Genomic DNA, 71,756 nt, shown 5'->3' with positions numbered 1-71,756 from the left:
TACTAGGCTGTAAAAAAAAATCTCTGTCCGATAACCCTATAAAATCTGAAGAAATTTCTGGATTATTATAGAAGTAGCTCACTGTGTTATGAAGAAAGCTTCCACAGCAGGTTACTGGCTGACAAACACAGGACAGACCTGTTAACTCTGTTTGCAGCACAGGCCTTCAATCTCATGACCCTCATGTAATCTAACTGTCTGCGTGAAGGTTAAAACAGGCTCTCGAGAGTGAAGAGATTTTGAAGTGATCCGTACTGACTTCAGCCCAATACCCACACTCTGGCTCACAACAGTTAACCATTCAGAGGAGACTGCAGCCACCAGCTACAGAGACCAGCACTCACTCTGTATCATCCTGTTTGTCCTCTGGGACTGGTAAACCATTCTCACCTGTCAGTTTGTGGGTTTTTCCTGTTTATTTAGCTTCTGCATCACACTTAAACTGTTGTTCCTCAATGAAATACTTTAAGTCACTTCTGAGCTCAACACCCTTTTTGGGTAATCTGTGATTTGTGAAGCTAAATCTTACAAGTGGTGTTCGGAGTGGGATCAGTTTTCGTTAAACATGAATGGAGAAGTTCCTAAGTGAAGCCAGGACTATACAATGGCACTGCCTCATTACAGGGAATGACTGATAGATAGTCTAACAGAGAAAACAGACCGGGGGTGAGAGATATCCTGTGGATTGGAGAAGAGGGTGACACGGATTACGAGTATATCCTCAATAGGATTTCTAAACCGGTTCAGAAAGGACAAATTGATGAGGTCCAGAATCAGTTAGAAAATATCCACAAGGTGGATGCAAGTGAACAGAGACCTGGAGAATCTTTAAAGTTCGTGCATGAACTTATGTTTGAACCAGATGTATTTACAGCATGTCAATAATTTAGAATTGTGAAAGATGATCTGCAGGTGGGGAGGATGAATCTAAGTCAACAGTTATCACACTTACTGGAAAAGTTTTGACATTTACTCTCGATGGCAGCTTATGGATTTGTGTGGCTGATTCTGATCATTCGAGTAGCTTCAGTCTGTTATCCAGGGAATGTCATTCAGAAATTAGGAAAGCAAGCTTGGAAACAGCTTAAAATGGTGAGGTTAGTCTGAAATCAGTTGAGATGTCAATAAAGATAATCCCTCTCTTGGTGGGGACATCTTTAAGAAATCACCAATAACCTTATATAAATCTTTGGAAATGTATTGACTATTATGGGGGTCTCTCTCTCACTCCTTTTCTTATCAGGAAAGCTTCCTGGGTTGATAAACACAGGACAGTGTGGACCTGTTGTCTCTGCCAAAGACACTTCTGTAGCACAGAACCTGAAACAAGACAAACTTGATCGGCTTGGGGGGTTGTCATGACTCACGTGGAAACCAACTGTCTGAGTAACGATTAAGCCGGATGTCCGAGCAAGCAATGAGTCACAAAATGACTTCATGAATATCCGATGGGAATAGGAGGGATTACCTTGATTATCTGTGCTTGACTAATGGACAATTGAATAAGTGATTGATGTAAGACCCCAAAAATAAGGTTTATGAATGGGCCTTTGAGAGGGTAAATCACATCAGACAGCAAAGAACTTCTCAAAGTGATCCATCCATCCACACTTGTCCCTCTTCACTGGACATGTGAGAAACAGGTTTATAGATGTGGCCTAATGTACAATGAATGATGACACTTTAAAATGGAAATTCCACACAAGTTGCTGAAATCGAGTGTCTGTTGCCATGGCTACTGAGTAGGTTTGTGAATGTGCCAAAGACTCACAAGCAGAGCGATCAGTCTGAATCACTTTTGAAAGTTCCTGTTGGATCTCCACCAGTCATTCAGATAATGTGTTCCAGATCGTCATAATTCACTGAGTAAAATTATCTCTACTCCATCCTGGATATTTTGCTAATTATTTTAAATCCGGGTTCTGTGGTTACCAACCATCCCCACAATGGAAACAATTTCTCCCGATGGAGATGGAAAATGTTTTTTAAAAATCCACACCTCTATTAAATAATTCCTTAACCTTCTCAGCTTGAATAAGAACAATCCCAGCTGCTGCAGTCTCTCCACAGAACTAAAAGCTCTCATCCCTGATACTATTCTGGGAAATTTTCCCTGCACCCTCTCCAAGACCTTGACATCTTTCCCAAAGTGCGGTGCTCAGCATTGAACACAATATTTCAGCTGGGGATGAATCAGTGATTTATAAAGATTTACTATAATTGTCTTGCTTTTGTGCTCCATGTCTCCATTAATAAACGGAGGACCTATTAGTTTTATAGTTAAACAGCTTGATCAACTTGTCCTGTCACAGTAAAGCATTTGTGTACATCCATTCCCAAGTCACTGCATTCCTGCACTCTGTTTAAAATTGTCCCATTTAGGTTATTCTGCCTCTCCTCATCCTTCCTTCCAAAATCTATCATTCACTGTGAATCACTCTGGGATGCTCTGAGGGGGTGAATGTTTCTGAATGAACACAATAACTTTCTTTCTCTTTTACAGCTGATTTTGATTTTGTAGATTTTGCTCCAAAGGTTAAATAGGGATTGATGTTCAAAGTTAATTACGTGACTGATCAGGAACAACTTAAGCTGGGAGTGAGTGAATTGAAATTTAAGTTAGTTTATTTGGTTGGCCAAAAAGATTTGAATCAGTGAATTGAGAGGAAAGATCCCAGACAGCGGTTCTTCAAGGTCCACTGCAGGCCTGACAGCTCGATCAGCTCTCAGCTCAGGAGAGCTCAACAACTCCACATACTGTCCACAGGGGAGTTCTCCTGCTGCAGCGGGACCAACATTCCTGTCTTAAATAACACCACCATGGGTTAATCGGTCTGACTGCTGTTCGTGGAATCTTACTGTGTACAAACTGACTTGAGAAACAGTAACAACGTGTATAAGGTGTTGGTGAGGCCACACCTGGAGTACTATGTACAGTTTTGGTCTCCTTATTTGAGAAAGGATATCCTGACACTGGAGGGGGTGCAGAGGAAATTCATGAGGTTGATTCTGGAATTGAGAGGGTTGGCTTATGGGGAAAGACTAAGTAGACTAGGACTATACTCATTGGAATTCAGAAGAATGAGGGGAGATCTTATAGAAACATATAAGATTATGAATGGAATGGATAAGATAGAAATAAGGAGGTTGTTTCCATTGGCAGGTGAAACTAGAACTAGGGGTCATGGCCTCAAAATAACTGAAGCAGTTGAGGCTACCTCATTGAATGATTTTAAGGCCAGATAGATAAGTTTGAACAGTAAATGAATTAAGGGTTATGGTCAGTGGGCGGGTAAGTGGAGCGGAGTCCACAAAAAGATCAATGATCTTATTGAATGGCGGAGCAGGCTCGAGGGGCCAGATGGCCTACACCTGCTCCTAGTTCTTATGTCTTTATAGAACATGTTTAATGTAACAAAACATTCCACTATGCTTCAGAGGAGTTTGAGAAAGAAAGAACTGACACGGAGTCACATGGGACAATATTCGGATAAATGGACAAAACCTTGATTGGAGAGGCAGATTTTAACAATCACCCTTAACCAGGAGAGAGTGTTGGAGAGGGCAGCGAGCTTGAGGGAGCCTTTGAAAAGGAACTAACTTGTGTTTGTGATGTTAAACGATTCAGACATTGGTATTTTACACAAAGCTGATTTATTTGACTTTTATCTAGAATATTAACATCTATAAGTAGGCTGGAGTTTATTAACATCAGCAGAAATAGACCCTGATCAGCAATGTTCATTCCTGACTTGATTAACCACAAAATCTAATCATTGTAGTTACTCATGAATTCGCTGGTGGGTCAGCAGGACAGATGACTGAGTGAATCCCTTCCCACACTCGGAGCAGATGAACCACCTCTCGCCAGAGTGAATTCGCTGGTGTCTCAGCAAGTGCGATGAGGTAGTGAATCCCTTTCCACACTTGGAGCATGTGAACGGTCTCTCCCCAGTGTGAACAAGCTGATGTGTCAGGAGGTCAGATGATCGAGTGAATCCCTTCCCACATTGGGAACAGGTAAACGGTTTCTCTTCAGTGTGGCCTCGCTGGTGTGTCAGCAGGTTGGATAACTGAGTGAATCCCTTCCCACAGTCAGAGCAGGTGAACGGCCTCTCCCCAGTGTGAACCCGCTGGTGTACAGTGAGATGAGATGAATGTCTGAACCCAGTCCCACAGTGAGAGCACCTGAATGTTTCTCATCAGTGTGAACACATTGATGGGACAACAGTTCCCTGGAACTTTTAAAACATTTCCCGCAGTCTGAACATTTAAAAGGTTTCTGGTCAGTGTGAACTTGCTGGTGAGCCAGCAGATGAGACAAATGAGGGAATTTCTTTCCACATCTGGAGCAGGTAAATGGTTTCTCCCCTGAGTGAACTCGCTGGTGTGTCCGTAAGTTGGATGACTGAGTGAATTTCTTCCCACACTCAACAGGTGAATGGTCTCTCCCCAGTGTGAACTCGCTGGTGTATCATTAGCTGGGATAAGTGACTGAATCCTTTCCCACACTCAGAGCAGCTGATTGGTCTTTCCCCAGTGTGAGCACACTGGTGAGTTTCCAGCTCAGCTGAGGAGCTGAATACTGCTGCACATTCCTCACATTTCCAAGTCATCCCCCCGCTGTGACTGCATTCGTGCTTTGACAGATCAGATGATTGGTTGAAGCCTCGTCCACACACAGAACACGTGTATGGTTTCTCCCCACTGTGACGAATGCTTTCTCCTTCCATGTTCAAAGTCCAGTGATATTCAGGCTATGATATTAAGGGTGACTCCGTCAGATCCTGATGTGATGTTTTGTTTGAGACCAGACCGCAAATCCTCCCCTTCTAAAACCCTGTGAAATTGATTTAAAACAGAAAAAAGGGAGTGAGAGAGAACCCACAACAACACAAAGGCAGGTTGTCAAATTGAGCTGAATGAATCTGGTAATTTCTGGGGCCAGCAGGAGGAAATAGTCACCATGAAGCTGCTGGATTGTCATAAAAACCCGTTGCTTCTCCATGTGGACATGGAGAGAATGTGCAAATTCCACATAAAGTCAAATAGAAATATTCAGAATGTCACAAAGACGAGTGAACTGTCCAATTAATCCCATTCATCATAACTCTGCCAATTTACCTTCTGCAAGTATTTATCCCATTCCCTTTGAAAGTTACTATTAAACCTGCTTCTAGCACCTGTCAGTTTGTGCATTCCAGATCACATCAAATCATTGTGTAAAACAATCTCCTTATCATGCCCTAAAGTTAGGCTGTCAATTATGTTAAATCTCTTTGTCCTCTGCTTACAGACCCTCCTGCTCCTGGGAAATAGATTCTCTCCATTGACAGATCCTCCTGCTCCTGGGAAACCGTTCCCCTCCATTGACACTATCATAAATCATTTGTCATTTTAAACATCTCTATTAAATCTCCCCATCATATTCCCTGATCTAAAAACCCACGTTTTTCCTGTCCTGAAGAATCATATGGGCTCAAAATGTTAACTGTTTCTCTCTGAACAGATGCCGCCGGACCTGCCGAGGTTTTCTGCTTTTCTCCCTGATTTTCCTTCTATAATCAATCAGAAACCCTTCATGATTTTGAACATCTCGATTAAATAGGAACACACAGAGCCTGCGAAAGATACAGAGGAAGAGAGAGACGGAAAGACTGAGAGAAAAATTGAGAGAGATTTTAAAACCAGAAAGATGAGGTTGTCAAAGATAAAAGCTGAGAAACAGAGGAAACAAGCAACACAGAATGATATAAAATATAAAGGAGCAGGCTATCAGTTCCCGGCTATGGGGATCAGAGCGAACTCTGACTGATCCACAAACACAGCCGGTTATATCTGGGAATGGAAACTCTGAACAGAAATAATAGGCTCATTTGTAAATGTCACCGCAATGTGATCTGTGTGACTCTGCCCCGACTCTGTGGACAGATATAGGCCACATTGACAGATGTTCTCACGAGATTGTGGTCCCTGGATTTATTTTCTGCTCAGAAGTGAGATGTGAGGTTTGGAACCGGCAGCAGAGAAACAGGAAGTTGTGTTACCTGAGAATGAAACAGCCGGCGTCAGTTTGATGTTATCACCGTGAACAGTCTTCCTGTCTGTGAGGGTGAACTCACTCTGACAGCATCAAGAACAACCACACAGATTGCTACTGGTCTCAGCATTACATTCACCTCCATTCCCATGTTAAACAATAAATATGCATTCTCTCTACTTTCTGACAGCCAATCTTCTATTGGAAGTAGTGCAGGGGGTAATATGTTACCCCCTGCACTACTAGCTTTTGTTTTCCATGATAACCTTTGATGTGGCACCTTATCACATGTTTTCTGGAATTCAATTCAGCAGATCCACAGGTTCCCTTCGATCCACACGTTACTTCTTCAAAGAACTCCAATTGGTTAAACACAATTTCCCTTTCATTAAACCATGCTAACTCTTCCTGATTACCTTGAGTTTTTCCAAAGTGGCCAGCTATAACCTCTTTAATGATTGATTCTAACATCTTCCCCACAACAGATGTCTATCGAACTGGCCTAAATTTCCTGTCTTATGCCACCATCCGTTCTTGAATTAGAGGGCTTATATTTGCTACCTCTCCAGTCTGATGGAACCTCTCCAGAATCTCGGGAACTTTGGAAAATTAACACCAACAAATCTACTGTCACTATCTCATTAACCACCTTCTGAAGATGCTAGGATGAATTCCATCGTGACCCAGAGACTTGTCAGCCGCAGCTCCATCAGTTTGCTCAGTACAGCTTCCCACGTCATTTGTAATTTCTCCTAGTTCCTCTCTCCCTTCCACCTCCTGATTTACGGCTAGGACTGGCTGGTTTTGTATTTTCTATAGTGAAGACAGAAGCAAAGATTTGTTTATTTCATTGGCCATTTATTATCTACTATTACTCCCCATTCTCATTTTCTTGAGAGCCAACACTCACCTTATTCCTCTTTTCCTTTTTGAATACCTCTAGAAACTCTTGCTCTTCATTTTTACATGAACAGCTAACTTCCTCTCATATTCTAATGTTTTTCTTCCAATTAACCTTTTAGTCATTCTCTACTGTTCTTTATATTCCAGCCAATCATCTGACCTGCCACTCACCTCTGTGTAGCTATATGCTTTTCCCTTAAGTTTGATGCTTTGAGGAAGAAGGAGACAGGGAGATGGAGAGCCCTTCAAAAGGAACTATTTAAAAATAATAATTTGTGGGGTGTGGGCATTACTGGCAAGGCCAGCATTTTTTGCCCAATTTTTGAGATTCCCGTCTGAGCTGTAAACCTTTGGATTAAATCCCACCGTCAACAAATTATTTCCCAGCTGAATGTGAAAATTGATTCACTCAGTCATCCCATTTACCGATAGAACAGCACAATTACACCAGAGGAAGACCACTCAAACACTTAACGTTCGCAAAGGGATTTCCTCAGTGGTTAACACTCTATAACTTTAAAAGCTCAAAGCATTTTAACTACCCCTCTTATTGGTGAGGGATAGTTTAACTGTTCTGTCTATGAAGGCACAAATCACTTGTTCACCCCAGCGAGTTCACATCTAAATGCAGGTGATTGTTATGTTGTCAATCACACCCAGGACAGAAATGTGCTGGAAGGCCTATGCTGCTTAGTTGCCAAATGAATTGAAGTAACACATTTGAACCTTGGCCCAATGGTACCAATCATAATCAGATCGCAAATCGTATTTTCTATTGAACAATATGGGTTTGAATGGTGAGGTGATTACCCAACATTCTCTGCGGGTGAGACTGTGTCCTATCCACATTACTGCAATTATTGCGCAAGCGCAGTACCTGGCTGTGACTGGAGCATGCGCAGGCCGGGCTGTGACTGGAGCTGCGAGGAGCCGGAAAGAAACAATGGAGTGAGGTTCAGTAATGGAGCCGCTGGGTGACCGGGGAGGGATAGAAGCAGCGGAGTGGGCTGGGAGGCTTCATAAATACCTAGTGGATGCCCCAATTCAGATAACATGTTCCCGGTATCGCTTCAATCGGTACCGAATAGAGTCGGAGCTGAGCGACTCCAGGCCCGGGTTAGCGGCCGCCATCTTTACAGGAACAATGTGCAGCAGGGCGCATGCGCTATGAGCCTGGACCAGTTACCAACTCTCCCGGATTGGACTGGAGTCCAGGAATTTTTTATTTGTCCAGGGAATGTGGGAATTGCTGACTAGGCCAGCATTTATTGTCTATCCCTAATTGTCCTTGAACTGAGTGGTTTGCTTGGCCATCTCAGGGCATTTTAAGAGTCAACCACATTGCTCTTGATATATAGTTAGACCAGACCGGGTAAGGATGGCAGATATTTTTCCTAATTCATTCACACTGTGGGTGTCCCTGGCTGGGCCAGCATTCATCACCCATTCCTATTTGTCCTTGAACTAAGTTTCAGAGGACATTTTAAGAGTCAACCACATTGCTGTAGATCTGGAGTCACATATAAGCCAGACCAGGTAAGGAGAGCAGATTTCCTTCCCTCAAAGACATTAGTGAACGAGATGGGTTTTTACAACAACGAACAATGGTTTCATGGTCATCAGTAGGCTTTTAGTTCCAGATTTTAATTATATTCAAAATTTACCATACCATAGGATCATAGAATCCCCGCAGTGCAGAAGGAAGCCATTTGGCCCACCATCCAGCCCTATCCCTGTAACCCTGTACATTTAGCATGGCTAGTCCACCTAACCGACACATCTTTGGACTGTGGGATTCAAACCTGCATCTCTGGAAAATTGTCTGGACATTAAAAAATATACTTTTTTGTAATTTTTTTGGAATATTTCTCTTCACTGGATATTAAAATATTGACAATAGATAAAAGTTGTTTGGTTGACCATCAATCGTCCTGTAACGTGATGAGTCTTTTTGCTTTCCAATTGGCCTAGGAAGGCAGTGTGGAATGGAGGTTGGAGGATGGGGCAACATAAAAGATGTGATAAAACCTCCAGGAATACATTTAATCACAGTTGGCGATTATGGAGTAGAGAATCTTGTGAATTTCTATTCTGGACAGACAGTGATGGTTTCTGTAAATTTACAGGGTGCTGGAAATGGAGAATTGACAGACGCGAAACACAAATCAAACATCACATCGTGATCTGATGGAGTCACTTGAAAAAATCAGGACCTGGATATCAGCAGCTTCTGAATGTGGAAGGTAACAGGTTTGTCGATTCTGTCTGAGAGAGAAGATTTCAGGTCTCAGTGTGACTGGAAAAGCCCTGAGATTCACAAATCCTGAAGAACTGTGCTTGGTTCTGAGCAACATACCTTAGCAAGGACAGAATGGCCTTGGAGGGAGTGTGGCACAGATTTTCCTGAGTGATATTTGAACTCCACAGGTAAAATTACAATGTGAGATTACAGGAAGTTGTTTTAGCACAGAGGAGGCCATTTGGCCCATTGAGTCCATGCCATCTGTCTAGGGCAATCCAGTCCCATTCTATCCTCATATCTTTGCAGATTTCTTTTCCTCCAATGTCTATCTAATTTCTTTTTGAAATTATTCATCATGTCCATTTCCACCCCAATCATGGGCAGCAAGTTTTGGGTCATTAGCACTCACTGTCTAAAAACACTCTTCCTCACATCTCCTGTACTAAAGAACAAAACAAAGAACAAAGAAAATTACAGCACAGGAACAGGCCCTTTGGCCCTCCAAGCCTGCACCACCTTGCTGCCTGACTGAATTAAAACCCCCTACCCTTCCAAGGACCATATCCCTCTATTCCCATCCTATTCATGTATTTGTCAAGACGCCCCTTAAAAGTCACTATCGTATCTGCTTCCACTACCTCACCCAGCAGAGAGTTCCAAGCACCCACCATCCTCTGTGTAAAAAAACTTGCCTCGTACATCTCCTTTAAAACTTGCCCGTCGCACCTTAAACCTGTGCCCCTAATAATTGACTCTTCCACCCTGGGAAAAAGCTTCTGATTATCCACTGTATCCATGCCCCTCATAATCTTGTTGACTTGTATCAGGTCTCCGTCGTTCCAGTGAGAATAAGCCAAGTTTCTCCAACCCCTCCTTATAGCTAATGCCCTCCATACCAGGCAACATCCTGGTAAATCTTTTCTGTACCCTCTCCAAAGCCTCCACATCCTTCTGGTAGTGTGGTGACGAGAATTGAACACTATATTCCAAGTGTGGCCTAACTAAGGTTCTACATAGCTGCAATATTACTTGCCAATTTTTAAACTCAATGCCCCAGCCAATGAAGACAAGCATGCCGTATGCCTTCTTGACTACCTTCTCCACCTGCGTTGCCACTTTCAGTGACCTGTGTACCTGTACACCCAGATCTCTCTGCCTATCAATACTCTTCAGGGTTCTGCCATTTACTGTAAAGAAGCATTTGAGTTGATGTAACATTGAGATTCGCAAAATGTTGAGCAATCATGTAGACTTTGCTCACGTTTAATGAGAAAGATCCAACAGTGTTTCGGCCCGATTTCGAACCAGGTACCTTTCGTGTGTGAAGCGAACATGATAACACGACAGAAGCAACTGTTTACATACAAATTAGGAGCAGCAGTCGGCCACTCGGCCCCGCTCTCCCATTCAGTAAGATTGTGGCTGATCTCATTTTAATCTCAACTTCACGTTCCTGCCTACTCCCGATAACCTTCCACCTCCTTGCTTATCAAGAATCTATCCAGCTCTGCTGTAAGATATTCAAGGACTCTGCCTCAACCACCTTTGCAGGAAGAATGTTCCAAAGTCTCTCAATCCTTTGAGAAAAAAATCCTCATCTCTAATTTAGACGGGTGACCCCTTACTTTGTGGTGCCGAGTTTAAAATTCTCCCACAAGAGGAAATGTCCTTTCCACATCCACCCTGTCAAGTCCCCTCAGGATCTTATATGGTTCAATCAAGGTTTTACCCAAAACCTTAAATCTGTCCCCCTGGTCCTTGTACGATCAGCAAATGGAATCAGATTTTCTTTATCCACCTGATCGAAACCTGTCAGAATCTTGTGTACCTGAATCAAATCTCCCCTCAACTTCCTTTACTGGAACCATTCTGGTAAATCTCCTCTGCACCTTCTCAAGGATCTTTATATCCTTCCTGAAGAGCGGTGACCAGAGCTTTATAAATATTCAGAATAACTTCCCTGTTTATATATCAATATCACACTTTATGAAGCTCGGGATCAAATTTGCTTTGCTAATTACTCTCTTAATATGTCTTGTAGAAATACAAAATCCCTCTCCTTCACCTCTTTCTCTCTCCTCCCAGAGAGGCCAGTTGTGTTTTTGTGACAATCCGGCAGTTTTCATGGTCAATGTTTCTCAGCGCCGACCCCACAAATTCCCAGATTCATTCAGATCAGTTTGACAAGCTGCCTGTGTGTTTCTGTGGGCTCTCTCTCTCTCACTCCGTCTCTCCTGTTTTAAATCAGTTTTACAGGGGGTTAGAAGGGGAGAGTTTGACAAGCTGCCTGTGTGTTTCTGTGGGCTCTCTCTCACTCACTCCGTGTCTCCTGTTTTAAATCAGTTTTACAGGGGGTTAGAAGGGGAGAGTTTGACAAGCTGCCTGTGTGTTTCTGTGGGCTCTCTCTCTCTCACTCCGTGTCTCCTGTTTTAAATCAGTTTTACAGGGTGTTAGAAGGGGAGAGTTTGACAAGCTGCCTGTGTGTTTCTGTGGGCTCTCTCTCTCTCTCACTCCATGTCTCCTGTTTTAAATCAGTTTTACAGGGTGTTAGAAGGGGAGAGTTTGACAAGCTGCCTGTGTGTTTCTGTGGGCTCTCTCTCTCTCTCTCACTCCGTCTCTCCTGTTTTAAATCAGTTTTACAGGGTGTTAGAAGGGGAGAGTTTGACAAGCTGCCTGTGTGTTTCTGTGGGCTCTCTCTCTCTCACTCCGTGTCTCCTGTTTTAAATCAGTTTTACAGGGTGTTAGAAGGGGAGAGTTTGACAACCTGCCTGTGTGTTTCTGTGGGCTCTCTCTCTCTCACTCCGTGTCTCCTGTTTTAAATCAGTTTTACAGGGTGTTAGAAGGGGAGAGTTTGCCGCTGGGAAGCTGATGGAGTCGCTCAATTTATCGTAACTTTGATATCATCAGATGTGGAACATGGAAGGAAAAAGCACATTTCACAGTGGGGAGAATCCGTACACGTGTTGTGTGTGTGGACACGGCTTCAGACAATCATCTGACCTGTGGAGACACAATCGCAGTCACACTGAGGAGAAACTGTGGAAATGTGGGGACTGTGGGAAGGGATTCATTTCCCCGTCCAAGCTGGAAATGCATTGGCGCAGTCACACTGGGGAGAGGCCATTCACCTGCCCCACATGTGGGAAGGGATTCACTCAGTCATCCTCTCTGTTCACACACCAGCGAGTTCACTCCAGCGAGAGACCATTCACCTGCTCCGAGTGTGGGAAGGGATTCACTATTTCAGCCCACCTGCTGAGTCACCAGCAAGTTCACACTGAGGAGAGACCTTTCAGGTGTCCAGACTGTGGGAAGTGCTATAAAAGTTCTGGGGAGCTGATGCGCCATCAACGTGTTCACACTGTGGGACTGGGTTTGTGCGATCATCTCAACTCTCTGTACACCAGCAAATTCACACTGGGGAGAGACCGTTCACCTGCTCTGAGTGTGGGAAGGGATGTACGACTACATCCCACCTGCTCAGACACCAGAGAGTTCACAAGTAACTACAGTGATTAAATTTTGCTGTTACTCACATTCAGGACTGAACCATCTTCATAATGTTCTGTTTATGCTGATAATAAACGCCAGCCACTTGTCGAGGCTAATATTCCGGTTAAAAAGTCAATTAAATCAGCTTTGTGTTACAAACACAGACTGTGTTGAATCTTTTTAATTTCTCTGAACATAATTCAGTTCTTATTGAATTTCTCTCCCTCCCCCCTGTCTCCTCCATCCTCACCTCTAACAACAAGTGTGAGGAGCTCATGGAGCTTCTTTGTCACTAAGATGGAGACAATCTGATCAGCTGCCTCTGCTGCTTCCCTCCCTTCCACTAGCTCACCGGCCAAACTGTCTGTAAATTTCATCCTTTCCCGAGCCCTGAACCCATCCCTTTCTCTAGTTTCTCTGTCATTTCCCCTCATGTCCTCTCAGGGCTCATCTCATCCATGAGACTCACCTCTTGCTCCATCGACCTTATTCGCACTAAATCATCCACTAAACTACTGATCTCCAACTTCCCTTTGGTCATTGACTTGGTGCCAGTACAGAGCGAGACTGCGGATAGTTGGGAACCTGTCTCGGGGGCAGGGAATTCATATGGTGTTCGTGGAAGTGGAAATGACTAGGGTTGGGAAGCATTTTCCGATCAGGGCCAGTGTGATCTCCTGGACTTGTTTCGATCGCCTCAGGGGGTCGGAGAGGAATTTCCCAGATTTTTTTTCCGCATATTGGCCCTGGGGTTTTCACTCTGGGTTTTCGCCTCTCCCTGGAGATCACATGGTCTGAAATGGCGGGGTGGGGGTGAGTTAATAGGTTGTGATGAACAAAGCATCGTAGCGGTGAGGGACAGCTCGGTGGATAGGATATTAGTATGTAGATAGGCTGGAAAATTGGGCGGGGATCCTGAATTCAGGATTCAATCCTGGACCGGGGAGCGGCGCGGGCTTGGAGGGCCGAAGGGCCTGTTCCTGTGCTGTATTGTTCTTTGTTCTTTGACTATATTAAGTTTTCACTCTTCAGGTACTGATTCTCTGTCCTTCTGCTTCTCAGAAAACAAACTCTTGACCCCACCATCCTTACAATCTATTCCCCCATCTCCAGCCTCCCTTTCCCCTCCAAACTCCCTGAACGTGCTGTCACCTCCAAAATCCCTGTCCATCCTTCCCAGAATGCCTTGTTTGAATCCCTCCACAACACTGAAACACGAGAGACAAACAGAATCTTACCTGGAGAGAAAGACAGACAATCAGAGAGCTGAGGTCTAGTACGGATATGATCATAAAACCAGGAGACAAGGATAGCAACACCGTCATTCTGGACAGACAACAATACTTGTTGGAAGCAGACAGACAATTAACGTGGATCATTACACCAAGCCCCCTAGACCCATATACCAGAGACAGGAAGGAGAATTGGAGACAGGCTGGAAGAACTCAGTCACATTAACCAAAAACAGATGGAACATCTGGGAGGATAACAGCCAAAACCAGGGAATTCCAGCTGCTCTCAAAAATACACAAACACCCAAACAACATGGACAGAACCAGGAGAAACACCTCCAGACAGACCCATCCACTTAGACTGTGGGAGCCTGGTAGTGGATAGATCAGAATACTTTCCAGATGGTATGAAGTTCAATACAGTGGATATCCAAAGAGACTTGGGGGGTTCAGATCACCCATCTTTAAAATGCCACAAACAGGTTGAGAAAATAATCAAGAAGGCTAATGGAAAGCTGGTCTTTATATTGAGAGAACTGGAGGACAGAAGTTATTCTGCAGCTATACAAAACACTGGTTGGACCCTATTTGGAGCACGTGAGCAGATCTGTGCGCCACACCTCAGGGAGGATATGTTGGTCTTGGAGGGAGTGCAGCGCAGGTTTGCAGGAATGATACCTGGGCTTCAGGGGTTTAATTATGAGGCGAGATTATACAAATTGGACCTGTTTTCTCGAGAATTTAGAAGGTTAAGGGGTGATCTGATCAAAGTCTTCAAGGTATAAACAGGAAAAGACAGGGTAGATGAAGATAAATTATTTCCACTGGTTGGAGATTCTCGAGCCAGGAGGCAGTCTAAAGATTAGGGCCATACTGTTCAGGAGGGATGTTGGGAAGCACTTCCACACAGAAAGGGTGGTAGAGGTTTGTAACTCTCTTCCATAAAAGGCCGTTGATGCTCGGTCAGTTGCTATCTTTAAATCTTGAGATAGATACATTGTTTGTTAAGCAAAGGTATTAAGGGATATGGGTGAAAGGCAAGTATATGGAGTTAGGCCACTGAACAGCCACGATCTCATTGAATGGCGGAATGAGCTCGAGGGGCTGAATGGCCGTCTTCTGTTCCCATGTTTGTTTGTAGTGAGTTTCGACCCACACCAAGGGAGAAATGGAAGAATTTATAAAAGCCTCGATCCCTCTGTTAAACTTAAAGCCACATCAGATGAAGATGAAGCCGATTTGTCAGACACTGCCTGATTAAACTAACACAAGGAAACAACAGGCAGCAGTTAGCAAAGGGTTCTTCAAACCAAAACAGAGAGAGACAGACACCCGACACTAACACACACCAACATACCAACACACACACACCGACACATAAACTGACATATACAAAGACACGCACACACACACACACACACACACACACACACAGTGCACCCATTTACTTATAGTTGAATCCATAATTTGATTGCCACATCTGGGACTGAGGAAAAACAACATTGAATTCAAGGAAATTGTATGACATGTAAACACATGAAACATGAATCTGGCTCTGAAACAGACAATATAAACTGTATCATAGAATCTACAGTGCAGAAAGAGGCCATTCGGCCCATCGAGCCTGCACCGACCACAATCCCACCCAGGCCCGATTCCTGTAACCCCACATATTTACCCTCCGAATTCCCCCGACATTAAAGGGAAATTCATCATGGCTAATCAAACCATCCCACACATCTTTGGAGTGTGGGAGGAAACTGGAGCACCCGGAGGAAACCCACACAGACAGGAGAGAATGTGCAAACTCCACACAGACAGTTACCCGAGGTTGGAATCAAACCCGGGTCCCTGGAGCTGAGAGGCAGCAGTGCTCACCACTGTGCCACCATGGCCGTACTGGCATCTTTTTCCAATTCTTCATCCTGGTTCCACCACCCCCGGAACTCCACACATAAACACAGCAAGATCCCAATTTCTCTGTGCATTCTCAGCAACAAAACCAAGATCCCAACCTCCACCCTGAATCCGAACCCAAGCTTACACCTCACCCGAACTAACACCTCACCCTAACTAACACCTCACCCTAACTAATACCTCACCCTAATCCTAACCCTGGATGTGCTTCCAAACAGTACATTGGATTTGTCGTTAGTTAAAAAGGAAATTTTGACAATCCCCATGTGTACACCTTTAGTGAATTACAATTTCTCCATCATCCCTGTCCCTACCTTTCTGAGTCTCTGTGAAGGGTATCGGTATATTTTACTGACTTTAATCTGTTAACAGGTAAATACCAGTTGTTGTTGCATCAGAAAACTCAGGAATGTCACATAAACACTTGGAAGCTTCAGACCAAAGACATGTTCAGACTGGAAGTGTCACTTACAGTCAGGAACAGTTTTACACCAATCTCTGATTTGACGGCATGTTTTGAAAGCAATCACCATCGGATCTTCATAAAATGTCAAGAAATGTATTGAATATTATTAGAAACAGCTTGCTCTCTTATGAAGAGAGCTTCCACAGCAGCTCGCTGGGCAACAAACACAGGATAGGTCTGTTCTCTCTACTCAGGACATGTCTCTGTCACAAACCCTGAAACAAGACATTTCTAAACTGGGATGAATAGGTTAGAGGGATTAGCAGGTTACATATGTGGGGTGATGGGAATAGGGCCGAGGTGGGATTGTTGCCAGTGCAGACTCGATGGGCGAATAACCTCCTTCAGCACTGTAGGGATTCTATGAAATTCATTGGGAGAATTGCTGTTTTAATGGATATTTTCACAAATGCTATAAAATGATTTTTCAAAACAAATTAATATTTTCTTCAACCGATCATTAATAAATAAAAATTATTTAATAAAACCACCACCCAGTGTGGGGTTCAGGATTTTAACTCAGGGTTTCTGAGCTCCAGGAACCACTAACTGAACCAGCCGGGAATGGTCTCCACAAAACTTCCCCAACTCCCTCCCGGGAAAAAGCTGCAAACCCGGGAGCTGCAGCTTTTTACCGGGGGTGTTGGGGCCTCCAGCGGGTGTTTGTGAATCCTCCCCGCCCACCTCCCAGGGTTTCCTTCCTTCCCAGAGATCAGAGTCCTCATTGATTTGAGGCCAAAGTGTAACCTCTTATTTATTGTCCCCCTCCCCCATCCTCTGATGTGAACCATCCTCCAGTGGCTGAGCCAGGATGGGGCCGTTAACCTGGGCCTGTTCCCGGGAGGGAGGGAGGGAGAAGCCCCGCAGCTGCAAACCAGGGAGCTGACAATGATTCTGAAGGGTTTGCGGATCCACAAAGTGTTTCCAAATCCTCCCAGCCACCGCCTAACGCTGACTCCGCTTCTCCGGGACAAACAAGCGCCAAGGACAGCAATGACACTGCGCATGCTCCACATCACAATGCCGGGGATTGATTGACGTCAGCTCTGGACCAATAGGAAGAGGGGGCGGGGCTGGAGGACCGAACGGGAGCGGCTGGTCCTCCAGCCAATCGGAGTGGATGAGGGGCAGGACCAGAAGCATGCGCAGTGCGGGTAATGGCGACGGACGGACGGTTTGAACTCGGAAGCGAGATCAATGCGAGGTAGAGGGCGGCGTTCGGGGAATGATAAATGTGGCGGGTGGGTGGAGAGACTTTGTAAACATGTTGTTCAAACCCAAACCCCGGAAATGAACTTCCCGGTCCCCCCCTTTGTACCAAATGGAGCGGCAGCTTGTAGTGTTAGACCCGGGCTGACTGCCGCCATTGAGGCTGCATGTGGGAGGCCGGCAGGGATTGTGATCGGAGAGTGAAGCCCTGACGTCACAATGGAATGGGTGAGAGTGACATCACAATGGAATGGGTGAGAGTGTGACGTCACAATGGAATGGGTGAGAGTGTGACATCACAATGGAATGGGTGACGGTTCCAGATGAGCTGAGACTGGGCTGGAGTTGGGCGATGGCACTGACATGTGGCCCGGTGGCACAGTGGTTAGTGCAGCTGCCTAACAGCGCCAGGGACCCGGGTTCAATTCCAGCCTCGGGTCGCTGTCTGTGCAGAGTTTCTACATTCTCCCCGTGTCTGTGTGGGTTTCCTCCGGGTGTTCCGGTTTCCTTCCACAGTCCAAAGGGCCCTGGCAGATATATTTAAAATGTTGGTATCCACGGGTGAGGTGCCGGATGATTGGAGGATAGCTCATGTTGTTCCGTTGTTTAAAAAGGCTCAAAAAGTAATGCGGGAAATTATAGGCCGGTAACTTTGATGTCAGTAGCAGATAAATTATTGGAAGGAGTACTAAGAGATAGGATCTACAAATAGTTGGATAGACAGTGACTTATTAGGGAGAGTCCAGCTTTGTGCGTGGTCGGTCATGTTTTACCAATCTATTCGAGTTTTTCGAGGAGGTTACCAGGAAAGTGGATGAAGGGAAGGCAGTGGATGTTGTCTACATGGACTTCAGTAACGCCTTTGACAAGGTCCCACATGGGAGGTTAGTTAGGAAGGTTCAGTCGCTGGGTATACATGGAGAGGTAGTAAATTGGATTAGACATTGGCTCAATGGACGAAGCCAGAGAGTGGTAGTGGAGGATTGCTTCTCTGATTGGAGGCCTGTGACGAGTGGTGTGCCACATGGATCAGTGCTGGATCCATTGTTGTTTGTCATCTATATCAATGATCTGGATGATTAATGTGGTAAATTGGATCAGCAAATTTGTTGTTGATACAAAGATTGGAGGTGTAGTGTTTAGTGAGGAAGGTTTTCAAAGCTTGCAGAGGGATTTGGACCAGCTAGAAAAATGGGCTGAAAAATGGCAGATGGAGTTTAATGCAGACAAGTGTGAGGTATTGCACTTTGGAAGGACAAACCAAAGTAGAACGTACAGGGTAAATGGTAGGACACTGAAGAGTGCAGTAGAACAGAGGGATCTGGGAATACAGATACATAATTCCCTAAAAGTGGCGTCACAGGTAGATAGGGTTGTAAAGAATTATTTTGGTACATTGGCCTTTATAAATTAAAGCATTGAGTAGAAGAGATGGAATGTTATGATGAGGTTGTATAAGACATTGGTGAGGCTGAATTTAGAGTATTGTGTGCAGTTTTGGTCACCTAATTACAGGAAGGATATTAATAAGGTTGAAAGAGTGCAGAGAAGGTTTACAAGGATATTGCCGGGACTTGAGAAACTGAGTTACAGAGAAAGGTTGAATAGGTTAGGACTTTATTCCCTGGAGCGTAGAAGAATGAGGGGAGATTTGATAGAGGTGTATAAAATTATGATGGGTATAGATAGAGTGAATGCAAGCAGGCTTTTTCCACTGAGGCTAGGGGAGAAAAAAACGAGAGGGCATGGGTTAAGGGTGAGGGGGGAAAAGTTTAAAGGGAATAGTAGGGGGGACTTCTTCACGCAGAGAGTGGTGAGAGTGTGGAATGAGCTGCCAGATGAAGTGGTGAATGCGGGCTCACTTTTAACATTTAAGAAAAACTTGGACAGGTACATGGATGAGAGGGGTGTGGAGGGATATGGTCCAGGTGCGGGTCAGTGGGACGAGGCAGAAAAATGGTTCGGCACAGCCAAGAAGGGCCAAAAGGCCTGTTTCTGTGCTGTAATGTCCTATGGTTCTATGTGCCGGTTAGATGGATTGGCCATGATAAATTGCCACTTGCTATCAGGGTGTTAACAGGGAAATATGTGGATAGGGCCTGGATGGGATTGTTGTCGGTGCAGGCTCGATGGGCTGAATGGCCTCCTTCTACACTGTATTTTATTATTCATTATTATTAATTAATTACTATTAATGCTTCTATGAATGAAGGTGGTCTTGATGATGATGTGGACATGTGGCTGGAAGCTCATCGTGGGATGAACTATTTCACCCTGGTTATGAACAGCCTGGTTCAGCCTCAGACAGTTGCCAGGAGGAGAGATAAAGTTGTTGGTGAGGGAGTGGAGTTTGTAGTGGGGACTGAACACAATGGGTTCAGTCTTCCCAGTATTTATATGAAATAAATTTCTGTTCTTTCAGTACTGGATGTCAGACAAGTCCGGATGGGTGTGAGTTGGAGAGGAACTTGGAGCTGATGGTGTTCACAGGGTTTGGAAATTCTACCAAAGTTCCTGTTGAGTTGTAGATGTATAAAATCTCTCTCCTCACCTCCGGCCTCTCCTACTTCTCTCTGTTTCCACTCAGGGTGTGGAGATGCCGGCGTTGGACTGGGGTAAACACAGTAAGAAGTCTCACAACACCAGGTTAAAATCCAACAGGTTAATTTGTTAGCATAAGCCACAGGCTTTCGGAGCGCTGCCCCTTCATCAGGTGAGTGGGAGTTCTGTTCACAAACAGGGCATATAAAGACACAAACTCAATTTACAAGATAATGGTTGGAATGCGAGTCTTTACAGGTAATCAAGTCTTAAAGGTACAGACAATGTGAGTGGAGAGAGGGTTAAGCACAGGTTAAAGAGATGTGTATTGTGTCCAGCCAGGACAGTTAGTGAGATTTTGCAAGCCCAGGCAAGTGGTGGGGGTTACAGATAGTGTGACATGAACTCAAGATCCCGGTTGAGGCCGTCCTCGTGTGATTGACAGATCCATGCTCACTGCTTCTTGCCCTGGATGCAGAGAGCTGAAAATTTCCATGCAGGCTGCCAGACAGATAAATGTCTACATTACTGGAGTAGAAATGTGTGGAATATACAGACCAAATTCACTTCGTTCCCTTCAGTTGCTGCAAGTCCCCAATTTCCCCCAGAATGAGAAAAGAAATGGAAAGGGGGAAACATTGATTTCCTCCCAGATGTTGCCCAGAGGAGGAAGTTTCACTCTGAAGCTCGTTGGACAACCTCCGCATTGTGACGTCACAATGGAGCCCTGCCTGAATCAGCCAATAGGAATCACTCTGCTCCGCGGTGACGTCTCCGGGTTCCAATCGCAGGCCCGGGCGCGCGGACCCGGGAGCCCCGCCCCCACCCATTGTTCCCCTCCCCCTACACCACATCGAGCCAAGGTTTCCAGGCAACCGGCTGACGGCTCCGGCCAGAGTGAGAAGCCGCTCGGTGAGCTCCCCCTCCCCCCGGCCCGGGACTGCGCATGTGCGAGGGAGAGGGGACTCTGCGCATGTGCAGGGGAGAACCCACCCTCTGATCTTCATGCTGAGGTGTTGACCAATGGGAAGAGTCGGAGGACTGGAAGGACTCTGGTCTTCCAGCCAATCAGAGCCTGGGCTTTGTGTGAATGAAGATTGATCTTCAGACAGACTCAAACCTCCTCCTGTCTCAAACATCTGTGAGTAAAACACTTTCTTTTCAACCCCCTTTCCATTTCTTTTCTCATTCTGGGGGAAATTGGGGACTTGCAGCAACTGAAGGGAAAGGAAGTGAATCCAGGGAGGGTGCAGACTCTGGAAAGGTTGCCCCAGGTTTCTCTCTCTCTCAAACCAGAAAATGATCCATTTCTGCCCACTGTTTGCTGTTCGCCAATCTTCTATCCGCGCCAATATGTTATCCCCGCAGCAGGAATTTTTATTTGCTGCAATTTACTTTTGTAGTAGTATTTTTCTTAAGTTTAAAGTGAAAACTGGAAGTGGGCTGCTAAGGAGTCTGGGAAGGGTTTTTTAAGCGCGCGAAGTATAAAAGGTAGGCTGCAGTATACAGCGGGCAGCGTCGGGAGCGGGCAGTGGAGTGTGTGGGAAGCAGAGTGTGAGCTATAAGGCTTTGGCTCACAGGGCTTAGGCAGAAAGGGCGAGCAGGGGTGAGTTTAATTCATTTTTGCTGTTTGTACCTGGTACTGGCAAGGTATCTAGAGGGGATGGGTGTGCAGGCAGTGCAATGTTCCTCTTGCACTATGTTTGAGGTGAGGGACGACGACAGTGTCCCTGCTGATTACACCTGTGGGAAGTGCACCCATCTGCAGCTCCTCCAAAACCGTGTTAGGGAACTGGAGCTAGAGTTGAATGAATTTAGGATCATTAGGGATGCAGAGGTGGCCATAGACAGAAGCTTTAGGAATACAGTTACTCCGAGGAATGAAAACAGATGGGTGACGGTGAGAGGGGCTGGGAGGAAGCAGTCCGTGCAGGGATCCCCTGTGGTCGTTGCCCTTAGCAACAAGTATTCCGCTTTGAATACGGTTGAGGGGGATGACATACCAGTGGTGAGCTGCAGTGAGAGGATCTCCAGCACTGTGTCCGTCTCTGTGGCTCGGGAGGGTAAGGGGCAGAGCGGGAGGGCATTAGTTATTGGGGACTCGTTAGTTAGAGTGATAGATAGGAGGTTCTGTGGCAGCAAAAGAGACTCATGGATGGTATGTTGCCTACCGGATGCCAAGGTCCGTGACGTCTCGGACCGTGTTTTCCGGATTCTTAAGGGGGAGGGGAAACAGTCACAAGTCGTGGTACACATTGGTACCAACGACATAGGTAAGAGAAGGGACGGGGATTTAAAGCAGGAACTTTGGGAGCTGGGCTGGAAGCTGAGAGCCAAGACAAAACATGTGGTCATCTCTGGTACGTTGCCGGTGCCACGTGATAGCGAGTTGAGGAACAGGGAGAGAGTGCAGTTAAACATGTGGTTGCAGGGATGGTGTAGGAGGGAGGGTTTCAGATACGTGGATAATTGGAACACATTCTGGGGAAGGTGGGGACCTGTACAAACAGGACGGGGTGCACCTGAACCAGAGGGGCACCAATATCCTGGGAGGGAAATTTGATAAGGCTCTTCAGGGGGGTTTAAACTAATTTGTCAGGGGAGTGGGAAAAGGAGTTGTAGTCCAGAGGTCAGTGAGGGTGGTGAGGTATTGGGGAAGGTATCAGGGTCAAGGGTGGGTACCGGTAGACAGGAAGGTGGGTTGAAGTGTGTCTACTTCAATGCAAGGAGCATCTGGAACAAGGTAGATGAACTTGGGGCGTGGATTGGTACTTGGGACTACGATGTTGTGGCCATTACGGAGACGTGGGTAGAACAAGGACAGGAATGGTTGTTGGATGTTCCGGGGTATAGATGTTTCACTAAGTGTAGGGAAGCTGGTAAAAAAGGTGGAGGAGTGGCATTGTTAATCAAGGATAGTTTAACGGCTGCGGAAAGGCACTTCGAGGGGGATCTGCACACTGAGGTAATATGGGCTGAGGTTAGAAATAGGAAAGGAGCGGTCACGTTGTTAGGAGTTTACTATAGGCCCCCAAATAGTAATAGAGATGTGGTGGAAGAAATTGCTAAGTAGATTATGGATATGTGTGGGTGTCACAGGGTAGTTGTCATGGGGGACTTTAACTTTCCAAATATTGATTGGAACCTTTGTAGGTCAAATAGTTTGGATGGGGCAGTTTTTGTGCAGTGTGTGCAGGAGGGTTTCCTGACACAATATGTGGATAGGCCGACAAGAGGTGAGGCCACATTGGATTTGGTACTGGGAAATGAACCGGGCCAAGTGTTAGATTTGGTTGTGGGAGAGCACTTTGGAGATAGTGACCACAATTCGGTGTCTTTTGTTATTGCAATGGAGAGGGATAGGGCCGTACGGCAGGGCAAGGTTTACAATTGGGGGAGAGGTAATTATGATGCGATTAGGCAAGAATTAGGGGGCATAAGTTGGGAACAGAAACTGTCAGGGAAAGGAACTAATGAAAAGTGGAACTTTTTCAAGGAACAAATACTGGGTGTCCTTGATAGGTATGGCCCTGTCAGGCAGGGAGGAAATGGCCGAGTGAGGGAACCATGGTTCACGAAAGAGGTAGAATGTCTTGTGAAAAGGAAGAGGGAAGCTTATGTCGGGATGAGGAAACAAGGTTCAGATGGCTCGATTGAGGGTTACAAGTTAGCAAGGAATGAGCTGAAAAAGGGGCTTAGGAGAGCTAGGAGGGGACACGAGAAGTCCTTGGCGGGTTGGATCAAGGAAAACTCCAAGGCTTTTTACTCTTATGTGAGGAATAAAAGAATGACCAGGGTGAGGTTAGGGCCGGTCAAGGACAGTCGTGGGAACTTATGTATGGAGTCAGTGGAGATAGGCGAGGTGATGAATGAATACTTTTCTTCAGTGTTCACCAAGGAGAGGGGCCATGTTTTTGAGGAAGAGAAGGTGTTACAGGCTAATAGGCTGGAGGAAATAGATGTTCGGAGGGAGGATGTCCTGGCAGTTTTGAATAAACTGAAGGTCGATAAGTCCCCTGGGCCTGATGAAATATATCCTAGGATTCTTTGTGAGGTAAGGGATGAGATTGCAGAGCCTTTGGCTTTGATCTTTAGGTCCTCGCTGTCCACGGGGATGGTGCCAGAGGACTGGAGAGTGGCGAATGTTGTTCCTCTGTTTAAGAAAGGGAATAGAAATGACCCTGGTAATTATAGACCAGTTAGTCTTACTTCGGTGGTTGGTAAATTGATGGAAAAGGTCCTTAGGGATGGGATTTACGACCATTTGGAAAGATGCGGATTAATCCGGGATAGTCAGCACGGATTCGTGAAGGGCAAGTCGTGCCTCACAAATTTGATTGAATTTTTTGAGGAGGTAACTAAGTGTGTTGATGAAGGTAGGGCAGTTGATGTCATATACATGGATTTTAGTAAGGCGTTTGATAAGGTCCCCCATGGTCGGCTTATGATGAAAGTGAGGAGTGTGGGATAGAGGGAAAGTTGGCCGATTGGATATGTAACTGGCTGTCTGATCGAAGACAGAGGGTGGTGGTGGATGGAAAATTTTCGGATTGGAGGCAGGTTGCTAGCGGAGTGCCACAGGGATCAGTGCTTGGTCTTCTGCTCTTTGTGATTTTTATTAATGACTTAGAGGAGGGGGCGGAAGGGTGGATCAGTAAATTTGCTGATGACACCAAGATTGGTGGAGTAGTGGATGAGGTGGAGGGCTGTTGTAGGCTGCAAAGAGACATAGATAGGATGCAAAGCTGGGCTGAAAAATGGCAAATGGCGTTTAACCCTGATAAATGTGAGGTGATTCATTTTGGTAAGACTAATTTAAATGTGGATTACAGGGTCAAAGGTAGGATTCTGAAGGCTGTGGAAGAACAGAGAGATCTTGGGGTCCATATCCACAGATCTCTGAATGTTGCCACTCAAGTGGATAGAGCTGTGAAGAAGGCCTATAGTGTGAGTTTTTATTAACAGGGGGTTGGAGTTTAAGAGCCGTGGGGCTATGCTGCAACTGTACAGGACCTTGGTGAGACCACATTTGGAATATTGTGTGCAGTTCTGGTCACCTCACTATAAGAAGGATGTGGAAGCGCTGGAAAGAGTGCAGAGGAGATTTACCAGGATGCTGCCTGGTTTGGAGGGTAGGTCTTATGAGGAAAGGTTGAGGGAGCTAGGGCTGTTCTCTCTGGAGCGGAGGAGGCTGAGGGGAGACTTAATAGAGGTTTATAAAATGATGAAGGGGATAGATAGAGTGAACGTTCAAAGACTATTTCCTCGGGTGGATGAAGCTATTACAAGGGGGCATAACTATAGGGTTCGTGGTGGGAGATACAGGACGGATATCAGAGGTAGGTTCTTTACGCAGAGAGTGGTTGGGGTGTGGAATGGACTGCCTGCAGTGATAGTGGAGTCAGACACTTTAGGAACATTTAAGCGGTTATTGGATAGGCACATGGAGCACACCAGGATGATAGGGAGTGGGATCGCTTGATCTTGGTTTCAGATAAAGCTCGGCACAACATCGTGGGCCGAAGGGCCTGTTCTGTGCTGTACTGTTCTATGTTCAATAACCTTTGATGTGGCACCTCATCAAATGTCTTCTGGAAATCTAAGTACAGCGCATCCACCGGTTTCCCTTTATCCAATTCCCGATGGGGAATTTTAGAAAATTGAACAACACATCAACTATCTCACTCTGTTAAGACCCGAGAATGAAGCCCAGCAGGACCCGAGGACTCATCAGCCCACAGCTCCAACAGTTTGCTGAGGACCACTTCCCTGGGAATTGTGCTTTTTCAGAGTTCATCCCACACTTCTGTTTTCTGATTTCCAGCTGTTTCTGAGTTTTAACTGTATCCTCTATTGTGAACACCGAGGCAAAATACTTGTTCAATTCATCTCCCAGCTCCTTATTTTTCATTATCAATTCCTGGACTCACTTTCTATTAGACAGTTAAGAAATGAGGTGGAGCAAGTGACTGAAGTGTCAGTCAGGGAGCACTATTGGGAGCACCAATAGTTTCAAAATAGTTCAGGAAAAAGATAGGACAGGTCCACAGGTCAAGGCCCTAAACTGCAGCAGGGCCACTTTTGTGGGCATTAGGCAGGATCTAGCAGATGTCGATGAGGTGAGTTTGTTTGAAGGGAAAGGAATGACTGGGAAATGGGAGGTTTTAAAAAAGTGTGATATCAAGAATCCAGGGACAGTATATTCCTGTTAAGATGCAGGGAAAGAATGGTAAATTTAGGGATCTCTGGCAGACAAGGGACATTGAGGCTCTGGTCAGGTAAAAGAAGGAAACATACATTGGGTTTAGGCAATCGGGGACAAGTGAATCACTCTGACTATAAAAAGTGTAAGAAAATACTGAAGAGGGAAATCAGGAGGACAAAAAGAGGGTCTGATATGGATCTGGCAGGTAAGATTAAAGAAAATTCCAAGAGGTTCTATGGCTATATTAAGAGTAAAAGGGTGGCTAGAGAGAGAATAGATCCCCTTAAAAATCAGTATGGCCATCTGTGTGTGGAGCTACAGGAGATGGGTGAGATTTTTAATGATACTTCTCTGTGTTTACTGCGGAGAGCACCATGGGTGCTAAAGAAATAAGGGAAACAAGTGGTGATGTCTTGGGCACACGCATGTTACTTGGGAGGAGGTATCTGCAGCCTTATAAAAGCAAATTACTGCGGATGCTGGAATCTGAAACCAAGAGAGAAAATGCTGGAAAATCGCAGCAGGTCTGGCAGCATCTGTAAGGAGAGAAAAGAGCTGATGTTTCTTGTCTCGATGACCCTTTGTCAAAGCTCTGAAACATCAGTTCTTTTCTCTCCATACAGATGCTGCCAGACCTGCTGAGAATGGGGAGAGACTGTGTGGGATGGAGATTTACAGCTTTTGGGGAATGAGAGAGGAAAGAATGTTCCATAGAAATTGTCTGTTCTGAATTTCTATCCTGTACTGACACTGATGACTTTTGGAAACTCATTTTCCAGGATATTGAAAGAGGAATCACAGGCCGAAATCTCAAACGTCACGTCTCGATCTGACAGAGTCTTATTCCTTGGGACCTCAATATCATCGGACTTTGAATCCAGAAGGAGAAATGATTGTCCAGTCTGTCGATTTGAAAAGATTTGAAATGTCAGTGTGAGTGAAAAAGCATCGACACACTGCCACACTTGAGTGAGAGTGTTCCAATGCACTGACTAAAGAGCTTTAACCAGTTACACAGTCTGAATAAATATCACACCATTCACAGCGGGGAGAGACTGTAATCTTGTTCTGTGTGTGGACGAAGTTTCAACTAATTGTCCACCCAAGAGAGAGATAATGACACCTGCACCATGGAGAAACCATGGAAATGTGTGGACTGTGGGAAAAGATACAGAGCCCCATCTCTGCTAGCAGCTCATCGGCGCAGTCACACTGGGGAGAGACCATTCACCTGCTCTCAGTGTGAGAAGGGATTCACTTCTTTATCCAGCCTGCAGACACACGAGCGAGTTCACACTGGGGAGAGGCCATTCACCTGCTCTCAATGTGGGAAGGGATTCACGCAGTCATCCCACCTGCAGACACACCAGCGAGTTCACACTGGGGAGAGACCATTCACCTGCTCTCAGTATGGGAAGGGATTCACTCAGTTATCCAGCCTGCAGACACACCAGCGAGTTCACACTGGGGAGAGGCCATTCACCTGCTCTCAGTGTGGGAAGGGATTCACTTGTTCATCTAACCTGCGGACACACCAGCGAGTTCACACTGGGGAGAAACCATTCACCTGCTCTCAGTGTGGGAAGGGATTCACTCAGTTATCCGCCCTGCGGAGACACCAGCAAGTTCACACTGGGGAGAGACCGTTCACCTGCTCTCAGTGTGAGAAGGGATTCACTCAGTTATCCAGCCTGCAGAGACACCAGCGAGTTCACACTGGGGAGAGGCCGTTCACCTGCTCTCAGTGTGGGAAGGGATTCACTCAGTTATCCAGCCTGCAGACACACCAGCGAGTTCACACTGGGGAGAGACCATTCACCTGCTCTCAGTGTGAGAAGGGTTTCAGAGTTTCATCCCAGCTGCTGAGACACCAGCAAGTTCACGAGTGATTCCAGGGTTGGATTCTGCTGTTATTGTTTCTGCTCTCAATTACATCCAGGACTGCATTTTGTTCATTCTCACAGTTGGTCAATGGGGAGGGTCAGAGGGTTTCTTTGTGCTGGACTGGCCGGTCTCAGCCTCCAGTGGGCTGATGCTCTTTGAGTCTTTTTGTGAATACCTGGTTTCAAATGTCACAAGGATCACAGAGTGACAGGGTGTTCGGAAGTTTAGAGATATTTCGTCAGAAGAAAATGGAGGTTGGCAGTGCAAAGGTACATTTCTGAATGGAGGGCTGTGACAAGTGACATTCCTCAGGGATCAGTGCTGGGACTTTTGCTGTTTGTAATATATACAAATGATTTGGAAGAAAATGTAACTGGTTTGATTGGTAAGTTTGTGGATGACGCAAAGGTTGGTGGAATTGCGGATAGCGATGGGGATTTGTGAGAGGGTGGCCATGCCTCACTAACCTGGTGGAGTTTTTTGAAGAAGTGACTAGAATGGTTGACGAGGGAAGGGCCGTGGATGTTGTCTATATGGACTTTAGTAAAGCGTTTGACAAAGTCCCTCATGGTAGGTTGGTGCAAAAGGTTGGATCTCATGGGATAAAGGGGGAGGTGCCTAGATGGGTGGAGAACTGGCTTGGTCACAGAAGACAGAGGGTGGTAGTGGAAGGGTCTTTTTCCAGCTGGATGCCTGTGACTAGTGGTGTTCCGCAGGGCTCTGTATTGGGACCTCTGCTGTTCGTGATTTAGATGAACGATCTGGAAGAAGGTGTAACTGGGTTGATCTGTAAGTTTGCGGACGACACAAAAATGGCTGGACTTTCAGATAGTGAGGAACATTGTCAGAGGCTACAGAAGGATATAGATAGGCTGGAAATTTGGGCAAAGAAATGGCAGATGGAGTTCAATCCAGATGAATGCGAAGTGATGCATTTTGGTAGAACTAACGTAGGGGGGAGCTATGCGATAAATGGCAGAACCATAAAGGGTGTAGATACGCAGAGGGACCTGGGTGTGCAAGTCCACAGATCCTTGAAGGTGACGGCACAGGTGGAGAAGGTAATGAAGAAGGCATATGGCATGCTTGCCTTTATAGGACGGGGCATAGAGTATAAAATTTGGGGTCTGATGATGCGGTTGTATAGAACGTTGGTTCGGCCGCATTTGGAATACTACGTCCAGTTCTGGTCGCCACACTACCAGAAGGACGTGGAGGCATTAGAGAGAGTGCAGAGGAGGTTTACCAGGATGTTGCCTGGTATGGAAGGGCTTAGTTATGAGGAGAGATTGGGAAAACTGGGGTTGTTCTCACTGGAAAGACGGAGGATGAGGGGTGACCTAATAGAGGTGTATAAAATTATGAAAGGCATAGGTAGGTTGAATGATGGGAATCTTTTTCGCAGGTCGGTGGTGACGTTCACGAGGGGTCATAGTTTTCAAGATGAGGTGGGGGGAGGTTTAACACGGATATCAGAAGGACGTATTTTACACAGAGGGTGGTGGGGGCCTGGAATGCGCTGCCAGGCAAGGTGGTGGAGGCGGACACACTGGGAACGTTTACGACTTATCTAGATAGCCACATGAACGGAGTGGGAATGGAGGGATACAAAAGAATGGTCTAGTTTGGACCAGGGAGCGGCGTGGGCTTGGAGGGCTGAAGGGCCTGTTCCTGTGCTGCATTGTTCTTTGTTTCTTTGTTTTGTTTCTTTGGGACTGGCAGAGGATACAGCAGGATATAGATCAGTTGGAGACTTGGGTGGAGAGATGGCAGATGAAGTTTAATCCGGACAAATGTGAGGTAATGCATTTTGGAAGGTCTAATACAGATGGGAAATATACAGTAAATGGCAGAACCCTTCAGAGTATTGATAGGCAGAGGGATCTGGGTGTACAGGTACACAGGTCATTGAAAGTGGCAATGCAGGTGGAGAAGATAATCAAGAAGGCATACGGCATGCTTGCCTTCATCGGCCGGGGCATTGAGTTTAAAAATTGGCAAGTCATGTTGCAGCTTTATAGAACCTTAGTCAGACCGCACTTGGAATATAGTGTTCAATTCTGGTCACCACACTACCAGAAGAATGTGGAGGCTTTGGAGAGGGTACGGAAAATATTTATCAGGATGTTGTCTGGTGTGGAGGGCATTAGCTATGAGGAGAGGTTGGAGAAACTTGGTTTGTTCTCACTGGAACGATGGAGGTTGAGGGGGGACGACCTGATAGAAGTCTACAAGATTATGAGGGGCATGGACAGAGTGGATAATCAGAAGCTTTTTCCCAGGGTGGAAGAGTCAATTACTCGGGGCATAAGTTTAAGGTGCGAGGGGCAAGGTTTAAAGGAGATGTACAAGACAGGTTTTTTATACAAGAGGGTGGTGGGTGCCTGGAACTCGTTGCCGGGGAAGGTAGTGGACGATAGTGACTTTTCAGATGCGTCTTGACAAATATATGAATAGCATAGGAATAGAGGGATATGGTCCCCGGAAAGGTAGGGGGTTTTAGTTCAGACGGGCAGAATGGTTGCTCCAGGCTTGGAGGGCCAAAGGGCTTGTTTCTGTGCTGTAATTTTCTTTGTTCTTCGTTCTGTTTGGAACATCTCAAATGCCCATCCAATTTCCTTTTTAATTGTTCATTGTCTCCACTTCCTCCACCCTCGTAGGCAGCGAGTTTCAGGTCATTACCATTCGCTGCATCAGAATATTCTTCCTAACATCTCAACCCCCCCTCCCGACCCTTGCATCTCTGACCCAAAACAAGAAATCTGTGTCCCTCTCGTCCTTGTCCCTTCAGCTAATGGGAACAGCTTTTCTTTGTCCACCTTATCTAAACCTGTCAGAAGCTTGTCCACCTCGATCAAATCTCCCCTCAACCTCCTTTGCTCCAAGGGGAACAACCCCAGCCTGACATTGACAATAAAGAACAAACTAACAGAATATGTTAATACCTGAAATCAAATGGGAATGTTTAATTTCTGTTTTAAAGATATTGTGAATATATTGTCCTGGACAATAAAGGAATTGGAATAACTCACCTTGGGTGTGGTTGAATGGAATATATCAATCTGATATCCACCTACAGTCCAGTGAAAGTCTGGAATATGTAGCTGGAAGTCCCTTCCTAACAGCACTGTGGGTGTACGTACACCTCAGGCATTGCAGCAGTTCAAGAAGGGGTTGGAGTTGACCATGTCCGAGGCAGCTACATACAGCCACATATTCTGTTATAATTGAAGGGGCGGCACGGTAGCACAGTGGTGGGGTGGCACGGTAGCACAGTGGTGGGGTGGCACGGTAGCACAGTGGTTAGCACTGCTGCTTCACAGCTCCAGGGACCTGGGTTCGATTCCCGGCTTGGGTCACTGTCTGTGTGGAGTTGGCACATTCTCCCCGTGTCTGCGTGGGTTTCCTCCGGGTGCTCCGGTTTCCTCCCACAGTCCAAAGATGTATGGATTAGGTTGATTGGCTATGCTAAGATTGCCCCTTAGTGTCCTGGGATGCATAGATTAGAGGGATTAGCGGGTAAAATATGGAGGGATATGGGGGTAGGGCCTGGGTGAGATTGTGATCGGTGCAGACACGATGGGCCGAATGGCCTCTTTCTGTACTGTAGGGTTTCTATGACTGCAGATTGAATGTGAGGCATTGTAGGACTGGACTATCTTGACCATATTCCTGTGACTGCCCGGAAACTCATGTGTCTATTTTAGTTTATAATTGAGGATTTCTGGGAATAAGTTAAATGCGGAAATATTAAGCATAGCCTGGAGGAATTTGGAATAACTGAGAATTTTATCCCCAGATAAAGAACCAAGATTTTGTCGGTGTTTGGGTGTAACGTGTTTGGGGTTTTAAATCAACAAAGATGTTGCCTCTAAAATCAGTCCATGTAAGTTGGCTTAAAAAAGGTTAAGTTATAATGAAGGATCTTGGATCTTATTACAATCAAGGAGTTGTGAGTTTGTAGTGCTCTGTCGCTTTAAGAAGCTATTGCTGCGAGAGAGAATGCTGAGGATTCATTGTTTGAAATTTACGAGCTGTGAGAATCTGTGTGTTTTGTTTGTTTTATGTGGATGTTTGTAGATGTGTTTTATCATTGTTTTGGGCTACATTTGTTAAGGTTTATCTTTCTGGGGAATTAACCTTACCTTGAGTCTTTAATTAAAGGCATTTTTGGAAGTTTAAAAACAGAATCACAAGAACACTTAAGTAATTAATTTTGGTTATTGTTGTTGTAAAGCACATGCTAAGTTTCTCTGTTTGTGTGTGGATGATATTTGTGGGATGAACGCTTCAAGCTTTGAGGTTTTCTGTCTGTGATTTAAATCAAACAGATTTTTAAAAAAGGAAGTGTGATTAATAAAACTTTTTTTGTTCAGAAGTTATGAACCTGGAGCCATATTTACTGGCCAGAGACAGGATTCCAGGATATTTTACTAAACATGTGGGAATTTTAATCCGGATACAATTCACCCATGTGAGAATGAGAGTTTGAATTTGTAATAGTTATTTAAAATTTGACACATGTGAAATGATTCTGACCAATCCTGTGTTGGATTGATCTTGGGTTAAACTTCCTGTCAGGTCCAAAGATTTATTCCTGACGCAAGTAACACAAAGAAAAGGAAAATTCTGGAATTGGATACTGAAGAAAAGAGTTTAAAAAGAGCGATTATTAAATAGAAATGTTCCCAGACCATGTGGTCATTAGATTAAAACAAAGGAAGAGTGCTGACGTCCATTTGAGAACTTTTAATCCACCCCATTTCTAACTAAGGGAGTCTATGTACAAAGAAAGCCCAAGAAAGACCCCCCCCCAAGGGGGGTCTGGAAAGCATCATGATGGGGGCACCTGTCCATGAGATGATCACAAAGCCCCATAATGCCCAGATACTAATTTTATTGAACCTATAATGTATGTAATCTATCACCATTCTGATTGGATTGTGTCCAGCCGGGATGCGCTGAGTAACTGTATAAGAATTGATGATTTTCTTTGTTGGGTGGAGTTACACATGGTCAGCCCCTGTGGCTTCTCCCCGCTGGCGTAACACAATAAACTGTTTGTCGATTGAATCAGGCACAACACACTGGGTACATTACCACTTCATCCTTGGGAGTGGCCTGATAGGCCGTGGTCCAGACTAAATGTGGCCTTTGGGGGGCCTTTCATGAATCACATGTGTTTGGTCGTTGTAAATGTGCATTCAAAATGGTTGGAAGCACAGATCATGAGTAATATTCCAGCTCCTGAGACAATAGAGAAGCTCTGTCAAATTTTCACAAGCCCTGGGTTACCAGATTGGCTTGTTTCAGATAACGACACTCTGTTAACAAGTGAGGTGTTTCAGGAATTCCTGTAAAGGAATGGTCTATGCCATGTGCGTACTGCACGGTAGCACAGTGGTTAGCACTGCTACTTCACAGCTCCAGGGACCTGGGTTCGCTTCCTGGCTTGGGTCACTGTCTGTGTGGAGTTTGCACATTCTCCTCATGTCTGCGTGGGTTTCCTCCGGGTGCTCCGGTTTCCTCCCACAGTCCAAACATGTGCGGGTTAGGTTGATTGGCCAGGTTAAAAATTGCCCTTAGTGTCCTGAGATGCGTAGGTTAGAGGGATTAGTTGGGTAAATATGTAGGGATATGGGAGTAGGCCCTGGGTGGGATTGTGGTCGGTGCAGACTCGATGGGCCGAATGGCCTCTTTCTGTACTTAGGGTTTCTATTTCTATTTCATTTCACTGTTTCATCTGGCTACAAATGATCTTCATGATGTGGAGATGCCGGCGTTGGACTGGGGTAAACACAGTAAGAAGTTTAACAACACCAGGTTAAAGTCCAACAGGTTTATTTGTTCGCAAATGCATTTGTTCGCTCGTGGCATTTGCTAACAAATAAACCTGTTGGACTTTAACCTGGTGTTGCTAAACTTCTTACTGTACAAATGGTCTCACAGAAAGAGCTGTTCAAACTCTGAAGGAGGGATTGAAGAGAATGGCAGGCGATACTTAAAGAACAAGCTCTCAAGATTTTTGTTCCAGTTTCGCATCACACCACAATCCACAACTGGACTCTCTCCTGTGGAATTTTTAGGTAGAAGGTTGACGTCTCATCTGGATCTGCTTCATCCAGATCTCAGAGCAAAAGTGAGCAGGAAACAAGAGAAGCAGAAGGAGGGACACGACTATCGCGCCAAAGAGAGGCAGTTCAAACCGGGTGATCAGGTTTACATCAGAAACTTTGGGAGTAATCAAAGGTGGTTACTGGGAATAATTTTAAACCAAAGTGGTCCAGTATCTTGGGTGGTGAGACTGTAAAACGGAAGAGTTGTTCGCAGACACCAAGATCATATTCGCTTGCGGTGTGACCCCGAGTCAGGAACAGTTTCAGAGTCAGCAACCATTACTGAGAACATGGCAGAGGGTCATGCTGCTGTGGATGTTCACCAGGAAATGGTTCCAGCTTTGCCAGTTGACTCTGCTGTGGGAGTGGAAGAGGAATGTTCATGTACAGATTCTCAAACTACCTCTTCACCTCCCATTCCAGAAACACCATTACAAGATTTACCAGTGGTATTGTACAGGTTGCAATGCAACCACAAAGCTCCTGACAGACTTCGTATTGTTAAAGACATTACTTTGTTGTATTTCTGTCCTGATAGGGGATTGAAATTTAAGGGGAGGAGAAGTTTTACAGAGTGTTCTTCACAACCTCTCTCCCTTCTGAGCATGTGCAGGCTTTGGCCGGGGTTTCAGTCTGCAAGTCCAGGCTGGTTCCAATGCTCCTGTTTCCTTTAGTTTGCCAATGATTTTTAAACTTTGTTATTTATTTATATAAATAACATTCTGCTTTTAACAATACATTTGACTACCTTATTTGTGGACTGAAGTTCCCAAATTGTAAAGCAGGAGATTACTTAAATGGACAGCCTGAATTGAGAGACAATTAAAGAATAAACGATTCATTAATACAGATGTTAGAAAGGCGAGAATGTAAATTTGAACACAAAAGGGTGGCCCGGTGGCACACTGGTTAGCTCTGCTGCCTCAGCGCCAGGGACCTGGGTTTGATTCCCGGCTTGGGTGACTCTGTGGAGTTTGCACGTTGTTCCCATGTCTGCCTGGTTTTCTTCCGGGTGCTCTGGTTTCCTCCCACAGTCCAAAAGATGTGCTGGTCAGGTGCATTGACCATGCTAAATTCTCCCTCAGTGTTACCTGAACAGATGCCAGAGTGCGGTGACTAGGGGATTTTCCCAGGAACTTCATTTATTCGTGTCACAAGTCGGCTTACGTTAACATTGCAATGAAGTTACTGTGAAAATCCCCGAGTCGCCACACGAAGGTGCCTGTTCGGGTACACGGAGGGGAGGGAGAATTTAGCATGGCCAATGCACCTAACCAGCATGTCTTTCGGGCTGTGGGAGGAAACCGGAGCACCCGGAGGGAACCCACGCAGACACGGGGAGAATGTGCATACTGTGATTCAAGTCGGGAGTCGAACCCAGGTCCCTAGTGCTGTGAGGCAGCAGTGCAAACCACTGTGCCCTACAGAGAGGTGTTGGGAGCTGTTGATTTTACAAGTTATCCATGTTTTCGGAGCCATCACTTCATGTCCTGGTCTGAAAAGGATAGAGAGAAGTCTGTTCATAAGATATAGGAGCAGAATTAGGCCCATCGAGTCTGCTCCGTCATTTGATCAAGGCTGATATGCTCCTCATCCCGATGTTCTTGCCTTCTCCCCATAACCTTTCATAAGTTCATATGTTCAATTGTTAAAGCTAAACTTTCTCCTTTTACTGTTAATCGATACTTTCCTTTTTTATCTTTGACTTGTTACATTTTTAATGGTTAATAAACTTACTGAATCACCGTTTAAAGTATTCTTTCTAGCCACATGGTTAAGTCACTGGAACCTGGTGTGATTTACAGTTATGGAGTTATTGTAAACAAGAGAACCCCATAAATCTTAGTTCAAATAAATCAAAGTTCTCACAAATGGAATGCTATCCTTTATTCTGAGAGAAATTGAACAGAGAAGTAGATATTATGCTTCAGTTATACAGGGCGTTGCTGAAACTGCATCTTGAACACTGGGTGCAGTTTTGTCTCCAATTAAACAAAGGATCGTAGAATCCCTGCAGTACAGACAGAGGCCGTTCTGCCCATTGAGTCTGTACTAAACAGCATCCCACCCAGACCCTGTTCCCATAACCCCACACATTTACTCTGCTAATCCCCCTCACACATGGGTCAATTTTAGCATAGCCAATCAACCTAACCCGCACACCTTTGGACTGTGGGAGGAAACAGGAGCACCCGCAGGAAACCCACGCAGACACGGGGAGAATGTCCAAACTCCACACAGATAGTGAATCGGACCAGGGACCCAGGAATTGAACCTGGGTCCGTGGCGCTGTGAGGCAGCAGTGCTAACCACTGTGCCACCGTGCCGCCCCATTTTATAAATACCATGGAAGCAGTTCAGAGGAGGTTTACTAGATCGATTCCCAATCCAGCAGTGTGAAATGTTAACTCTGTTTCTCTCTCTACAGATGCTGCCAGACCTGCTGCGTTTTTCCAGTCCTTTCTGTATTTATTTTAGATCAACCTGTAGTGGGGGGAAAAACACTATTTACGATCCAGGATAAAATAAATGTCCTTCATCAGCTTTTGTGGATCATTTAAGTGGAAATGTGCTCTCCCCGGCTCAAAGAGCATCAGCCCACTGGAAGCAAAGTTGTGAGACCGGCCAGTCCAGCAAAAATAAATCCTTCGACCCTCCCACTTCACCAACTGTCAGAATGAACATGGTTCAGTCCTGGATGTGATTAACAGCAGCAATAACAGCAGAATCCAACCCCTGTCATCACTTGTGAACTCGCTGGTGTCTCCGCAGGCTGGATGACTGAGTGAATCCTTTCCCACAGACACAGCAGGTGAACGGTCTCTCCCCAGTGTGAACTCGCTGGTGTTCCTGCAGGTTGGATGACGTTCTAAATCTCTTTGTGCAGTGAGAGCAGCTGAATGGTCTCTCCTCAGTGTGAGTGCGCTGGTGGATCATCAGATCCCCAGAACGTTTGAAACTACTTCCACAGTCAGAGCATTTAAAGGGTCTCTCCTGGGTGTGAGTGAGATTGTGACTCAGCAGGCTGGATGAATGAGTGAATCCCTTCCCACACACAGAGCAGGTGAACGGTCTCTCCCTGGTGTGAATTCGCTGGTGCTCCCGCAGGTGAGATAACGTTCTAAATCTCTTTGTGCAGTGAGAGCAGCTGAACGGTCTCTCCCCAGTGTGAATCCGCTGGTGGATCATCAGTTCCCGAGAGCTTTTGAAACCACTTTCACAGTCAGAGCATTTAAAGGGTTTCTCATTGCTGTGAGTGACTTTGTGTTTTGACAGGTTGGATAACTGCATAAATCCTTTCCCACACACCAAGCAGATGAATGGTCTCTCTCCAGTGTGAACACGCTGGTGTCTCTGCAGATCGGGTAAATGAGCGAATCCGTTCCCACACTCAAAGCACATGAATGCTCTTTCTCCAGTGTGAACCAGCTGATGTCGCTGCAGATGATATAACCGAGTGAATCTCTGCCCACACACAGAACAGGTGTACGGCTTCTCTCTGGTGTGAATACGTTGATGAATTTGCAGCTCAGAGGGGGTTTTGCAACCCTTCCCACAGTCCCCACATTTCCACGGTTTCTCCATGTTGCAGGTGTCCTTGTGTTGCTCCAGGTTTGACCATCAGTTGAAGTCTCACACAGAACAAGATTATAGTGCCCTGCTGCGATGGTGCAATATTTTTTCAGGCTGTGTAACTGGGAGACTCTTTCCACAGTCAATGCATGGGAAAATCTCAGTTGATTTTGTGTGTGTGTGTGCGCGCGTGTGTCAGTCCTGTTCCAGTCACAATGATGTTTAAAGACTGCTGAAGCCGATAGAACAGAGAAACATTTCTCCTTCTGGATTCAAAGACCGAAGATATTCAGGTCCCGCTGAATTGAGTGACTGTCAGATGTTGATGTGATGTTTGGTTTGAGATTTGTCTGTAAAATCCTCAACTTCTGATGTCCTGTAAAAGGAGTTTACAAAGGTTATCACTGTCAGTACAGGATATAAATTCAGAACAGACAGTTCTAGTTTCTATGGAACATTATTTCCTCTCTCATTCCCTAAGAGCTGTAAATCTCCATCCCACACACTCTCCCTCCATTCTCACTCTGCTGTATCTAATATTCACCCTCTGATTGAGGCTGATTGATAGATCCATGCTCACTGCTTCCTGTCCTGGACACAGAGAGCTGGAAACCTCCATGCAGGCTGCCAGACAGATATATGTCTATCTGACTGGACTAACAATGTGTGGAATGTACAGACTGGATTCACTTCCTGTCCCTTCAGTTGCTGCAAGTCCCCAAATTCCCCCAGAATGAGAAAAGAAATGGAAAGGGGGAGAAAAGAAAAAGTGTTTTACTCACAGATGTTGGCCTTTTTTAAGGTCAAACCAAATAAACAAACTCAAGTTAAATCAGGACAAAGTAAAAGGGGCAGCTCCCCAAAAGGAGGGGGAACAGCCCGAAAAAAAATCAAAGTACAAAGGAAACTTAAAAACATCAAATCATAATGTGATTATTTGGGTCGATAACGCACCCCAACCCCTGCAGTGCCCAACGGGGGCGGAAGGCGTCAACCGCGCCCATGGACATCGCATGTTCCCTCTCCAGGGACACCTGGCCGCGAACGTAGCCACGGTAGAGGGGCAGACAGTCAGGATGGACAGCCCCCTCGATCGCCCGCTGCCTGGACCTATAAATGGCGCGCTTCGCCAGGCCCAGGTTCACGAGGAGGTCACCATCCCGACCCGCCCCTCTCTGCGTGGGTTTCCTCCGGGTGCTCCGGTTTCCTCCCACAGTCCAAAGATGTGCGGGTTAGGTCGATTGGCTATGCTAAATAGATTGCCCCTTAGTATCTTGGGATGCGTAGATTAGAGGGATTAGCGGGTAAAATATGTAGGGATATGGGGGTAGGGCCTGGGTGGGATTGTGGTCGGTGCAGACTCGATGGGCCGAATGGCCTCTTTCTGTGCTGTAGGGTTTCTATGATTCTATTGTCCCTCTGAAGATAGAGGTTCTGAACCAGCCCCTGAAACCACGCCCATTGTGACCCGCCACCGACAGCAGCGCATGCGCTCTCCTTCCCCGCTGAAACAAGATGGCAGCCGATAACCGGGGCCTGTTCCCGGGATGAAAGCCTGGGAGCTGTAAACCCGGGACCTGCAGGGTCTTATTCGGGCCGTGCGGCCTACAGCGGATGTTTGTGAAGCCAGAGCTCCCTCCCTACCCCGACTCCCGGCTCCATTTCTCCCGCAGCCCCACCGACTCACCTGCTGAAAAAAGCATCTCCCGCATTCATAGGGCTCTGGGTAAAGTGACACTGCGCACGCTCCAGATATAGCATCGCGCCTGCGCAATAGGCTCCTGTGGAATGAATAGGACACTTTCACACCCGCAGGGGCACCTGGGAATTAAAGACGTCATTGTCAATCAAAGACAATAATAGAAAATTATCTTGTGCAATTAAGATCAATTAATTTTTAAAAATGCATTCCTCGGAATTTGTGCGCTGCCATTCTCTATTTCTAAAATTGATTTAAACCAGTGCTCTCCTATGGGAATACCCTGAATTTTAAAAACTTTTCCCACTGGTTTCCTCCCCTCTCTCTGCTCTCCTGAAGGTGCTCATACTGGTTGGGGAAATCCCACAGAGACTGGTTTCTTTCACTTTCTTTCTCCTGATGCTCAATATTGTGTTTTATGGAATGATACATCACAGATGGAAACCACTTGGCTCATCCTGCCCAGTCGGGCTGTCTTTAAGATCTGTCCAATTAATCCCACAGCCCTGCTGGCAGAGTGAGAACAACATCTATTTATACTGCAGCAATGCAGGAGGTGAATGGAAAATGTTTTCCAGTTGCATACCTCTCAGACACACTCACCCCTAGAAAGATAAATTGGCCTGTGTACTAAGAACAAAGAAAATTGCAGCACAGGAACAGGCCCTTCGGCCCTCCAAGCCTGCACCAACCATACTGCCCGACTTAACTAAAACCCACGACCCTTCCAGGGACCATATCCCTCTATTCCCATCTCATTCATGTACTTGTCAAGACGCCGCTTAAAAGTCAAAACCGTATCTGCTTCCACTACCTCCCCCGGCAATGAATACCAGGCACCCACCACTCTCTGTGTAAAACATCTGCCTCGTACATCTCTTTTAAACTTTACCCCTCGCACCTTAAACCTATTCCCCCCAGTAATTGACTCTTCCACCCTGGGAAAAAGCTTCTGACTATCCACTCTTTCCATGCCTCTCATAATCTTGTAGACTTCTATCGGGTCTCCCCTCAACCTCCATCGCTCAAGTGAGAACAAACCAAGTTTCTCCAACCTCTCCTCATAGCTAATGCCCTCCATACCAGGCAACATCCTGGTAAATCTTTTCTGGACCCTCTCCAAAGCCTCCACATCGTTCTGGTAGTGTGGCGACCAGAATTGAACACTATATTCCAAGTGCAGCCTAACTAAGGTTCTATAAAGCTGCAACATGACTTGCCAATTTTTAAACTCAATGCCCCAGCCAATGAAAGTAAGCATGCCATATACCTTCTTGACGACCTTCTCCACCTGCATTGCCACTTTCAGTAATCTGTGTACCTGTACACCCAGGTCCCTTTGCCTATCAATATTGTTCAAGGTTCTGCCATTTACTGTATATTTCCTATCTGTATTAGACCTTCCAAACTGCATTACCTCACATTTGTCCGGATTAAACTCCATCTGCCATCTCTCCACCCAAGTCTCCAACTGGTCTATATCCTGCTGTATCCTCTGATGGTCCTCATCACTATCCGCAAATCCACCAACCTTTGTGTCGTCCGCAAACTTACCTATCAATCCAGTTACATTTTCCTCCAAATCATTTATATATATTATATAAATCCTGTGTGAATTCGCTGTTGTGTCCAAAGACTGGATGGCCCAGCAAAATCCTTCCCACACAAGGAGCAGGTGAACAATCTCTCCCCAGTGTGAACTCGCTGATGTGCACTGAGGTTGGATGAACGTGAGAACCCCTTTCCACAGGTGGAGCAGCTGAACGGCCTCTCCTCAGTGTGAGTTCGCTGGTGTAACAGCAGGTGGGATGAGGTAGTGAATCCTTTCCCACACACAGAACAGATGAATGGCCTCTCTCCAGTGTGACTGTGTCTATGGTTTTCCAGCAAGTACAGATAATTGAATCCTTTATCACAATCATCACATTTCCATGGTTTCTCCATTTTCCCAGCCCCAATGCGACCGTGTCGATGGGTTTCCAACCAGGATGGATAACTGAATCCTTTACCACAATCCTCACATTTCCACGGTTTGTCCATGGTGCTGGTATCCTTCTGTCTCTCCAGGTTGGATGATTAGTTGAAGCCTCATCCACATACAGACCATGGTGTGATGTTTTTCAGGCTATGTAACTGGTTAAAGCTCTATCCACAGTCAGTTCACTGGAGCACTCTCACTTGGGTGTATGTGTGTGTCTCAGTTCTTTTTCTGTCACATTGAATTTTGAAATTTTCTTCCACTGAAAAAACAGGGAACAAACTATCCCTCCACTGTCAAAAGCAATCATATTTAGGTCATGATGAATCGAATGGCTCTGTCAGACTTTGATGTGAAGTTTAGTTTGAGTTTCCTGTCTGTGAATCTTCCTCTTCTAGTTCCCTGCACAAAGAGTTTTAAAAAACTGCTTCAGAACAGACAATTTCAGTTTCCACGAAACATTTCTCTGTCTCATTTATCTTGAGCTGTAATCCCCATCCCACACACTCTCTCTTGTCCCTGAGCTGAAATCAAAATCATTGCCCCATCTCCACTCTGAGCCCAGCTCCCTCTCCCTCCAGCTGGATTCAGTCCTGCAGGCCATGTGCAGATTGAGAGTACAATCAAGGAGTCAATTATTTTACTTCCAAGTCAGGGGACGTGCAGCCCCACTGACTCTGTTGTTACCACAATGGGCACATGTGCTCTGCTCACCAATGAAACACCACGATGACCATTAACATGGGCCCGTTCCTTGGAAAAGCTCCATTTTATTTGTGCCACAACAGCAGGGGAATTACCTCCTGCACAGGCACAAAGGTATCATCAGTCACAGAAAATAATTGCAGCTGGTGTCTCAAACCTCATTTTACCATTTGCTCCCAGACATTCTCAATTCAATTTTGAAATGCAAACTGAAATCTGGCAAAGTGGGGTAAATTAAACACATTTTAATGGTCATTTTCAGAATGACTATTCCCGAGAATTAATTCCTAAGTCAGTAAATTAAAATTCTCATCAGCAATGTAGGCAGCACAGTGGTTAGCACTGCTGCCTCGCAGCTCCAGGGACCTGGGTTCGATTCCCAACTTGGGTCACTGTCTGTGTGGAGTCTGCCCGTTCTCCCCATGTCTGTGTGGGTTTTCTCCAGATGCTCCGGTTTCCTCCCATCGTCCAAAGATATGCCAGTTAGGTGCATTGGCTATGCTAAATTGCCCCTTAGTGTCCTGGGATGAGTAGGAAGATGGGGCGGGGCTGGAGGACCGAGCGGGAGCGGCTGGTCCTCCAACCAATCGGAGTGAATGAGGGGCGGGACCTGAAGCATGCGCAGTGCGGGTAATGGCGACGGACGGTTTAGAAAATTGAACATCATCAACTATCTCCCTCTGTTCAGACCCGAGAATGAAGCCCAGCAGGACCCGAGAATGAAGCCCAGCAGGACCCGAGAATGGAGCCCAGCAGGACCCGAGGACTCATCAGCCCACAGCTCCAACAGTTTGCTGAGGACCACTTCCCTGGGAATTGTGCTTTTTCAGAGTTCATCCCACACTTCTGTTTTCTGATTTCCAGCTGTTTCTGAGTTTTAACTGTATCTCTATTGTGAACACCGAGGCAAAATACTTGTTCAATTCATCTCCCAGCTCCTTATTTTTCATTATCAATTCCTGGACTCACTTTCTATTAGACAGTTAAGAAATGAGGTGGAGCAAGTGACTGAAGTGTCAGTCAGGGAGCACTATTGGGAGCACCAATAGTTTCAAAATCGTTCTGGAAAAAGATAGGACAGGTCCACAGGTCAAGGCCCTAAACTGGAGCAGGGTCACTTTTGTGGGCATTAGGCAGGATCTAGCAGATGTCGATTAGGTGAGTTTGTTGAAGGGAAAGAAATGACTGGCAAATGGGAGGTTTTAAAAGTGTGACATCAATAGTCCAGGGACAGTATATTCCTGTTACGATGCAGGGAAAGAATGGTAAATTTAGGGATCTCTGGCAGACAAGGGACATTGAGGCTCTGGTCAGGTAAAAGAAGGAAGCATACATTGGGTTTAGACAATCGGGGACAAATGAATCACTCTGACTATAAAAAGTGTAAGAAAATACTGAAGAGGGAGATCAGGAGGACAAAAAGAGGGTCTGATATGGATCTGGCAGGTAAGATTAAAGAAAATTCCAAGAGGTTCTATCGCTATATTAAGAGTAAAAGGGTGGCTAGAGAGAGAATAGATCCCCTTAAAAATCAGTATGGCCATCTGTGTGTGGAGCCACAGGAGATGGGTGAGATTTTTAATGAATACTTCTCTGTGTTTACTGCGGAGAGCACCATGGGTGCTAAAGAAATAAGGGAAACAAGTGGTGATGTCTTGGGCACACGCATGTTACTTGGGCAGAGGTATCTGCAGCCTTATAAAAGCAAATTACTGCGGATGCTGGAATCTGAAACCAGGAGGGAAAATGCTGGAAAATCTCAGCAGGTCTGGCAGCATCTGTAAGGAGAGAAAAGAGCTGATGTTTCTTGTCTAGATGACCCTTTGTCAAAGCTCTGAAACATCAGTTCTTTTCTCTCCATACAGATGCTGCCAGACCTGCTGAGAATGGGGAGAGAGTGTGTGGGATGGAGATTTACAGCTTTTGGGGAATGAGAGAGGAAAGAATGTTCCATAGAAATTGTCTGTTCTGAATTTCTATCCTGCACTGACACTGATGACTTTTGGAAACTCATTTTACAGGATCTTGAAAGAGGAATCACAGGCTGAAATCTCAAACATCACGTCTAGACGTGACAGAGTCATATCCCTTGGGACCTCAATATCATCGAACTTTGAATCCAGGAGGAGAAATGATTGTCCAGTCTGTCGATTTGAAAAGATTTGAAATGTCAGTGTGAGTGAAAAAGCATCAACACTCTGCCACACTCGAGTGAGAGTGTTCCAATGCACTGACTAAAGAGCTTTAACCAGTTACACAGTCTGAATAAATATCACACCATTCACAGCGGGTCGAGACTGTAATCTTGTTCTGTGTGTGGACGAAGTTTCAACTAATTGTCCACCCAAGAGAGAGGCAAGGACACCTGCATCATGGAGAAACCATGGAAATGTGTGGACTGTGGGAAGGGATACAGAGCCCCATCAGAGCTGGAAGTTCATCGGCGCAGCCACACTGGGGAGAGGCCATTCACCTGCTCTCAGTGTGAGAAGGGATTTAATCAGTTATCCAGCTTACGGACACACCAGCGAGTTCACACTGGGGAGAGGCCATTCACCTGCTCTCAGTGTGGGAAGGGATTTACTCGGTTATCCCACCTGCGGACACACCAGCGAGTTCACACTGGGGAGAGGCCATTCACCTGCTCTCAGTGTGGGAAGGGATTCACTCAGTTATCCAGTCTGCAGACACACCAGCGAGTTCACACTGGGGAGAGGCCGTTCACCTGCTCTCAGTGTGGGAAGGGATTCATTGAGTTATCCAGCCTGCAGAGACACCAGCGAGTTCACACTGGGGAGAGGCCGTTCATCTGCTCTCAGTGTGGGAAGGGATTCACTCAGTTATCCAGCCTGCAGACACACCAGCGAGTTCACACTGGGGAGAGGCCATTCACCTGCTCTCAGTGTGGGGAGGGATTCACTTGGTCATCCAACCTGCAGTCACACCAGCGAGTTCACACTGGGGAGAGACCATTTACCTGCTCTCAATGTGGGGAGGGATTCACTCGATCATCCCACCTGCAGAGACACCAGCGAGTTCACACTGGGGAGAGACCGTTCACCTGCTCTCAGTGTGGGAAGGGATTCATTCGGTCATCCCACCTGAGGATACACCAGCGAGTTCACACTGGGGAGAGGCCGTTCACCTGCTCTCAGTGTGGGAAGGGATTCAGAGTTTCATCCCAGCTGCTGAGACATCAACAAGTTCACGAGTGATTCCCGGGGTAGGATTCTGCTGTTATTGTTTCTGCTCTCAGTTGCATCCAGGACTGTATTTTGTTCATTCTCACAGTTGGTCAATGGGAAGGGTCAGAGGGTTTCTTTGTGCTGGACTGGCTGGTCTCAGCCTCCAGTGGGCTGATGCTCTTTGAGTCTTTTTGTGAATACCTGGTTTCAAATGTCACAAGGATCACAGAGTGACAGGGTGTGAGGAAGTTTCGAGATATTTAGTCAGAAGAAAACAGAGGTTGGCAGTGCAAAGGTACATTTCTGAATGGAGGGCTGTGACAAGTGACATTCCTCAGCGATCAGTGCTGGGACTTTTGATGTTTGTAATATATATAAATGATTTGGAGGAAAATGTAACTGGTTTGATTGGTAAGTTTGTGGACGGCACAAAGGTTGGTGGAATTGCGGATAGCGATGGGGACCGGCAGAGGATACAGCAGGATATAGATCAGTTGGAGACTTGGGCGAAGAGATGGCAGATGAAGTTTAATCTGGATAAATGTGAGGTAATGCATTTTGGAAGGTCTAATACAGATGGGAAATATACAGTAAATGGCAGAACCCTTCAGAGTATTGATAGGCAGAGGGATCTGGGTGTACAGGTACACAGGTCATTGAAAGTGGCAATGCAGGTGGGGAAGATAGTCAAGAAGGCATACGGCATGCTTGCCTTCATCGGCCGGGGCATTGAGTTTAAAAATTGGCAAGTCATGTTGCAGCTTTATAGAACCTGAGTTAAACCGCACTTGGAATCTAGTGTTCAATTCTGGTCACCACACTACCAGAAGGATGTGGAGGCTTTGGAGAGGGTACAGAAAATATTTACCAGGATGTTGCCTGGTGTGGAGGGCATTAGCTATGAGGAGAAGTTGGAGAAACGTGGTTTGTTCTCACTGGAACAACGGAGGTTGAGGAGGGCAACCTGATAGAAGTCTACAAGATTATGAGGGGCATGGACAGAGTGGATAATCAGAAGCTTTTTCCCAGGGTGGAAGAGTCAATTACCAGGGGCATAGGTTTAAGGTGTGAGGGGCAAGGTTTAAAGGAGATGTACGAGGCAGGTTTTTTACACTGAGGGTGGTGGGTGCCTGGAACTCGTTGCCGGGGAAGGTAGTGGAAGCAGATACGATAGTGACTTTAAGATGTGTCTTGACATTGCTCCACCAATGACCCTCCCCCCATCATAAAGTCGAAAGCGGAGCTGTTCATTGATAACTGCAGTACTCATGGCTGAGAATGATACCAGGGATGAGGATTTTGTTTTATTCTTTCAGGGGATGTGAATGTGACTGGCAAGGCCAACATTCATTGCGCATCACTGATTGCTCTTGGAAAGAAAATGAGCCACTTTCTTGAATTGCTGCAATCCATCTGGTGTAGGTATACCCACAACGCTGTTAGGGAGTTCCCGGAATTTGATGCAGTGACAGAGAAGGAATGGTGATTGATTTTCAAGTCAGAATGGTATGTGATGTGGAGTACAATTTACAGATGGTGGCATTCCCATACGCTGGCTGCACTTGTTTTTCAAGTGGTAGAAGTTAGGGTTTGGAACATTGAAGAAGGGAAAGGGTTAATGTTTTTTGTACTCAATGTATTTTGTGCCTAAAAGGTTGAACTTTGTACCTGGAATGTATCACAAACATAGCCCTTCCTTGTGGCGAGCCTCCTTTTTGTTTATATTGCTCCTGGTAGTAATATAAGCCATTTGTTCATGTCTTTCAGCTTTTACTTTTAGTATAAGCTATTTGTTCATGGTTCCCTCGCTTGTTTATATCATTCTGATAAAACAGACAGTTAAATATAGATGTTAGGGGATAAGTCTTTCTTTCTCGTAGGCTTGTGTATGATTTAAACAAAGGAAGCAAATGGTAGAGTGTGAGAATGGCCATTTGAAGGAGGACTCCCACTGGGACAGTTGCACTCAGTCACTCAGTCACTTCAAAGGAAACGCTGCGGGAAGAGCAGGGGACCAGGGGTGACACCTTGGCTTCGACTACCAGGAGAATTGTGCTTTATGACCCAAGGATACCAGATGGTCTCTAACCATGATCCAGAGACTATCAGAAGCTGTTAAAGGAACTATAATTTATGATCAAGGACTGTTAACTGGACTTTGCTTCATGACTTGTATTGGGAACCCTGATGTATAAATATCCATGCTTCTTGTGTTCAGAGAGAACTTTGGCTTCCGCTTTCAAGGGGTCAAGTTCTCCCATAAGCTTATGAGAATAAAGCATGACTGTATTTTGACTCATACCAGCCTATAGAGGTATATTTTCCGACTTCAAACATGCTGTGAAAACAGCCTTGGTGATTTCTTGCAGTGCATCTAATATGTGGGATGCACTGCCACCATTGTGGGCTAATGGTGGAGAGTGAATGTTTAAGGTGGTATTTGAGATGCTGATCAGGCGGGCTACTTTGTCCTGGATAGGATCTACAAAATTGTTGCAGATACACTCATCCAGGTAGGGAATATTCCACCTTACTCCTGATTTATACCTTGTGAATCATGGCAAGCCTTTGGGGAGTCATGAAGTGAGCAACCTGCCACAAAACTCCCAACCTCTGATCTGCTCTTGTAACCACAGTATTTAAATGACTGGTCAATGGTAACCCCAAAGTTATTGCTGGTGGGACATTCACTGATGGTAATGCCATTGAATATCAAGGGAAGATGGTTAGATTTTCTTGCTGGAAATAGATATTTCCTGATAATTATGTGGTGTCAGTATGAATTGACAATCAGCTCTAACCTGAATGTTGTCCTGGTCCTGCGCTGCATGCGGGCAGCTTCAGTATTCAGAGTTGTGAATGGTAATATACACTGCAATCATCAGTGAACATCCCCGTTTCCGACCCTACGGTGGGGAGACGGTAATTAATGAAGCAGCTGAAAATGATGAGGCCCAGGAGACATGAGGAACAACAAAATATATTTATATCGCGCCTTGAAATAATAAAACATCCAAGGAGCATTGTAAAATAAAGTATGATATTGAGCCACAAAGAAGATATTAGGTTAGATGACCAAAAGTTTGGTCAAAGTGGTAGATTTTAAGGGGTGTGTTAAATGAGTTAAGCGAGGTGGAGAGTTGGAGACGTGTAGGGATGGTATTCCAGAGGTTGGAGCCTAAGCAACTGAAGGTAGAGCTTGCACTGGTGAAGCAAGGTCAGGGACAAACTAAAGACCAGAATTAGAGCAGTGTAATATATTGAGGGTTGTGGGGCTTATAGGAGATTATAGATATTGGGACAGGCAAGGTCATGGAGTGATTTGAAACCAAGGATGAGAATTTTAATATTAAGTTGTTGCTTTACTGGGTGGATCATCGTGCACAAGGGTGATAGTGGAACAACACTTAATGTGAGTTTAAACATGGCCAGCAGAGTTTTAGATGAACCCTGCAGTGACCCTTGCAGTGATGACTGACCTCCAACAACCACAGCCATCCTCGTCTGTACCTGGTATATCCCCAACCGGTGGAGAGTTCCCCCCCGAATCCCACCGACTCCAACCCTTAAAAGGTGAAGGGGGAAAGGTTTGTGCGGAACCGTTAGAAATGGCGGAGCTGCTTAATGAATACTTTACCTCGGTATTCACGGTGGAAAGGGATCTGGGTGGTTGTACTGCTGGTTTGCGGTGGACAGAAAGGATCGAGCATGTGGACATAAAGAAAGAGGATGTGTTGGAACTATTGAATGGCATCAAGGTTGGTAAGTCGCCGGGACCGGATGGGATGTACCCCAGGTTACTGTGGGAGGCGAGGGAGGAGATTGCGGAGCCTTTGGCGATGATCTTTGCATCGTCGATGGAGACAGGAGAGGTTCCGGAGGATTGGAGGATTGCAGATGTGGTCCCTATATTCAAGAAAGGGAACAGGGACAGCCCGGGAAATTACCGACCCGTGAGTCTAACCTCAGTGGTTGGTAAGTTGATGGAGAGGATCCTGAGAGACAGGATTTATGATCATCTAGAGAAGTTTAGTATGATCAAAAGTAGTCAGCACGGCTTTGTCAAGGGCAGGTCGTGCCTTACGAGCCTGGTTGAGTTCTTTGAAAATGTGACCAAACACATTGACGAAGGAAGAGCGGTGGATGTGGTCTATATGGACTTCAGCAAGGCGTTCGATAAGGTCCCCCATGCAAGACTTCTTGAGAAAGTGAGAGGGCATGGGATCCAAGGGGCTGTTGCCTTGTGGATCCAGAACTGGCTTGCCTGCAGAAGGCAGAGAGTGGCTGTGGAGGGGTCTTTCTCTGCATGGAGGTCAGTGACCAGTGGAGTGCCCCAGGGATCTGTTCTGGGACCCTTGCTGTTTGTCATTTTCATAAATGTCCTGGATGAGGAAGTGGAGGGATGGGTTGGTAAGTTTGCTGACGACACCAAGGTAGGTGGTGTTGTGGATAGTTTGGAGGGATGTCAGAAGTTGCAGCGAGACATAGATAGAATGCAAGACTGGGCGGAGAAGTGGCAGATGGACTTCAACCCGGATAAGTGTGTGGTGATCCATTTTGGCAGAACCAATGGGATGAAGCAGCAGTATAAAATGAAGGGTACCATTCTTAGCAGTGTAGAGGATCAGAAGGACCTTGGGGTCCGGGTCCATAGGACTCTTAAATCGGCCTCACAGGTGGAGGATGCGGTCAAGAAGGCGTACGGCGTACTGGCCTTCATTAATCGAGGGATTGAGTTTAGGAGTCGGGAGATAATGCTGCAGCTTTATAGGACCCTGGTTAGACCCCACTTGGAGTACTGCGCGCAGTTCTGGTCACCTCATTACAGGAAAGATGTTGAAGCCATTGAAAGGGTGCAGAGGAGATTTACAAGGATGTTGCCTGGATTGGGGGGCATGCCTTATGAGGATAGGTTGAGGGAGCTTGGTCTCTTCTCCCTGGAGAGACGAAGGATGAGAGGTGACCTGATAGAGGTTTACAAGATGTTGAGAGGTCTGGATAGGGTAGACTCTCAGAGGCTATTTCCAAGGGCTGAAATGGTTGCTACGAGAGGACACAGGTTTAAGGTGCTGGGGGGTAGGTACAGAGGAGATGTCAGGGGTAAGTTTTTCACTCAGAGGGTGGTGGGTGAGTGGAATCGGCTGACGTCGGTGGTGGTGGAGGCAAACTCGTTGGGGTCTTTTAAGAGACTTCTGGATGAGTACATGGGATTTAATGGGATTGAGGGCTATAGATAGGCCTAGAGGTGGGGATGTGATCGGCGCAACTTGTGGGCCGAAGGGCCTGTTTGTGCTGTGGCTTTCTATGTTCTATGTTCTATGTAACCCTGCGTCGGTCCCTTTCTGCCAAACTCAGTCAAATGATGTCTTGATGGATTTTCTTTGTTCTTTTTTTTGTTTTTTTTTTGTTTTCTTTGAGAAAACAAAATTTTCTTTGTTCTTCGTTCTGTTTGGAACATCCCAAATGCCCATCCAATTTCCTTTGTAATTGTTTATTGTCTCCACTTCCTCCACCCTCGTAGGCAGCGAGTTTCAGGTCATTACCATTCGCTGCATCAGAATATTCTTCCTCACATCTCCCCTCCCCGCTTGCATCTCTGACCCGAAACAAGAAATCTGTGTCCCCCTCGTCCTTGTCCCTTCAGCTAATGGGAACAGCTTTTCTTTGTCCACCTTATCTAAACCTGTCAGAATCTTGTCCACCTCTATCAAATCTCCCCTCAACCTCCTTTGCTCCAAGGAGAACAACACCAGCCTGACATTGACAATAAAGAACAAATGAACAGAATATGTTCCTGTCTAAAATCAAATGGGAATGTTTAATTTCTGTTTTAAAGATATTGTGAATATATTGTCCTGGACAATAAAGGAATCAGCTATAACTGAGCAAGAAGAAAACAGTTTCAATGTGGAATTGAGTGGAATATTCTCTCTGGATTTAAACAATGGAGGAACTACAAACATGGAAGAAAATAAATTTCAAAATGTGAACTCTGTACAGACTGTTTTCAAAATAGAACTTGAAAATTCACAAATGAACAGCAATGAAGACTCTCCTTTTGCAGGAGGAACTTTGGATTATAATTATTGTAAGAAGAAAACTTTCAGAAAAGACTGCAAGCAGTAATTTCCATCTTCAGTGGACTGAGATTCCTGGACATGGAACCCAGCAGTGTGCTGTTACCAAGCTGGACTTGTGAATGTGAAGTAGACAATGGAGGGATTATTGTGTCTATTGCAGGTTATAAGATAGATCAACACAGGAAAACAGTGGATTTAGGAACAGGAGGAGGCCATGTGGCCCTTCGAGCCTGCTCCACCATTCAATAAGATCATGGCTGTTGTTAAGATATACAGCATGTTGTACATTGTAATATTCTAAATGGGATATTATGAAGGTGATACATTTTCATTTCTTCCTGTTTTTGTTACAAAAATCTAATTTCATAATTCCTATGTTTTAGAAATAAGAATTAGTTGCAAGAATTGCTTTTAAAAAATGGAAAACCTGGGTTGAGAATCTGACAAAAACACCCTCAGGGAATTCGCAGTCACAAAGCATGGCCCATGTTGGTTTAAGAAGTCAAAACTCGAGAAGTAAGAACTGTAAAAAGTCAGCTGGATCTTTTAGCTGGAGACATTGGGTCTGACAATTATTGTACTGTTTTTGTTAGGTTAATTCTTCATGCAAACCTCAGGAAAAAAGGTTTAGTTTTGAAGCTAAATATCTGTCAGATATTCCACCTGGTCTCTGTTACCATGGGGATATGTGATTCAGGGTGGAGTCTTGGTTAGAATTAGACCATAAGATATAGGAGCAGAATTAGGCTATTTGGCTCATCGAATCTGCTGTGTCATTCGATCATGACTGATAAATCTCAATCCCATTCTCCTGCCTTTTCCCCGGAACCTTTGAGTCCTTTCCAATCAATGACCTGGTTCCAGCGGACAGTCTGCAGTCAGCTTGGAAGCCACCAGTTCTGGGACCAGGAGCTGTGAACCAGCTGTGGGACTAGAAGCCTAGAGGACCGTTGGAAACCAGGGGTGTTTCCAACATTTAAATGCCTCAGCAAGAATGCAGTGAAGCCCATGTTTAGACTGAGGAGTCCACAGTTTGAGAGCTTAAAGGAAAATTGGAGGCTTGTTTAGTGAAAAGATAATGGATGGACTCCCATAAACTCTTGGCCTCTTTTTAGGTCAAACCGAATAAACAAACTCAAATTAAGTCAGGACAAAGTAAAAGGGGCAGCTCCCCAAAAGGAGGGGGAACAGCCCGAACAAAAATCAAAGTACAAAGGAAACTTAAAAACATCAAATTAAAATGTGATTATCAGGGTCGATAACGCACCCCAACCCCTGCGGTGCCCAGCGGGCACGGAAGGCATCAACCGCGCCCGTGGACACCGCATGCTCCCTCTCCAGGGACACCTGGCTGTGAATGTACCCGCAGTAGAGGGGCAGACAGTCAGGATGGACGGCCTCCTCGATCGCCCGCTGCCTGGGGAGAATATCTGGTGTACTGGGGAGAATTAAAGTGAATTGTGGAGAGCTTTGACATACCTTTGGGATGGTCCTAGGACCAGAAGTGAATGAAACTTCAAGCTATCATTAAGTATAAAGAAACTCTTGGGGTGAAGTAAAAAAATAGAACTCGGTTTATATCATAAATCTTTATTGAGTGTAGTATTCAATTTGTAGTGTTGTCTTTTTAAATTTTATTTAAACATACAGTAAAGTTTGTTTTTGTTTAAAAATGTGGAATCTTGTGATGTAATTCTTTCAGTTAATCACTGGGTGTTCGAATTTCTCTGCAAACGTTAACAGTCCTGACCGGGATCGCAAAAATTCACACAAACAGTGTTTCAAAACAAATTGAAGAAAAAGATGGTTTTTCTTCTTCAACCCAAATGTTACACATGAAGAAACCCTCTTCTGGTATCTCCAATAATTTGTTGCTTTGAGCAATTCTTTTCATGGAACAATCAGATAATTGATGACTGAAAATGGAACTAATTGTATCCCTTTAAAGCAGGAGGGTGATCGCCCGGCACAGAGGGGAATTGGGGATTTCTCCCATAGACCAATTGACAGGGATTCTACCCTCCAACCACCTGAAGTGAATTCTTTACATGAATCATCCGTGCCAGTGCAGTTATCAACTTGCAGTTTGGCTGATCAGAAAATGCTTTGTTGCTGATTTTCCTTGTGTTAGGAAGTGACAGTGCCAAGGCCAGATCTTGTTTCCTCCTTGATCGGGATGTAACCCGTGTCCACATCGCCACTTCATTCTTCCACTGGTTGTATGGTTCAGACTCCGAGAGCATCAGCAGGTAATCAGACCCTGACAATTCCCACTGCCTTTCAGTCATTTCTCACAAAAGCTGCTGGGATTGGAAGCTTCCGTCTGAAATATACTTTCTTTTAGTTTCCAACCTTCACCATTAGACAAGCATTTTCTGTTACCTTGTTATAATCCTGACAGCCTTGGGGTGGAGTCAATCTTTATTTGGGACAGATTTGTTCACAGAATCAAACATTACAGGTTCAACTCTGACTCCAAGCTATATTAGTGAGTCCCACTTTTTACCTGCTCATTATAACTATCTAATCAGTGCCCTCCATCTGAATAAACTTAACCTTAACTTATTGATATAATTAACAGCCACAGTCAGAGCATCCAAAAGATCACTAATCGGTGTGACTGCCACGGTATGTCAGCAGTTTGGGTGAACAAGTGAATCCTTTCCCACACACTGAGCAGGTGAATGGTCTCAGTTTGGAAACGAAGGGAAAATAAAATTTCAGGCAGAAGCTTCCAATCTGGTAGGTTTTATGAGAAATCGCTGAAAGTGAGTGGGAATTATCAGGGTCTCTCCCCAGTGTGAATTCCCTGATGTTTCAGTAGGTCAGATGATGTTTTGAACCTCTTTGCAGTGAGAGTGCCTGAACGGGGTCTCCTCAGTGTGAATGCGCTGGTCGACCCTGAGGCAGGCTCAGGTTTTAAAGCAGCTCCCACAGTCGGAGCATTTAACAGGTTTCTTATTGGGGGAGGTGCCTCAGTATTCCAGCAGACTGGATGATTCACTGAGTCACTTCCCACACACACATCAGATGAATGGCCTTTCCCCAGTGTGTAATCCTTTGTGTCTCAGCAGACTAGATAATTGAGTGAATCCCTTCCCACACTCGGAGCAGATAAATGGCCTCGGCCCAGTGTGAATGCGTTGGTTTGACAGCGGGAGGGATGAGTGAGTGAATCCCTTCCCACGCTCTGAGCAGGGGAACAGTCCCTCACCCGTGTGAAATCGCTGGTGGTTCTGCAGGGTAGATGACTGAGTGAATCCCTTTCCACACACACAACAGGTGAATGGTCTCTCCCCATTGTGAACCCGCTGGTGTGTCAGCAGGGCAGACGAATCGCTGAATTTCTTCCCACACTCAGAGCAGGTGAATGGCCTCTCCTTGATGTGAAGTCGCTGGTGATTCCTCAGGGTGGATGAATCACGAAATCCCCTTCCAAACTCAGAGCAGGTGAACGGTGTCTCCACAGTGTGGCTGCATCAAAGGGTTTCCAGCTTCGAGGGGCAATTGAATCCCTTCCCACAGTGCCTACATTTCTATGGTCTGAGTGTCTTTGTACATCTCCAGGTTCAGATGAAGGTTTGACCCCACAGTTAACACATACATGGTCTCTCCTCACTGTGAATCCTTCGATCTTTTCCAGGCTGTGTAACTGGTTAAAGCTCTTTCCACAGTCAGTTCACTGGAATACTCTCACTCGAGTGAATGTGTCTCAGTGATTTTCCAGTCACACTGATGTTTAAACAGTTTGAAGGGACAGACAAACATTTCCCATTCTAGTTTCAAATGCCGATGGTATTCAGATCCTGAATAATTGGGTGACTCTGTTAGATCCTAACGTCATGTTTGTTGAGATTTGTGTCTGTAAATTCTCCCCTTCTAATAGCCTGTGAAAGAAATTCACAAAAATCAATGCTGTCAGTACAGGATAAAAACTCAGAACAGACAATTCTAGTTTCTGTGGATCATTCTTTCCTCTCATTCTTGAAAATGTGTAAATCTCCATCCCAAACACTCTCCCTCCATTCTCACTTTGCTGGACCTGAAATAGACATTGTCCTGAGGGTGCTGATTCATCCTAATCGACAGATCCGTGCTGACTGTTTCATGTACAGGACACATATTCCTGAAATCTTCACACGGGCTTGTGTCTAAGCATATAAAAAAATTGCATATTTCGTGAACTAAAAATGTATGCAATATTCAGAACTCTATTACATGATTAGAGATACAGATGGGTGCGGAAGAACTTGACTTGGGGAGCAAGCAATCATGTTCTGGAACTCACTGATGATGAGAGTGGTGGAAGTGGAGACGACCAGTGATTTCAAAATAAAATTGGTCGGGCACTTGAAGGAATTAAACGTACTGGGGAACAGGGATATCGAGGAAAAATGGCACTGAGTGGATTCCCCGACAGAGACTTGGCACGGACTCAAGCTGCTGAATTGATTTATCTTGTGCTCTGCTGACTCTTTGACTGGAAAATATACAGTGTAGTTACAATACTATTCTGGAATTAAACAACATCAACTGTAATACAAATCCATAAATAATATACCTAATATGCACCATATAGTAAGAAGTATCACAACACCAGGTTAAAGTCCAACAGGTTTATTAGGAATCACAAGCTTTCAGAGCACTGCCCCTTCATCAGGTGAGAAGGAGCAGCACGCTGAAAGCTCGTGATTCCAAATAAACCTGTTGGACTTTAACCAGGTGTTGTGAGACTTCTTACTGTGTTTACCCCAGTCCAACACCGGCATCTCTACATCATATGCACCAACACCAGACATATCAATGTTGTTACGATCCTCATGATCACCTTATAATAAACACATTCCCACAAATCCCAATGGAATAAACTGAAAGACAATGTTTCATTTTTTAAAAAATTTACTTTAAAAATTAATCTAAAATTAACATCACTGATCATGCATTAAGAAACACTATTTGAATAGACAGGATAAATTACACTTTAAAAAGCTCAGACAATAAAAACAGGTTCCACAAAATCACAAACATTTCCCCCTCAGTATATTTGGCTCTAATTCCAGTTCCAGAGAATTTCTCTGTCTCTGTATTTCCCAGGGGGAGAAAGAAAGTGTTTTCCTCACAGATGTTGTCCAGAGGATGAAGTTGGAGTCTGTGTGTGAAGTTTGAGTCTGTGTGTGAAGTTTGAGTCTGTGTGTGAAGTTTGAGTCTGTGGTGAAGTTTGAGTCTGTGGTGAAGTTTGAGTCTGTGGTGAAGTTTGAGTCTGTGTGTGAAGTTTGAGTCTGTGTGTGAAGTTTGAGTCTGTGGTGAAGTTTGAGTCTGTGTGTGAAGTTTGAGTCTGTGTGTGAAGTTTGAGTCTGTGGCGAAGTTTGAGTCTGTGGTGAAGTTTGAGTCTGTGTGTGAAGTTTGAGTCTGTGGTGAAGTTTGAGTCTGTGTGTGAAGTTTGAGTCTGTGTGTGAAGTTGGAGTCTGTGGTGAAGCTACAAACAGAAGCTGTTCTGTTTCAAATCAAACTGCGGGACTTGGAAGAAAATGATGGGAAGAGATTTTGCAAAGTCCCCTTCCCCACTCCCTCAGCTGGCAGCCCAGCGCGCAGGCGCAGAGAGCGCTGAGCCCAGCTGTCCGGAGCAGGTGCAGAGAGCGCTGCTGAGCCCAGCTGTCCGGAGCAGGCGCAGAGAGCGCTGCTGAGCTGAGCTGTCCGGAGCAGGCGCAGTGCGGCTGCCGCCAGCGGTCGCTCTCGATCTCTTTTTGGAGCCGCAGGAGAGAGAGGGGGGAGGGGGAGCTCACCGAGCGGCTTCTCGCTCTGGCCGGAGCCGCCAGCCGGTTGCCTGGAAACCGTGGCTGGAGGAGGTTCAGGGGGAGGGGAACAATGGGCGGGGGCGGGGCTCCCGGGTCCGCGAGCCGGGCCTGCGCCATGGAACCCCGACACGTCACTGCGGAGCCGAGTAATTCCTATTGGCTGATTCAGGCAGCGCTCTATTGTGACGTCTCAATGCGGAAGTTGGCCACTGAGCTTCAGATTGAACCTTCCACTTCGATTTGAAAATACTTCGGCCATCAGTGAGTGGAAAAGCAGCAACACCCTGCCACACCCGAGTGAGAGTGTTCCAGTGCACTGACTAAAGAGCTTTAACCAGTTACACAGCCTGAATAAATATCACACCATTCACAGCAGGGAGAGACTGTACCCGTGTTCTGTGTGTGGACAAGGCTTCAACTGATTGGCCACCCAAGGGAGAGGCAAGGACACCTGCACCATGGAGAAACCATGGAAATGTGCAGACTGTGGAAAGAGATACAGAGCCCCCTCTCTGCTGGATGCTCATCGGCGCAGCCACACTGGGGAGAGGCCATTCATCTGCTCTCAGTGTGGGGAGGGATTCGCTCTGTTGCCCAGCCTGCAGTCACACAAGCGAGTTCACACCGGAGAGAGACCGTTCACCTGCTCTCAGTGTGGAAAGGGATTCACTGTGTTATCCACTTTGCAGAGACACCAGCGAATTCACACTGGGGAGAGGCTGTTTATCTGCTCTCGGTGTAGGAAGGGATTCAACCAGTTATCCAATCTATGGACACACATGCAAATTCACACTGGGGAGAGGCCATTCATCTGCTCTCGTTGTGGGAAGAGATTCACTCGGTCATCCGACCTGCGGACACATCAGCACGTTCACACCGGGGAGAGGCCATTCACCTGCTCTCAGTGTGGGAAGGGATTCACTCGGTCATCCGACCTGCGGACACACCAGCGAGTTCACACTGGGGAGAGGCCATTCACCTGCTCTCAGTGTGGGAAGAGATTCACTCGGTCATCCGAGCTGCGGACACACCAGCGAGTTCACACTGGGGAGAGGCCATTTACCTGCTCTCAGTGTGGGAAGGGTTTCAGTCACTTATCCACCCAGCAGAAACACCAGCACATTCACACTGGAGAGAGGCCGTTCACCTGCTCACAGTGTGGGAAGAGATTCACTCAGTCATCCCACCTGCGGAGACACCAGCGAGTTCACACTGGGGAGAGGCCATTTACCTGCTCTCAGTGTGGGAAGGGTTTCAGTCAGTTATCCAACCTGCAGAGACACCAGCGAATTCACATGGGGAGAGACCATTCACCTGCTCTCAGTGTGGGAAGGAATTCACTCAGTTACCCCACCTGTTGAGAGACATCAGTGAAGTTACACTGGGGAGAAACTGTCCACCTGCTCAGTGTATAAAAAGTGTTCAGAATTTCATCACGGCTGCTGAGGCACCAACAAGTTCACAGGGGTTGGATTCTGCTGTTATTGTTTCTGCTCTCAATTACATCCAGGACTGCATTTTGTTCATTCTCACAGTTGGTCAATGGGGAGGGTCGGAGGGTTTCTTTCTGCTGGACTGGCCGGTCTCACAACTTTGCCTCCAGTGAGCTGATGTTCTTTGAGTCTTGTTGCGAATACCTTGTTTTAAATTTCAGAGTGACCGGGTGTGAGGAAATTGAGAGATATTTAGTCAGCATTTCTGTTTGAAACTCCCCCAGATGCCCATCTCATTTCCTTTGTAATTGTTTATTGTCTCCACTTCCTCCTCCCTCGTAGGCAGCGAGTTCCAGGTCATTACCATTCGCTGCATCAAAATATTCTTCCTCACATCCCTCCCTACATCTCTGACCTGAAACTTTTAATCTGTGTCCCCCTCGTACTTGTCCCATCAGCTAATGGTATCAGCTTTTCTTTGTCCACCTTATCTAAACCTGTCAGAATCTTGTCCACCTCTATCAAATCTCACCTCAACCTCCTTTGCTCCAAGGGAAAAAACCCCAGCCTGACATTGACAATAAAGAACAAACTAACAGAATATGTTAGTACCTGAAACCAAATGGGAATGTTTAATTCCTGTTTTAAAAATATTGTGAATATATTGTCCTGGACAATAAAGGAATTGGAATAACTCACCTTGGGAGTGGTAGAATGGAATATGTCAATCTGGTATCCATCTACAGTCCAGTGAAAGTTTGGAATGTGTAGCTGGAAATCCCTCCCTAACAGCACTGTGGGTGTACCTACACCTCAGGCATTATAACAGTTCAGGAAGGCAGTGTTGGGGTTGACCATGGCCGAGGCAGCTACAGACAGCCACATATTCTGTTATAATTGAAGGACTGCAGATTGAATGTGAGGCATTATGGGACTGGACTATCTTGACCACATTCCTGTGACTGCTCAGTTTCTGCAATCATGAACCATTAAAGCTGCTTAGCAGGGCCCCGACAGAGGACCTGGTGAGAATATTTACTCAGAATGAGTTAGAATTAAACTTATTCCAGGACCGGCTGATGTTCAGCGGCTGAGATACCCGAATCTGTGAAGAGGAGGTCTGACCAATCAACAAACAGTGGCAGATAGTTGGTTAAGAAGTTAAAAAGCGTTCTCAGGCATTGTTTAATTTATTTTACCCCAAATTTGTGATAAGAACTGTGAGGGACATGTGACCCGTTAGTCGGTGAAGTGACGGTACACTCCAAATAGCACTGGACTGAAAAGCAGACCTCTGAGAGTAGATTCTAATGGTTATAATCCGACCCAAGCTTGGCCAGTGAAAAAGTCAGAGCTCGAGTGAGGACTGGACAGATCTCTTACCTGCTATTTGGAAACGAAGAACAAGAAACTTATCGATAAAATTATTAGAATAGAGCCAACATTTTGAGTCTGGAAGACATTTCATAACAGCTCTTATGAAGGGTCATCCATACCTGAAACATTGGCTCCATTCTATCTCCACAGATGCTGCCAGACCTGCTGAGCTTTTCCAGTATTTTCTGTTGTTGTTTCAGATTCCAGCATCCGCAGTATTTAACTTTTATGATAAAATTATTAGTTCTGATTGGAAACCCCACAACCCTCCCGCAAAACAGAGGGAGTGGTGGCAAAGGGAGAAAAAGGATAAGGATGATAAAGTCTGGGTTCTGATTTTCTGAGCCCATGTAGAATAAACAAAATGAGTGAAGCAGTTTATAAAGAACTGAAGTTACCCATCCCTAACAAAAACTGATCAAATAAAAATAATTAGGTTGTGGAATATAACAAAAAAATTAAGAGATGAAGTTTACAATCGAGTTTGTTTTGATTTTTATACTTGTGTAAAGTGGTATTATTGTGTGCCAATTTTTTTCTGCTCACTCCCCATCCCTTTAGGTTCTGTAGAAAAGTTAACCCTTTCAGCAGACAGTTCATTTCTTTTCAAATCATCTGAAAACTCATGTCTATTTTAGTTTATAATTGAAGATTTATGGGAATTGGCTAAGATGGGCTTTCGACATTTTTAAAGTATAAAGAAGTGGTCTTGAGAAGCCAATTTGGTAGAGAGAGGTGGAGGGAGATATGTTTACAGAGAGGTGTTGAGAGGTGTTGAGAGCTGTTGGTTTTACAAGTTATCCATGTTTTTGGAGTGGTCACTTCATGTCCTGGTCTGAGAGGGATGGAGAGAAGTCTGTTCAATTGTTAATGTTAAACTTTCTATATTAACTGTTAATCGACACTCTGTTTTTTATCTTTCTGACTTGTTACATTTTTAATGGTTAATTAACTTTCTGAATTCACCATTTAAAGTGTTCTTTCTTGCCACATGGTTAAGACACTGGAACCTGGCGTGATTTATGATTAGGGAGGTTATTGTAAACAAGAGAACCCCATAAATCTCGATACAAATAGATTAAACTTCTTACAAATGGAATGCAATCCTTTATTATGAGAGAAATTGAACAAAGAAGTAAAGATGTTGTACTTCAGTTATACAGGGCGTTGCTGAGACTGCATCTTGAACACTGGGTGCAGCTTTGTCTCCTATTTAAGAAATGATACAAACGCATTGAAAGTGGTTCAGAGGAGGTTTAATAATTGCTTCCCAATTCTTGACCCTCACAGGATAAATTTTGTCCGATTTTCCTTGTATTCACCTCTGACAAAGAATCATCCTGACTCAAAATGTTGTCTCTATTCTCTCTCTGCAGATGCTGTCAGACTTGCTGAGATTGTCCAGCATTTTCTGTTTATATTTCAGATTCCAGCAGCAGCAGAATTTTGCCTTTATACCAATTCTTGTTGGTAAGGGAATCTAAAGTATCGGCTGTGGAATGACAGTGTGGAATGCAACACAAACAGATCAGCCATGATCTCAATCAATGGTGGAGCAAACTCAAAGGGCCAAATGGCCGACTTCTGCTCTGATGTCGAATGTTGGTCGCAATTTCCTGAGAATTGCGAAGTAAGGCTGGAAGATTCACCTTGCTTGTGTTAAAACCATCACTGTGAAATTCAGTTCTGGGATTAAAGGTTGCCAGACTGGAAAAGGAAAACAATGGAAATACACTTTTGGGGAGTGAAAAGTCACCTTGCCGGACACATTCTTGGAGAATTGAGTGTCAACATTCCAAGGCAGAGTAAAACATAACCATTGAGTGGGATATTTGAGTGTGTTGAGAGTAAAAGGGCAAAGTTCAACTTTACAGCTTAAGAGCTGTTTCTACAAAAAGTGTTTACTCATTGTTGCTTCCAGTTTGTCGGAGTAAAAGTCATAAAACTTGAAGTTTTGTCTTGTGATTCTTTCATTTACTCAATGGGTTTAAATTCATTTCTTTAAATTATTGATCATTACAAAGATCTTAATAATTCATTTAAAGCCCCAAGTTTCGACATCCCATTTGAGCCTGGGGCACCTTTCTGTCTCTCTATTGCTCGTGTCAATGAGAGCCAGGCGACGGAGCTGAGGGCTAAATTTAGCTGAGAATAACGAGGCCTGCGCCCCAGTTGGGAAACTGCCATGGGGATCGCACTAATAGAGAGACTGGGAGGTGCTGGAGGACTGAGTGGGAAATGGGCCTCCAACCAATTGTTATATCTGTCTCTCAGAGCGAAAGAGAAACCTGTCTCTTTAAATACATATACAGGGAAAAGGCTGCACTGAAATCTGTCCCTTTTAACCTGCACAGAAGCAGGAGGCTGAGAATGACAGGCTGCAGGAGGAGTCCATTCAGCCCATCGTGCCCCTGCTATCTCTTTGAAAGGACTCTCTGATTCATCCAACTGCTCTGTTCTTTCCCCACAGCCCTGCAAATTCTTCCCATTCAAGTCTTTACCCGTTGGAAAGATTCTATTGAATCTGCTTTCAGGCAGATCAGAACAACTCGCTGTGTCAAACAAAAAAATAAAATCTCATCTCCCCCTCTGGCTCCTTTGCCAATTACCTTAGAGGGAGTCACTTTCTGTTAAAGAGCCTGCCAACCCCTCTCACCTGCTTTCCCGAAAGTGCATCAATATAGTCAGAAAAAGTCCAGCAAAATCAAATTTTTACTGATAAAAGTTTATTAATGAAACAGAACATGGTTAAAACAAACAGAAAGTGACTTGAGGATCAAAGACAAGCAGAGTAAAAGGATGTTCACAATGTTCTGGACACAAATTGTTTCTCTTTAATTCATCTGTAGCCTGTTCCCTGTCCTCTTTGTGGAACACCTCCGCTCAGTCCACAAGCATGACCCTGACCTTCCGCTTGCCATTAGAATTCACCACCTTGCTCTCACACTCACATTACTGTCCTCGGCCTGCTGCAATGTTCCGGAGAAGCCCAACACAAGCTGGACAAACAGCCCCTCATCTTCCGATGAGGCACTTTACAGCCTTCTGGACTCAACATTGAGTTCAACAACTTCACACCCTGAACTCTCTCCTACATTTTGATTTGTTTTTTATTTGCCGAGTGCCAGTCTGCATCTTGTTTTCATGTTTTTTTGCTTCCAGACAGAGCTGTCCTTTATTCTACCATTAACACTTACTCTGGGCCAATGCTTTGTTTCTTTATGATGTGGAGATGCCGGCGTTGGACTGGGGTAAACACATGAAGAGTTTTAACAACACCAGGTTCCTGTTGGACTTTAACCTGCTGTTGTTAAAACTTCTTATTGTTTCTTTCCAACAACCATTACCTCTCCCTTTGCCTTTTGTTCCAGGACATTTTTGTCATTTAATCTCACCCGCCCTCTAACCAATCCCTGACTTTCCCTTTTGTTCTCCCTGCCCCTCCCCCCTTTCTCAGCAGCATCAAACCCATCACATTTCTCCCTCTCTTTAGTTCTGTAGAGTTACATTGGACGTGAAACATTAACTCTGTTTCTCTCTCCACAGATGCTGCCAGACCTGCTGCGTTTTTTCAGTTCTTTCTGTATTTATTTTAAATCTACCTTAGTCGTAGGAAAAGCACTATTTACTATCCAGGATAAAAAAATGTCCTTCATCAGTTTTTGTGGATCATTTCAGTGGAAATGTGCTCTCCCAGGCTCAAAGAGCATCAGCCCATTGGAAGCAAAGTTGGGAGACTGGCCAGTCCAGCAGAAAGAAACCCTCCAACCCTCCCACTTCACCAACTGTCAGAATGAACACTGTTCAGTCCTGGATGTGATTAACAGCAGCAATAACAGCAGAATCCAACACCAATAATCACTTGTGAATTCGCTGGTGTCTCAGCAGGAGGGATGAATCACTGAATCCTTTCCCACACTGAGAGCGGGTGAATGGCCTCTCCCCGGTGTGAACTCGCTGGTGTTCTCGCAGGTTGCATGAATCACTGAATCCCTTCCCACACAGAGAGCATGTGAACGGTTTCGCTCCGGTGTGAACTCGCTCATGTTTCCGCAGGTTGGATGAAGTTCTGAAGCTCTTTGTGCAGTGAGAGCAGGTGAACAGTCGCTCCTCAGTGTGAATGCGCTGGTGGGACACCAGATCCTGAGACCTTTTGAAGCCACTCCCACAGTCAGAGCATTTAAAGGGTCGCTCATTGGTGTGAACTCGCTGGTGTTCCCACAGGTAGGATGATGTTGTAAACCTCTTTGTGCAGTGAGAGCAGCTGAATGGTCTCTCCTCAGTGTGAATGCGCTGGTGGACCAACAGTTGGTGAGACCTTTTGAAATCTTTCCCGCAGTCAGAGCATTTAAAGGGTCGCTCATTGCTGTGAGTGACTTTGTGTCTCTGCAGGCTGGATGACTGAGTGAATCCCCTCCCACACACTGAGCAGGTGAATGGCCGCTCCCTCGTGTGAACTCGCTGGTGATTCCGCAGGTGGGATGATCTTCTAAATGTCTTTGTGCAGTGAGAGCAGCTGAACGGTCTCTCCACAGTGTGAGTGCGCTGGTGATCCATCAGATCCTGAGACCTTTTGAATCCGCTCCCACAGTCAGAGCATTTAAAGGGTCTCTCGCTGTTGTGAATGACGTTGTGTCTCTGCAGGCTGGATAACCGGGTGAATCTGTTCCCACACTTGGAGCAGGTGAACGGTCTCTCCCCAGTGTGAACTTGCTGGTGTCTCAGCAGATTGGATGACAGAGTGAATCTCTTCCCACACACAGAGCAGGTGAACGGCCACTCCTCGGTGTGAACTTGCTGGTGTTTCCGCAGGTTGGATGATGTTTGAAACTGCTTTGTGCAGTGAGAGCAGCTAAACAGTCCCTCCTCAGTGTGAATGCGCTGGTGTGACAGCAGGTGGGATGACCTTCTAAACCTCTTTGGGCAGTGAGAGCAGCTGAACGGTCTCTCCCCGGTGTGAATGCGCTGGTGGGACCCCAGATCCTGAGACCTTTTGAAACCAGTCCCACAGTCAGAGCATTTAAAGGGTCTCTCATTGGTATGAGTGAGATTGTGACTCAGCAGATTGGATGACCGAGTGAATCCCTTCCCACACACAGGGCAGGTGAATGGCCGCTCCCCAGTGTGATTGTGTCGATGTGTTTCCAGCTGAGATGGGAAACTGAATCCCTTCCCACAGTCTCCACATTTCCACAGTTTCTTCCTGGTGCGGGTGTCCTTGCGACTCTCCAGGTTAAACAATCAGTTAAATCTCACACAGAACACGGGTACAGTCTCTCCCCGCTGTGAATGCTGCGATGTATTTTCAGGCTATGTAACTGGTTAAAGCTCTTTCCACACTCAGTGCACTGGAACACTCTCACTCTGGTGTGTGTGTGTCTTGGTGCTTTCCAGTCACACTGATGTTTAAACCTTCTGAAGCAGAAAAAACAGAAATATTTCTCCTTCTAGATTCAAAGGTCGATGATGTTGAGGTCCAGATGAATTGAGCGACTGTCAGATCTTGATGTGACGTTTGGTTTGGGATTTCCGTCTCTGGATCTTAACCTTCTGATATCCTGTAAAGGAGTTGCAGCAGAAATCACCGTCAATACAGAATCAAAATTCAGAAGTAAAATTCTAGTTTCTAAGGAACATTCTTTCCCCACTCATTCCACTAAATCTGTAAATTGGTTAAGATACAGGGGGTTGTGATTGGTCATGTTCTTGACCTTGCTGCCTATGAGGGGAGTCAAGCAGAGATGGTCAGTAATTTTGAATGTGATTGGATGGGTGCTGCAGGGTTACAGAATGGGACCCACTCCAGACTGACAGAATTGCTCGGCAGGGACTGGAGTTGTCCAATGAACTCCTCCTGTGCTGTAATGACTCTGACTGGGAATATATGATGTAGCTACAGTACTATATTACAAGACTAGAAATAATAATAAATGTACTTTATTGCAGAACCATCCGATATTTATCACATAACAACACTGGTCATATTTCTGCCCTCAGAGTTTTAAAGCACAGCAAGAGGCCCTTTGGCCCATCGAATTTGTGCCAGCTCTCAAGCATCGATCTGTTCTAATCCCACCTTCCACCATTTGGTCAGTAGTAGCCTTGTAAGCGATGGCATTTCAAGTGCTCATCTAAATGCTTCTTAATGTTGAGCGTTCCCACCTCTACCACCCTTTCAGGCAGTGAGTTTCCGATTCCACAACCCTCTGGGTGAAAATCTTTTCCCTCAAATCCCCTCTAAATCTCCTTCCCCTCACCTTAAATCTGGATGTTGACCCAGCTACTAAAGTTACTTGAACTAAGGGTTCATATTTTTGTACATCCCAATCAGGGCCCCCTCAGCCTTCTCTGAATTAGGGAGAACAATTCCAGCCTCACCAGCCTCTCTTCATGGCTGAAACTTTCCAGCCCAGGCAGCATCCTGGTGAATCTGCTCTGCACCTTCTCTAGCGCAATCACATCCTTGGTAAAATGTGGCGACCCGAATTGCAGACAGTACTCTAGTTTTTAATACAGCTCAATCATAACTTGTTTGCTCTAATATTCTATGCCTCGGTTAAAAAAGGCAAGAATCCCATATCCTTCTTAACCACTTTATCAATTTGTCCTGCTGTCGTCAGGCTCTGATGGACATGCACCCCAAGGTCCCTCTGGTCTTCTGCACTTCCTGGCGTCCTATTGTTCATTGTCTATTCCCTTGCCTTGTTAGTCCTCCCAAAATGCCTCACCACGGACTTTAGGGGGTTAAATTACATTTGCCACTGTTCTGTCCATCTAACCAGCTCGTCCACATCATCCTGTAATCTAAGGTTTTCCTCCTCGCTATCTACCACATCACCAATTTTTGGACCATCAACAAACTTACTGATCGAACCCCCACATTCAGGTCCACAGGGAGCTCCACGCGGTCATTGATACAAAGCCCGGACTCTGATTGGCTGGAGGACCAGCGCCCATCCGGTCCTCCACGCGTTGCCATTGGTCAATCTGCTGCATGTAGACAATAAGGGGGCGGAACCCGAGCACACGTGCGGGTGGGCGGGGCTTTGACCGCCAGCCGCGCTGAGCTGGTGTCCAATCCGCAGTGTTTTGCTTCTGTAACCAGTGATATTGCTGCCAATGGGACACTGTGTGCTGGGAACGCCCCTCTGAGTCATTGTGACGGCACAATGGAGCCCTGCCTGAATCGGCCAATAGCAATCACTCTGCTCTGCGGTGACGTCTCCGGGTTCAGGCGCGCGGACCCGGGAGCCCCGCCCCCTCCCACTGTTCCCCCTTCCCCGACACACAAGATAATTTGTGTGTCTGCTTCCTTGTAATAAAAGGACGTGTGGTGTCACTTCCTGATGATTGATGTTCCTCAGGCTCATCGACCTCACTGCTACATCTGAGGTGTGATGTTTCATTTCTCAGTGACTGCTGACGCCTGAAGCAAGTTACTGAAAGACAAATAACTAAAAGTACAAGAGCTACACAAACTTAAACTAATACAGCAATTACTACAGAACATAGAAAATCTACGCAGAAAGGTGACAGGTGTGCTAAAGCTCAGGAAGCAACTTACACATTACAAAATACCATTTTTATTTTATTTTCATAAGAAATAAAAGTAACAGAAAATACATCACAACAACACCATGACAGAAACTGATAATCAAACCCACACTAATCTGTGTGTGTCGAAGGAAAGTGACTATTTCTCTTTAAGTTAAAAAGGGAATACAATTTAAGACATAGCATTTCTCCAGCACTGACATTCACAATTAAACTACAAGAAGCTTCACGGGGTGGCACGGTAGCACAGTGGTTAGCACTGTTGCTTCACAGCTCCAGGGACCTGGGTTCGATTCCCGGCTTGGGTCACTGTCTGTGTGGAGTTTGCACATTATCCTCGTGTCTGCGTGGGTTTCCTCCGGCTGCTCCGGTTTCCTCCCACAGTCCAAAGATGTGCAGGTTAGGTTGATTGGCCATGCTAAAATTGCCCTTAGTGTCCTGGGATGCGTAGGTTAGAGGGATTAGCAGGGGAATGGTTTCTCCTCAGTGTGAACTCGCTGGTGTTTCCGCAGATTGGATAAACTTTTAAATGTCTTTGTGCAGTGAGAGCAGCTGAACGGTCTCTCCTCTCTGTGAGTGCGCTGGTGAATCATCAGATCCGCAGCACTTTTGAAGCCACGCCCACAGTCAGAGCATTTAAAAGGTCTCTCATTGCTGTGAGTGACTTTGTGTGTTGTCAGACCAGATGACTGAGTGAATCCCTTCCCACACACAGAGCAAGTGAATGGCCTCTTCCCAGTGTGAACTCGCTGGTGTACCCGCAGATTGGATGAGGTTTTGAACCTCTTTGTGCAGTGAGAGCAGCTGAACGGTCTCCCCTCAGTGTGAATGCGCTGGTGGATATTCAGATCCGCAGCACTTTTGAAGCCACTCCCACAGTCAGAACATTTAAAGGGTCTCTCATTGCTGTGAGTGACTTTGTGATTCTGTAGGTGGGATGACTGAGTGAATCCCTTTCCACACACACAGCAGGTGAATGGTCTCTCCCCAGTATGAACTCGCTGGTGTGTCTGCAGGTGGGATGACCGATTGAATCCCTTCCCACACACAGAGCAGGTGAACAGTCCCTCTGCAGTGTGAAAGCGTTTGTGGGACATCAGTTCACCAGAGCTTTTGAAGCCTCTCCCACAGTCAGAGCATTTAAAGGGTCTCTCCTGGGTGTGAGTGACTTTGTGTTTCAGCAGGCTGGATGACTGAGTGAATCCCTTCCCACACACAGAGCAGGTGAACGGTCTCTCCCCAGTGTGAACTCGCTGGTGTTGCCGCAGGTTGGATGATGTTCTGAATGTCTTTGTGCAGTGAGAGCAGCTGAACGGTCTCTCCTCAGTGTGAATGCGCTCGTGCTCTCTCAGATCCGCAGCATGTTTGAAGGCGCTTCCACAGTCAGAACATTTAAAGGGTCTCTCATTGCTGTGAGTGACTTTGTGTCTGAGCAGGTGGGATAACTGAATGTATCCCTTCCCACACTCAGAGCAGGTGAATGGCCTCTCCCCGGTGTGACTGCGTCGATGGATTTCCAGGTCACAGGGGGCTCTGTATCTCTTCCCACAGTCCCCACATTTCCACGGTTTCTCCATGGTGCGGGTGTCCTTGTGACTCTCCAGGTTAAACAATCAGTTAAATCTCACACAGAACACGGGTACAGTCTCTCCCCGCTGTGAATGCTGCGATGTATTTTCAGGCTGTGTAACTGGTTAAAGCTCTTTCCACACTCAGTGCACTGGAACACTCTCACTCGGGAGTATCTGTGCCTTGGTGCTTTTCCAGTCACATTGATATTAAAGACCTGTTTTCTCAGACAGAACGGAGAAACATTTCTCCTTCTAGATTCAAAGGCTGATAATATTCAGGTTTGATGAATTGAGTGAGGGTGTCAGATGCTGGTGTGATGTTTGTTTCAAGATTTTGGTCTGTTAATCCTCACCTTCTCATATCCTGTAAACGAGTTTGAAAAATTCAACAATGTCAGCACAGGATAGAAATTCAGAACAGACAATTCTAGTTTCTACGGAACATTCTTTCCTCTCTCATTCCCCAAAAGCTGTAAATCTCCATCCCACACACTCTCCCTCCATTCTCACTCTGCTGTATCTAATATTCACCCTCCCAATTCTCCTGAAGGTGCTGATTGAGGCTGATTGACAGATCCATGCTCACTGCTTCCTGTCCTGGGTAGTTTAACAACACCAGGTTAAAGTCCAACAGGTTTATTTGGTAGCAAAAGCCACAAGCTTTCGGAGCCATAAGCTCCTTCTTCAGGTGAGTGGGAATTCCTCACCTGAAAGGGGGAGAAAAGAAAGTGTTTTACTCACAGATGTTGGCCTCTTTTAAGGACTGTTTAACTGTGTCGATTGCACTACTGAACCCTTTAAAATCACAGAACGAGTTTAACAAAAGCAGTCCAACAGTTACTATCCCACAGGAGGAATGCTGAGGACAGGAGGGAGATTGAATCTGTCCACTCCCCCAAGGCCTGGGGCTGCGCATGTCCAAGGGAGAGGGGAAGCTGCGCATGTGCAGTGGGGAGCTCTCCCCCCCACAGAAGCCACAGCGATCAGTTTGGTGGGTTTTGGAATTTGAAAGTGCCACATGACCAGCTTGCGGGACTATTTCACCTCACGGTCGATTTCATGTTGCATCTAACAGGATTCGTTGTTTTCATTGGCTAAACAGTACCTTGGGTTCGATCTAAACATGACAATTTAAAGGAGAAACTTGTTTTTGGTGAATAAAAAGTCTGAAATAAAAATAAAAGGCAGAAGGCTCATGGATAAATCAATCTTTTAAAGAGCTTGGGCCAGCTTCCCTGGTGGTCTAGTGGTTAGGATTCGGCGCTCTCACCGCCGCGGCCCGGGTTCGATTCCCGGTCAGGGAAAGTAGGTTTACTATTGCGTAAAAATCCTGCGTTCCTTCCAGGTTTGTACCAGTTCTGTGGGAATCAGTGGTCGGTAGATTTCCTCTTTTGTGTCTGAATTGGAAATGTCACATGCCAAGAACAAAAAAAGAGAGAGAAATAGGATACAAAGCGCTGACGATATAGATGGTGATGTGGGCTAAGATCTGGCTGTTGATGGAGTAGATTTTGTTGTTTCCACAGACACAAATACCTCGCAGGTCTGAGTCCAAATCTCGGACTCAGTGACAAGAAGACCTTTAATTGTAACTCTCCGACCTCCAGTGAAGTGGAGGCAGTTTTCACTCAGAAGGCAGTAGCTTTGAGATTAACAGCGTGGGATGGAGAAAGACTCAGTTTGACCGGTGACGCTGCCGGAGGAATGGAGAGCTGGAGTTCACCCAGAAAAGCAGCAAAGTTGCTTCTTCTGTACAAACCTCCTTCTGTACAAACAGTGCCCCCCAACTTGGGGCTGGAACCCACCGTCTATTAACGCTGATAAATTAATGTTGATCAGCAGAATTACCACAAAATGGTTTATCACAGGTTGGTACTAACACTGCAGTAAAATAAAATGCAGTAGAATAGGACGGCATGGTTTCACAGTGGTTAGCAATGATGCCTCACAGCGCCAGTGGCTCAGGTTAAATTTCTCGGGTCACTCTGTGCGGAGTTTGCACGTTCTCCCCGTGTCTGCGTGGGTTTCCTCCGTGTGCTCCGGTTTCCTTTCCAAACATGTGTGAGTTCGGTTGCTTGGCCATGCTGAATTGACCCGCCTGTCAGCGGGATTATCAGGGTAAACATGTGGGTTTCCGGGAATAGGGCGTGGATGGGATTGTTGTCGGTGCGCACTCGATGGGCCGACCGACCTCCTTCTCTACAATAGGAATTCAACGAGAGTATATCATTATTCATTTTGACTGGAGGAAACAAAAGAGGCAATGCGAATACAAATTGTTGTGGGTAATTGACGGGTTTGTGGAATGGGACGGATTTTTCTCTGTACTGTTGAAACTGGCACCAATATCACTCCTGTTTTCGATCAGGAAGTAATTCCAATTCCACTTAAATCATGGGCTGCAAGAAAACAATAAATCTTCAATCCCTGACCAGGAATCGAACCGCTGCGGTGAAAGAGCCTAATCCGAGCCACGAGATCACCAAGGAAACTGACTGCAAGTGTTTTAATCTAACCTATCCATGCTAACTTGGCGCTTTGTTTCGATTTTAGCATTTT

The 71,756-nt window shown here is 45.6% G+C and overlaps 2 protein-coding genes and 1 non-coding gene across 4 annotated transcripts; all 3 read left to right on the top strand.

Annotated features, from left to right (window-relative positions):
• The first annotated feature begins 7,837 nt into the window (after positions 1–7,837).
• Positions 7,838–12,840, top strand: LOC144486076 (uncharacterized). 2 transcript variants are annotated; one of them, XM_078204186.1, is made up of 3 exons: positions 7,838–7,891; positions 9,070–9,186; positions 12,010–12,840. In XM_078204186.1, the coding sequence occupies exon 3, from the start codon at positions 12,093–12,095 to the stop codon at positions 12,702–12,704; it is 612 nt and encodes a 203-aa protein (XP_078060312.1). In that variant the 5' UTR covers positions 7,838–7,891; positions 9,070–9,186; positions 12,010–12,092; the 3' UTR covers positions 12,705–12,840. The 2 variants fall into 2 exon arrangements, with proteins under 2 accessions (XP_078060312.1, XP_078060311.1); XM_078204185.1 differs by having other exon boundaries at positions 9,070–9,370.
• Positions 12,841–18,127: 5,287 nt separating this feature from the next.
• LOC144486080 (uncharacterized) lies at positions 18,128–58,623 on the top strand. The gene is made up of 5 exons (XM_078204193.1): positions 18,128–18,147; positions 27,470–28,105; positions 43,078–43,085; positions 44,639–45,375; positions 58,093–58,623. Exons 1-5 carry the CDS (start codon positions 18,128–18,130, stop codon positions 58,621–58,623), a joined length of 1,932 nt encoding a protein of 643 aa, XP_078060319.1.
• An 11,806-nt stretch (positions 58,624–70,429) lies between these two features.
• On the top strand, positions 70,430–70,501 carry trnae-cuc (transfer RNA glutamic acid (anticodon CUC)). The gene has a single exon. It is a non-coding gene; the product is annotated as a tRNA-Glu (tRNA).
• Positions 70,502–71,756: the final 1,255 nt, after the last annotated feature.

The sequence above is a fragment of the Mustelus asterias genome, unplaced genomic scaffold (assembly GCF_964213995.1).
Source record: "Mustelus asterias unplaced genomic scaffold, sMusAst1.hap1.1 HAP1_SCAFFOLD_285, whole genome shotgun sequence".
Lineage (NCBI taxonomy): Eukaryota > Metazoa > Chordata > Chondrichthyes > Carcharhiniformes > Triakidae > Mustelus > Mustelus asterias.
Note: the sequence above shows the minus strand (reverse complement) of the source record. Positions and strands in the feature narration are given on the sequence as shown.

Bases quoted from the DNA above. Each gene is read 5' to 3' on its own strand.
- LOC144486080 (XM_078204193.1), top strand. From the start codon at position 18,128: ATGCGGGAAATTATAGGCCG. The intron at 18,148-27,469 runs GTAACTTTGATG...CACTGGGGAGAG, and splicing joins ATGCGGGAAATTATAGGCCG to ACCATTCACCTGCTCTCAGT. The intron at 45,376-58,092 runs GTTTCATCCCAG...CGTTGTGGGAAG, and splicing joins AGTGTGGGAAGGGATTCAGA to AGATTCACTCGGTCATCCGA.
- LOC144486076 (XM_078204186.1), top strand. From the start codon at position 12,093: ATGTGGAACATGGAAGGAAAAAGCACATTTCACAGTGGGGAGAATCCG.